The sequence below is a fragment of the Felis catus genome, chromosome B2 (assembly GCF_018350175.1).
Source record: "Felis catus isolate Fca126 chromosome B2, F.catus_Fca126_mat1.0, whole genome shotgun sequence".
In the NCBI taxonomy this organism is placed as follows: domain Eukaryota; kingdom Metazoa; phylum Chordata; class Mammalia; order Carnivora; family Felidae; genus Felis; species Felis catus.
The window spans coordinates 89,831,890-89,903,978 of NC_058372.1; the positions used below are offsets into that span (position 1 = coordinate 89,831,890).

The 72,089-nt window shown below is 38.8% G+C and overlaps 3 long non-coding RNA genes across 3 annotated transcripts; 1 reads left to right on the top strand and 2 right to left on the bottom strand.

The window, feature by feature from the left end:
• Window positions 1-11,361: 11,361 nt before the first annotated feature.
• LOC123385489 lies at window positions 11,362-32,372 on the bottom strand. Its single transcript, XR_006598111.1, has 2 exons — window positions 32,281-32,372; window positions 11,362-13,170 (listed from the first exon to the last, which is right to left on the bottom strand). It is a non-coding gene; the product is annotated as an uncharacterized LOC123385489 (long non-coding RNA).
• On the top strand, window positions 24,014-45,113 carry LOC123385488. The gene is made up of 5 exons (XR_006598109.1): window positions 24,014-25,041; window positions 28,006-28,142; window positions 30,997-31,147; window positions 38,040-38,493; window positions 44,996-45,113. It is a non-coding gene; the product is annotated as an uncharacterized LOC123385488 (long non-coding RNA).
• Window positions 45,114-45,230: 117 nt separating this feature from the next.
• On the bottom strand, window positions 45,231-49,863 carry LOC109499797. The gene is made up of 3 exons (XR_002157305.3): window positions 49,759-49,863; window positions 46,258-46,307; window positions 45,231-45,843 (listed from the first exon to the last, which is right to left on the bottom strand). It is a non-coding gene; the product is annotated as an uncharacterized LOC109499797 (long non-coding RNA).
• Window positions 49,864-72,089: the final 22,226 nt, after the last annotated feature.

Genomic DNA, 72,089 nt, shown 5'->3' on the forward strand with positions numbered 1-72,089 from the left:
AACATCCATTCTTGTTAATCTTTATATTACTGAGAACATTTAAAGTTGAAAATTCATTGCACAGGGCTGTGATTGTAAGAATCATAATATTTATTAGAATTGTAAGAATTAAATAAGAGAAAAAATGTGTGGTGGTTAAGCAAAGTGCCTTGTGTGTAGGAGGAGCTTAATTAATGATAGTGCCCTCGGCATACACACATGCACACACACATTCATTCAGCCACACATGAGTACACATACACACACATGCATACACACGTACAACACACCTACACACATATAAGATTCAGAAGCTGTTTTCTTTCAGCAAGAAAGACCTGGGCACCTACTGTGGATGGTATTTTGTTGATATATTTGGGGTATAAGCTTATTAAGTAGAAACAAGGCAAAAAAAAATGACAACTGCTTCCTGATGGTTTTATTCTTCAGCTTTCAGAGAGTGATTCCATAATTGCATCTGTCTTTTTCCTATCTTGCCACAGTGTGATTTTATGAAGTAATTATACTAGCAAAGGATGGTTTAGACCTAAGAAGTGAAATATTTCTCTTAAATACCTCTGTTTTAATTAAATGTAACCCTAGGAGAACAGTGTTTAGTTACACAAATGAAACAGGCTGAGCCTTGGGGCACTCCGAATCCAAGAGAGGAAATTGGGCAGCAGAGTCAATTGGGCACAAGGTCTGAGGAGAGTGAAACGATGTCTCAGGCAGACTGGAAGTTAATTATTTAGTCAAAATATAATATGTCACAATATGCCAAATGCATCAAGCCACGTGAGGCAAATACGTAAATGTGACGACTATTGATTACCACCAAATTAATCCCTTGGTTATTTAATCAGTTTTATATTTGTTTTAGCACTTTAAAATCAGTTAAAAGCCAGTGCAATAAAAAATGGTTGGAACTAATACAGAGACAAGAGCTATAATCAAATTTCAAAGTAAGAAATTAAATTTGGGTCATAAAGCCCCAGAAAGCATGGTTTCAGAATCCCTGTTTGGGCTAAGTTTTATGGGAGAACTTTCTCAATGGCATAAATAAGATCCACAAACAAAGTAACAAAGAGAGTAATCATCCTCTCGTTATACATCTCTTGGGCAAATCCACACACAGTCCTGGACAAAACATACTTTCACATAATTTGGGAGACTAGAGAGGTATCAGGAAATGAAAATGATGGAGATGAAAGAGCACTACATTGTCAGGAACCTGCTTTAAAATGTACCCAGGAGCTGTTTTAATTTGTTTTATGGTAAGACACATAGACATGGAAAGGACTATGGTGAAGGAAGGAATTTTTATACTCACAGGTCTTTAGAAGCAGGAGGCTAGGCATGCCACGCAGGTCCACATGGGAAGCACTGGAGTCTGTCAGTAAGTAGAGGAAAAGCAAGGGAAAGAATGGGCAAAAGCCTTTATTGTATTTTCTGTGGGAAAGAATGCACAAAGCAAGGTAAGCAGGTTTAGGATTGGCTAGTGTGAATAATTCCAGCAGGCTCGGGGGTGTATGGGTTGTTCTGAACTGTCTTTTGCCTAGTCCTGAGGTGACTGGGGGCAGTAGGGTGGGTGGTGGCTTGGTATCTGAAATTTCAGTTCAAGAGGTAATTGGGGAGTAAGGGTTCTGGATTGGTTGGTTCGCATATGAAGGGGGTTCTTACAGACAAGTGATTGCCCCCAGGGGCCATCTCCCCATGGCTGGTGAGGCTCCAGAGCATCAAAAAATGTAGAGAAAATATGGAAATGTGGACAATACAGGACCTTTCATTCTCTGTGTTCTGGGATATGAAGAGTGTAAAAGTATTGAAAACACTGGGCTGGCATCACTCAGTATATCACTCAACTGTGCTAAGGACCGTCTTTACTTTTATGCTCTCTTAACCATTCAGAGATGCTATCAGAGCTTTGCTGGTCCTGACCATGCATTCTTCTCAACTACAGATTATTTTGCAGCTCTGATGCTAATCATGTTTCCTTCAATAGCAAAAAGGCTTTAAAAGTTAAATAATGAGAAAATGACTCTTTAGACACCGGTGATTCTGCTGAAGTTCTCTTGAAAACTCTTCACTTATGGAGAAATGCCTAGGAAGGCTGTCCACTGAGGGTGTCAGTGAAGGTATTAAGAGATCAAGCATTGTTGAGGAAAGATGAACATCTCATTGTGACACAAACAGAATACATTCTAGAAATTATGGTCTTTATACTTCAAAGGACTGAAGAAGCAATATCTTTAGACTGAAAGAGGTAGGAATGTTTTTCAGATCATTGTTTTATACTTCATACACGGAATAAATTATAAGCCAAATTTTAGCTAAATTTACCATATTAGAGGTGTATTTTACTTTCATTTATGTAATGTGATCACTATAATGCCCATGGTTACATTTCTGTTAATTTTTCAGTTATTAAATTTGATTTTCAGTAGATTAAATTTAGCAGTAAAATGTTCTCTGTCCCAAAGCATAAAAGGAAAGTCCTCGGGCAATAATATTTTTTCAATCTTTGTTTTTTGAAATGCATTTGGTTGTAATAAACACAAACACACATGGCAAAATACGACAACTATTTTTTCATTGTTAGCATTTCATCTGTGAGTTTGAAATTTAGCCAACAATTGTTTTTGTCCAGAGGTCAAGAAGTGAAAACATCATAAAAATGGTTTCTCACAGAAAATAACACTGCACTGATCACATCTAAGGCTCTGGAAAAATAACAAAGAACCAGTCCTCTGTCTCCAACGGAACAAATGCTCGTGCATCTCTCCCATAGTGGCTATTCCCTATCTTACCACTATGTGGTGCTGCTTACTCTTAAATTGTGTGTGTGTGTGTGTGTGTGTGTGTGTCTTTGCTTTTTATATTTATGATGCCTGATATTAAAAGTATAGTATACATTCTGATTTGGAAATACCAGGTGCTAGGCTTCTATTTACTGAACCTGAGCTCTCTGAGTTTGGCTGTGGAGATTCAGCTTTGCCAGATGATTACTAGTTTAATCTGAAGCCTGAAATTACATGTATTTCCTGTTCAACAAATGACTTCTGTGATGGTAGCAGAATTCACACTAACCATATTGCTAATTAATCTGATTTCACACACGGACATAGATTTGGTGTAGAAACATTCTAAATAAAGACCTTTCAAATTGTGGACGCATTTAACTTTGTCTCTTTCCAATTGAGACTCCCATGTTTCACCATTATAGTGAAAGAATGATTAAACAAACAAATAAAACTTTTGAATAGGGGTGATCATGTAGACTTGCCAGTTAGAATTTGGTTAAAAAGAAACAAAACTCCACAAGCCTACTTGACTTAAGCAAAAGGGGAATAATTTAAAGACTACAGGAATAGCTTAAGGAACTCAAAGGAAGAGAATATAACTGTCAAGATGGGAGCTGGGGAACACCAGTCCTCAGGAAACAATGGAACTGCCATCTCTATACCTTGAAAGCCACATGGTCCTTTTCTGTCTCTGAACTCCAGACTGAGTAAATGCTTCTTGTCCTTCCTTTTTGTATTTAAGCACAGTAAAATCCCATGAGGTAAAAATTGGAGAGTTTCTAGAATACTTCTCTTTACATAAAGTAATGCTGTACTTTGAATAGACTATCTGGTTTTATATATATTGGGATTGATCTTATTCCAGCATAAAGGGTTGAACTGTATTATTAAGAGCATTATAATACTACTCATGTCTTTTTATTCATTTCAGTTTGATGTCTTAATACTTTTCGTTGAAATTTACTGAATTTAAAGCAGGCTTGCTGCTTTTCCTGCCACTATGGTTCTTGGACCAGAGATGGACACATCTCCATGACCTATCAATTCACTGATTGGCCAGATTCTCCCTCATGAGAAATGGGCTATGGCGACAGGTACACTACAATCATTGGGGGGCAGAGGTTGAACTGAAAGGTCAGAGAGAAGCAGAGCAGATCCAGTAACATAGCCAGTGAACATCACAGACAAGCTGCATGGGGCACCCAAGCTGAGGAAATGAGTAAATTATTAAATTTATTGAATAAATTCTTTTCCATAGACAAATAATTTGGAAAGGATTTCGTGCCTATCTTTGGGAAGAGGGCATGGAGGGAGGTCTAATAACTGACTTAGGTTATTTGCATATCTGAGACTTAGGATTTGGGGACAGAGGGAGTATATTTTTTTTACATGCCTTTTTCTCCTGATTCAACTCCAGGAAGGTTGACTGATAAAAGGCCTGGTAAGATTTAAGAGCACTTCTAAGAGAAATGCGCCATGAATATGACTGGATTAGGTGATACAACTGCCAGCTCACAGGTGGTGAATCTGGCTCTGCTTTCTTCATCATGTTCCCTTACTCTAGTATCTGCCGTAGCCTCTCTGGTCCAGAAATGAGTGTGAGGGACTGCTTTCTCAGTGTCGCGGTGACAAAAGAGGTACAGTAGCTATGGTTGCTGGTTTCCCATATTCTTTTCCCTTGGACACTGATACTAGAAAGAAAGGAAAAGATATACCATGTTATCAAAAATATAAGTCCTTTGACAGTGGCAGGGCTATGGCATTTATTGTAGCTGTTTTAGATATTTTCAGATTCTACCAGGTAAGAAGCACCATCCATTTCTAGAAAGAATTTTAAAGGAGAAAATCAGTGATTCTAATTCTATTCTTTTTCTTTAAGTTCAAAGTGTTTTATTATTTTTTTGAATATAATTAATTGTCAAATTGGCTAACACACAGCATGTAAAGTGTGCTCTTGGTTTTTGGGATAGATTCCTGTGGTTCATTGCTTACATAAAACACCCAGTGCTCATCCCAACAAGTGCCCTCCTCAGTGCCCATCACCCATTTTCCCCTCTCCCTCACCCCCCCCACCAACCCTCAGTTTGTTCTCTGTATTTAAGAGTCTCTTATGGTTTGTCTCCCTTCCTCTCTGTTTGTAACTATTTTTCCCCCTTCCCTTCCCCCCATGGTCTTCTGTTAAGTTTCTCAAGATCCACATATGAGTGAAAACGTGAAATCTGTCTTTCTCTGACTGACTTATTTCACTCAGCATAATACCCTCCAGTTCCATCCACGTTGCTGTGCAAATGGCATGATTTCATTCCTTCTCATTGCCAAGTAGTATTCCATTGTATTTATAAACCACATCTTTATCCATTCATCAGTTGATGGACATTTAGGCTCTATCACTAACAAACTTTCTGAACCCAGACAGGTCCCTCATTTTTCCTGGGCCTCAGTTTTCTGTCCTATAAGAAAAGATCAAGTCTCTTTCTATTATATTTTTGTATTTCTTGTGATTCACATGGCACCCTCTTAAAGTGCCTGTACCCATCCCAAACCAGATGAAAATCTTTGTTTCCCAACCCAAATCAGGATGGATAATTTTGGAAGAGCAGTTCTGCCAACTCTAGATTTATAGGAACCAATAAATTAAACAAATAAGATGTGCTTTTGGCAAGCAGTTGTTTTGAAAGGGGGAAGGAGAATCCAGGTAATCACTTGCTATTCGATGGAATTATACCATTTCAACCCCCCCCCCATGACATGCACACATGATTCCAACCAAATTGTTGTGCATCCAAAACTCATATGAAGAAGCAGTAGAATGCAAAGAGTTTGAGGGTGTATGTCATGGAGTCAGGTTGCCTAATTTGGAAGCCCAGCTCTGCTGTTTGCTACTATGTGACCTTGGGCAAATGACTTAACCTCTCTGACCCACATTTTTACCATCTGTGAAATGAGTATAATAATGGTACTTTCCTTAAAGGCTGGCTGTGAGGATGAATAAAGCACTCAGTATAGTGTCAGGCACATAGTAAGTGCTCAAAAAACATTGCTTATAATTATTATCTACATGAACTGGTAAGGAAGACTCTATGGACTTTCATATTGTCTGGGAATGCTTTATAATGAAGAAAAATGAATTACAGACAAACTCATTTCAGCTCCCAAGAGGCATCTTTTTTCCTATGTTGGCATGCCCCCAGAGTTTGTCCTTCCCACCAAATCATCATTTGAGTGGTAAGGAACCTCAACTCCTCAGTAAGTTCCAAGAACTTCTGAATCTGTGTGGACAACCCCAAATGGTTACCTATGTAAGTAGGCTGGTTGGGTTTTATTAATTACCTAGTTTAGCTTCTCGTTTTATAGATGATTGCCCGCCCATATTGGAGAAAAGGGCAGGAAGAGAGCTGAAGCAGCCACTGTCTGCTGCAGGGCAGGGCAGGACAGGGCAGAGTGCGGGAAAGGCTGTCTCAAAAAGCCAGAGTCCAGAGGAGGAGAGAACACAGAAGACAGCTGCATATAAACAGGGCAGACGGAAGAGGCAGAGGAACAAAGTTATAAGAATTTTCCACAAATAGCTCCAACAATAATCATGCAATTTGCAAACTGAGAAATGTCTGTGCCCTCAGCATTCATACCACCGTGGACAGACGGCGTCACCCAGCCTCCTCTACTAAAACTCATGAGAGCCTCGTGAAGAAGGCACCCAAGAAGACAGAAGAAGCGTGTTGCAATGGGTTAACTCATTAGCAGGGAAGGATATGGGGGGAGAAATTGCGGCTGGCTCACTTACGGATACTGTAATTTGTTCAGTGTTTCACTCAGTGTCTAAGAAAGCCGCTTATCATTTTGTCCATACCACTTTGGAGTTATTCAAAGACAACATCTTTTTGTTAAAAGTCCTGATATAAGCCCTCTAATTAGTTTTAGTAGAACTACCTAGATGTGGAGGGGCACTAATGATCAGCAGCTGGTTGCTCTGCTGGTGCCCAGAGAGAAAGCCGGTCCCTAATTGGATTTACCTGCATGGTTTAGTTATCAGACAAGAAGTAAAATAGAAGAGTTGTTATGGAATAAATATGTGAAATAAGGACAGGTATGTGTGCACAGGAAACAGTCAAACATCAAAGCTTGTGCCATCTGTCGTATTTATAAAGCTATTATATTTATATATAAGACTGGAGACAGTTTTAGGGATCACCTCACATAGATCCTCATTTTCTAGAGGCTCAGAGTTGTTCAGTGTTTACTCAAGGTCACCCAGTCTAGCAGGCAGCCCGTGTCCTACTCAGGAGCTCTTTCCACCTTAGGCCACTGCCTCTCCTGGATGTTACTTAACTGTGTCTTTGGCAGGGAGGGAGTTGTTTCTCTGTTTTTATTGTGTAGGCCAGGAGACTTCCTTTCAGTAAAACATAGTAGTGAAAGTTACTGTTGGCTATTTTCTAAAAAAAAAAAAAAACCAATTATTTTGGAAGAAGGATTTCAAAGATAGCTTCCAGATCGAAGAGTTCTTCATGATGATGCGTGAGACAGATCACCCCTTTGACCATCCCAGGAATCATTTCTTACGGAAGAGTCAAGCCATGGGTAAAGAAGCTGACACAAGGTGATGGTATTTTGTTAGAAAGGAAAATACATCGATGAAGGAGCCAGTGCAAACACGCAAGAAAATTCACCCTCGAAACCCTGCAAAGGGAAGGTGGGCTTGCTTGTCTAAAAATGGTTAAAGATGGCCAAGTGTACGAATAAGCCAAGTTCCTTATACTTGTCTGAGAGAAGAGGTGGCTTATCCAACTACCTTTCAGGGAAGGAGTGTCTCAGTGCTCTGTGACTCTTCAAGTTTGTTCAGGTTTCTAAAACAGGATTACCAAGGAGTCTGACAGCAATGGGAATAATGAAGTGCCCAGAATAAGCAGCAAGGTGGCTTATGTCATGTTGTATGCAGCATCATGAATAAGAGGTGATTTATCCCTTTCATCAGGCCAAGCTCTTCACAGGCAAGGCATCTTATTCAAACGATGGCCACAGCCTAGATCATAAATAAAATCCCAAGCAACAAAAGCACCCTTGGCCAAATATAATTTAAAATTAGACCGCATTCATCTAATTTTAAAGGTAGGAAAATGTTTCAGATACATTTTATACATAGTCTATAAATAATATCATGATCTTCACAAATTTGATATTTAAAATTCTAGCCGGTGAAACTGTTGTCAAACTCTCCCAGGGTTTGAGGGGAATATGAAAAGTACTGGAAGCCACTTGAAGCCAAGGAATATTGAGAAAGCAAGGAAGGGTTGATATTTCTCCAGGGTTCTGCAGGAAATATAGGAATGGAGTTAGTGTTTTGTGGAAACACACACACACACACACACACACACACACACATTTGTTTTTCTATATATGAAAAAAAAGCAATGTGGGCAATCTGCATTTAAATGTTATCTTACTTTTGGGGGTGCCTGGGTGGCTCAGTCGGCTGGGCGTCCGACTTCGGCTCAGGTCATGATCTCATGGTCCATGGGTTCGAGCCCCCACGTCGGGCTCTGTGCTGACAGCTCGGAGCCTGGAGCCTGCTTCTGATTCTGTGTCTCCCTCTCTCTCTGCCCCTCCCCCACTCAAGCTCTGTCTCTGTCTCTCTCAAAAATAAACATTAAAAAAAAATTAAATGTTACCTTACTTTTGAAGAGCATCAAGATCCTTTTTTTCCTAGTGGAAAATCTGTTTGTGTCTGAGGGCGCCCTGCAAACATTCACTTCAATACCGGGGGGAGGGGGTGAGTAAAAAGCATTAGATGGATCATTTTGAGGTGAACAAAGCCTCTTATGTTTGCTTTTATTATGCCGTCACAAAACCTCTAAGAATTTTTATTTATTTATTTTAGTTACAGAAAAACTAAAATATATTGTATACCACTACTTACCAAATAAAGCTTTTAATAAGGTCATTAAAATGACTTCCTAAGTCTGCCAGGCCTATTTTTTTTTTTTAAATAAAATAAAGGGAACGGCTCTCATGGCAACCTCTGCCCTCTGTTGTAAATTGACCTTACACATGCCTGTCCGCTATGTGAACCGTGAACAATTTTTTGGAACTCTTTCAACCCTCTTTCTTTACTTGTTGTGGTAGTTAACATCTACAACGAATGATAAATCTGTAAGAGGCACACTACAACGCTGCTCATTAATTACAACATGTGCTACAAATTCGTGGGTAGACTGAGGCTGTGATGATCCACACGAGTAAGTCGAGGACATGGGGTTTATGTAGTTCCCTTTGTTCTTCGTATGACAAAGTTGTAAGAGACATACTGCCATTACCATTATAACAATGTTCTAGGGATCTCTTCCTAACTAGCATCAGTTCTAAAGCCAGAAGGCTGTTCCCTCTTGCCAATATTATAAAACTACAACAAAGTTTACTAGTTTTACCCTTAAGCTTTTTTCCTTTTTTTGGAAGCTTAACAGAGTGCAGAATGAATGCGTTGTTCAACTGCCGGTTCTTTCACTCAGTCTTCCTCTTTTAGACCTAAAAACTATACTGCAGGGGCACCTGGGTGGCTCAGTCGGTTAAGCATCTAACTCTTGGTTTCAGCTCAGGTCATGATCTCACTGTTCCTGAGTTTGAGCCCCAGGCCGGCTCTGCGCTGACAGCTCGGAACCTGCTTGGGATTCTCTCTCTCCCTCTCTCTCTGCCCTGGCTCCCCCCCCCCCCCAAATAAATAAACACTTAAAGAAAACTATATTATGCAGACTTGGCTCATTTAAAATAAAATTCTTTTGATGTTTTATAGATTTGGTAGTTTAAATTGCTCTGTTTCTCCATTCCCAGTAACTTAGAAAAAGAAAAAAAAACGAGCAAATTCTTTTAGAACTTCCCTAAACGAAATTAGGCATGGTAGATGCCAAAAGTCACCACTCAAAGGACCCTGTGAGCTAAGGTTAATAGTCACTGTAAATAAGATTCTTGAAATGGAAATAGAGTAGGTGAGTGATTATAACTGGGTGATCTTTACTGCGCGGAGGCTCACAGGGTGGTTTCTGGTGCTGGATTCTGGCTGTCTGAATTTTGATTGGCCATTTACTATTGTATCACTCTGGAGAAGTTGTATGGTCTCGTGGAGTGTCAGAAGAAAATGAAATTGTAAGAGTGACTTCCTCAGAATGCCCGAGGACTAAATGAGGTGGTGGACCAGAAGCTTCTCACACAAGACCTGGTTCCAGTTACCATTATTATGTTATTATAATCTAAACGCAGTGACATAAATTCATAGGATTAAGTGATCGCTTATCTTGAAATTCTCATAATTCTGGCTCTCCGCATTGGTGATTACATTCTAAGTCACATTTTGTTTCTGTTTTCAGATGAAGAAAAGAGATAGAATGAATAACATGTAATTGATTTTATTACTGAGTTAAATGTTAAGATATTTTAAGAAGTGCTTCTAATAGTGGGATATGATAACAGTTTGGAATGTGAGTCACACTATCCGTGATGTAGTGTGACTTAATCTGTCAAGGAGTTCAATGATGGCGTTTTTCCCTTCTTTTATTTTTAGCTTTGCAAAACAAGTTGAACATTTTGCTTTTTAAATTTCACTTGAGTGGAAAATGTCTATAGTATACTCTTTGCAAAGATTTGCCCTCTTTCTGTTATATGATAAAATCTATTCAGTTTGGCTCAATACTCTATGGCCAAACCATTTCTCTGTCCTGGAATAAACGTTGACTCAGACACTTATTTTAATGGTAATAGCTAAGGTAAGTTGCAAATGCTAATGGTTAAGGATAGCTAAGTTACAAGAACTTGGTTCAGGAAGATGAAACCCCGCCAAAAGAGGAAGGCAGGAATGAAATGGGGGCTTATTCCAGTTGCTTGTGCATTCACTTTTACCATTACTTCTGCATTCTATACATAGAGAACTGGAAATGGTTAATTCTTGAATCTGTTGCTCTGGGCAAGGGATGAAGACAGGCATTCAGGGCCCGGCCCCCGCTCAGTGCCTGGCGCTCTCTGAGCAATGGTAATTGTGGTACCACTCAACCACTCTCCAGCAAGTAGCACTCTTTCTTTTCTCTTTTTTCTCTCTCATTCTTCTATATCCTTATTCAATAAATACATAGTCTCCAAATGCGAGAGACCAGCTCCTGTTCTCAAAAAACTTATTATTGCGTAGATGTGTCCTGCAGTGATCCCCAAGGAGCTCTGTACATGACTATCAGTGTCCCATTAAGATGATTCTGGGCCCCTCAAATTAAACTGCATTTCGGGTCTAGTAAGAACCCCCTGGGTTGCACCTTTGTTAAAAGAACATGGAGAAAGAGAAAGCTTATTTGTCCTGTGATTACATTTTCTAAGAAAAAACTTAAAATGGGCCATTTTATTTTCATATATAAAAAACAGTGTTTTCTGTGGAAGTGGATTTTCAGCCCTCCAGGAGGGCGCTTGTAGGTGCCAACAGAGTTCCAGGTTGCTTGGCAAAGTACGCAAAGACCAAAAACCACACGTGGCTGTTACTCTAGAGACGCTCAGTTGAGAGCAGCCCAGACCAAGCTTTGAATGAGGGGCGAAAAATTGTGAGGGCACCACTGTGTTTAATTAATTTATTTATTTTGCACACAAACAAAATAAACAAAGACTAAGCCGTAAATGTATTATCTCCCATCAGAAGGGGAACACCAGTAATGGGGGTGAGGTTTGCGGTGCCAAGTTCTCTCAAGTTAAAACTACGCTGATGCAAAGCAGATGAAATTTCATCTGTGGCTTGCAAATGAAAGCTTTTTAATGGGGAAATGGAACCACTTCTGCCCCATAGTTGTGCTGAAGCCTCAGGTTCAATAGAAGTTCAAGTCTTCTTTTTCTCAGCAAGCGGAAGGCAGGCATCTTGGTAAACATGTTCTGGAGAATTCATGGGGAACGTACTAAAGGTTTAATGAGTAGGGCTTCTGAAAGCCAAGAAATACAAAAAATTTCCCCCAAATTAACAGCCTCCTGTTTAGGTTGATTTTTCAAAAATACATCAGTCTAATGTACATAGAACTAAATCTCATCAAATGGGGGCTAGTTGGTAAAGAATACCTTTGATAATACACTTCATTGCCTTTTCATTTGTAGATGATAATGAATTTGGCAACCATCCTGCCCCTTATTATAAATTTAGGGAATGGGATCCCATCCATCTCTAATGCCTCTGTTTTCTGAGCAGGGCATTTTTAGGCCACTATTATTGTAGTTGAAGCACTAATGCAGAAAGAGTTGACAGCATTTAGGAGAGTTGGATCGGTGGGGGGTTTGTAGTTCTTTATCTGTGATTAAATCTGTATTTTAAATTATCTGCTCGTTTTATGTCATTTTCAGCCTCAGTGAAATAGAATCCTATCATTTTTTTTTCTCCGGCTATTTTATACTTCTCATGGGAGAAGTGGGAGGTGGAGGTGGGACAAAAAGAGGGGGTTGTATGATAAGATTTGTGTGAGTCTGAGCCGTCATCGGCAAGGAAAATCCAAAAGACTGCCTCTGACGGGTGCCTGTGGCACCTAGTGCTGAAACGTACGGCTGAAGAGTGTAGCCGGCCCTCGCGATGCTTGTCCCCAGGTTCCGCAACCTCCCCAACTGGGGAATTCCAAGTTCGTTCAATTTCTTCATAGAATAAAATGATATCACCCCGAATCTACCCTTGCTTTAAAGGTAAATCTCCAACCAGGCAGGAAGAATCCTCAAGGTGGCAGCACCTTCATACTTTTCAAATCCTCCCCTATTGAAGTTTTTAATTAGAAGATCCAGTGACCACATACAAATAGTGCATCCAGGAATAACACCTCTGTGGCACCAGCAACCTGGAGCTGTGCAAGCAGCATTCAATTATTAATGATTGATAGCCTCAGACTAAATATTGCTTGTTTTGACTTTCATACGAGAACAGTCCCCTTCAAGGAAATATTGTGAGCTTACAGGCTTGAAAATAAAACAAGAGCATCGGATTGCGAGAATGAGGCTGTGGCCTGGGTCTCCCGTTCTGACATAATACTGTGTGTCTGCCCGTTTGTCATCACAGGCCAGCATTTCCCATCCTTCACGCCAGCAGAGCTGTTCGGTTGTGATCGTCGCTCTGATTTCCATGTCCTTGTGCTTAAGGAAAAAGCTATTATGGGAGCTTTGAGCCGAGGTAATAACAGTAAAGAAATGGTTTAAAAGCAGGAGCAGGAAAAGAGAGAGAGTGACAGCTATTCAGAAGGCAAGTGAGGGGTGAGCAGAAATGCCCTGGCAGGAACGGCTTCTTGCGCTTAGGAAAAGCCACACGTTGTTCCACGAGAAGTCCTCTTTCTTATTGGCCTTTGCAAATGATCCTATGGAGAATATTTATTCATTGAAAGTATATGGTCCGCTCCATCAGCAATCTTTTCTGTAAAAGAAGAGAATGTAGGAAAGGTTAGCATATTCCACAGTCCCCGATAAGGCTTTGTCCTTCTTCATTCGTGATTCGAGTTCTCCACAATACCCCAAAACAAGGGGGTAAGAAGGCGAGTATGGGAAAGCGAGCTGTCTCTCCTATGTATCCTTAAACTAGTCAGATGGATTTTTTAAAAACCTGATTTGCTGAATTAAGTGAACTGACCTTGGGTAATCATAATTTCAATTTCGTGTGGTCTCAGCTGAGCCAACATGAGGGTGTTTGGGCCACTACTGTCTCTTATTTATTCTCTCTCAAAGTCTCAGTCGCCCCGGCTCAGAATCTGAGACTTACTTCTTAGCCACCTTTTCAAACACCTTGCATTGGAAAACCCTTGATTAACTCTGTCAGGCCCTGTCCTATGGACTGATCTTTAGCACTTGATTTTCTTTCAACCCTGTCATCCATCAGCCCTTCCCTCATATTCCCAGTTTTATTTTTTCTGTTTAGCCCCATGGACTTCACCATAACGTCTACTCACGTAATGGGTATATTACTGCAAAAACCCTGCTCTAAATGTTCATGTTTGCTCATGCTTAATCTTGGAGTCTCTTCTCTCTACACTGCCACCCACTTGCATGGTTCATTTTCACTACTCTGACTCCATTGTTTATGGGATCAACTGAAAAATCCATTTTTCTGGAATTGAAATTTTCTTATCATCTGACCCTTCCTTATGAGAATAACCTTATTTATCGAGGTTCTTCACTGTGCCCTACAACTACCATGCTCTTTTGCCCTCTGGCATTTTGCTCAGAATGGTTTCTCTACCTTCTTGCCAAACTCCTGGCCTCCCCTAACATTCCTGGTCTCCTCATTGCAATCTCTCCCATGGTATTTATTATGTCTACTCCATATTCTGCCTTGTCTTACTTTCTATTTTTTTTTAACCCTTGCTGTTTTCCCAATGAGTGTATATTCTTCGGAAAGGCATGTTCTGGATCTTTGACTCATTTTGTCTCACTCACTGTGCTCAGCACAAAGTAGGTGGTCAAGAAATGCTTATTGAAAAGTGCTTAGCCAATTGAATGGTTTTTCTATACCAGTGGTCAACCAATACATGTCCAGTATGCTCACTGGTCTCCAAAGGAGCAGCTTTAAGAAAGAGTAGGTGTCGGGGCGCCTGGGTGGCGCAGTCGGTTAAGCGTCCGACTTCAGCCAGGTCACTATCTCCCGGTCCGTGAGTTCGAGCCCTGCGTCAGGCTCTGGGCTGATGGCTCAGAGCCTGGAGCCTGTTTCCGATTCTGTGTCTCCCTCTCTCTCTGCCCCTCCCCCGTTCATGCTCTGTCTCTCTCTGTCCCCCCAAAAATAAATAAACGTTGAAAAAAAAATTAAAAAAAAAAAAGAAAGAGTAGGTGTCATTCTACTCATAAAAGAAAAGATTCAATTTAAGAATATTCCTAATATGTACTAGAAAATGTTAAATCTTTCATGGTGTGAAAGCCACCTTTAGAGGATTACATGATTGTTAATGTAACAGAAAAAGCTTATACTCAATTTTCATTTTAAACAGCAAGTTCAGGTCACTGCAATATGTGCGTTGTTATGACATGTTAACTCTGACCTCTTATTCTACCTTAAGAATTTTATTTTCTCTAATAACACAGTCTCTATAGTGGTGAATTATGATATTTGGAAGTGTTTTGATGACTGCCCTGTATAAAGTGAGTAACTCTGACCGCGGAGGATGTTTTTCTGCACTAAAGTAAAGGGTCGTAAGACAGTTGCCCTTTGCCATCATCCCAGTTGACTTTGAAGAGCATAGTGACACAGCAAACACGCTTTCCTTCATGGGACTTGTTAAATGTGTATCTTGCCCATATCCCAGTGTCTCCATTACTGGTATTGCCTCAGCCTCCTGGGACCCCAGCAGAGAGGGGAGAAAGAGGATGATGTGGCTACTATTTCCAGCCTCAGATACAGTAGTTACTTTAGGACACACTTAGGTCTCCTGAGGAAAGCATAGATAATGCAATTATATGTCTGAGAAAAAACATAGGATATTCAGGAGCTAATCTTCTAAAGAGTGTTCTGTTACTACTTGTGCTTCTTTATATATTCCATCCTTGGTGTAACTACCCTTAATTATAAGCAGCCTTCAAATTTACAAAGATGACATTCCACAGATAAGCATGTTAACATGTACCAAGCACCTGGTACTGCATAGGGATTCATAAAAATGGTCCATGGTGAAAGACAGGAAAACCTTTAGCAGAAAAGGCGAAAACCCTGGGGAAAAGGAATTGTCCAGGGGGCTTCCATCATTGGCTATTAGCACTGTCAATCACCGCCCCAAATCAGTTTTTCTGCCATTTGACTAGATGGCCTGTTTTGCTTAACTAGTGTATTCCATGTCTTTGCATGAGCAACCTGGACGAACTTTGCAACCTGCGTTTTCTAGCTTTTGTGGAAATTATTTCTTGGCTGGTGAGCTTTAGCAAAACACCTGTGCTGGATTTCAAAGGCTGCACCAGATAGGAAGGGCTTTCCTCCTCCTGAACCCTCTTCATAGCGGGGCAGGGGGAAGAGCTGGCCCATCTATCTCTCTGAGTGCTGCCCATGTCAATCTAGAGCATTAGAAGTAGATATTTGACACAGTGGAATAAAGGTACCATGTAACAATAATGCCTTAGCATTATGCTGAGAGAAGTGGTCATATTATAAGAGATAGGGGTATGTTTACCTTGTAAATGTTGCTTCGAAGTACCTGAAGAATTTAAAACCCTCCCACCTTCACTCCCTAGCTCCATGAGAATCCAGACAGTAAAACATTAGTGAAATCTAATACCTTGGGGTAGAGGTAGAGAGGTGAAAATGTAGCCTGGACTGTCTGGGAGGTGATTAAAGGAGAGGGAGACAGAAAAGGAGAAAATCCTTGACATTGAGCTATGATGGCTTTAGTATGGACTGATGGGCAATTTAAGAGGAAAAATAAAAAGTTGCTTTACTCCATCTTCTGACTTTCTGCCAACGTATTCTCCATTCCTTCCAAAAATTAGGGTATTAGAAAGATGCACAAAAAGAAACAAAATTCCTAGAGTGGCAGTTCATTAGAAGACATAATCTATGAATGAAATGCATACATTTCCACCATACACGAACCTGGGTGGGTATTTCACTCACAGTGCTACCCCCTCCTTCCTTTTCTGATGCCTTCACTCAGAACCTACTCCTCTCCAGGGCCCCTTTCAGGAACTCTGTCTTGCATATTTCCGTAATATCTGTAGATAAAGGCTGAGAGGTCTGAGGGAAGTTGTGTGGAGGAGAGTGGGGAAGAGTCTTCCCATTCTCTCCTAATTGCCTCTACCTTGCCGTCTCTCTGTATCTTCAAAGCCTACAGACTTTGAAAGTCTTTTAGGGGCAGAGAAGTCATGTATGCTTTCTTATTAAAAAGCTTAAGGAAATATATATTTAAAATGCTCTTATCTGCTTTGTGGGTTGTTTGGAGACAGGGGCAAATTAAGATGTGTGAAACATACCAGGAAAACTAACAGATGAGTGGAATGCAGACCACAGCCCTCTGCAGGAGAAGCTGCTGGTTCCGGTCTTTCCTGGCTCTCTCTGTGACTGGGGCCTGCGTTGGTTTCTGATGTCTGTCTAAATTAACCCCTTGTTATTGAAAGTCAAGACCCATTTGTATGAGTCAAGGAGGAACTTGTTCACCTGAAATCTTGGTGGTCTGCTGTTATGCAGGCACAGCCCAGAGTTTCAGGTGAGGTGAGAACATCGATTTCCCTGCTGCTTGCCTAGCTCCTCTTTATACACTTCTGAAAACCGGGCAGAAAACATGTTGGTTCTCAGGATCAAGCGACTGAATTAAGGTTGCCATGACTCCCTACCTACTCTTGATGCCATTTTCTGTTGTTCTAAGTGTAGAAAAAGCCAAGAAGAGAGGAAGTTGTGCGCCTAGGAGAGCATTCTAGCTTGACTCAAGATACATGCAGAGTTACTCAGGATTACATTCAACTCTGTTCTATAAATCCCATATTGATTTTTTAAATGCATATTTTACTCCAGTGACAGTACCTGAAGAATAAAATTTGCCCTCTAAACCATTTTTGGAAGATATTTCTTTCTGATAGTACATGTTTGAAGACAGTAGAGTAGTGGGCTGGTACCTACTTACCTCTGTGTGACTGTGTGGTTATTGCTAACTATTTAACCTCCTTATGCCTCAGTTTTATCATCCATAATATGAAAATAACAATAAGTCCTGTCCTATAAGATTGGTGTGAGGATTAAATAAATCAATCCATATAAATCCAATCAGAACGTGTGTAGGACATATAAACTCTTGGAAAATATTAATTGCCAGCAACAACGTTGCTGACATTGTTGGGTTTTATGTCATTTCCCTTATCCTAAAGATCAATAAAAATTTTATTTAAAAACTCATTTTAGGTAGTAATTTATGATTTGTGGGTTGTGAATCAACTATAAATTACTGTGGATTCATTTTATAATTTTTCCCAAGGCAATAAAGCTTCTCCTGTAATAAATGTAGATATTATAAAAATGTTTATAAGTTTCCGAGTCATGGGAACTTTATATGTAATTCGTAAGGACTTTAGAGAGAAAAACTACATTTGAACTACTAACTTATTTGGAGGAAATCTGAGATGACTGGGGCAGAGGTGGCAACATAATTTTTGGATCTTCCCAAATACCACATAAAAAGAGATAGACAACTAGACAGCAACATAAAAAAATCCACAAACAACACAAAGAGTGACCGAATATCCCTATTAACTTTAAAATACAAGAATATAGGAACAGATTACTAATAGCCACAAGACCTAGCAGCTACTAGCTTCCATGTGGGAAGAAGCATAGGGAAGTACCAAACATCTGTCAGACCTGAGGACCAGAGTGTCCCCACATAAACCACATTCATTCATATTCATGACAAGTGCAGCCAGGAGAGATTTTGCCCAATTCAACAGCAGTGCAAACAGTCTGGTGATAAGGACTGGAGGGACAGAGCAGGCCGGTCCTTGCGAACTCCTAAAATGGACTAGTCATGATTCCATTCATGACAGAACCCCACAGTGAGGAGAAAAGAATTAGATCTGAATAAAAGCTGAGGACAGAGACAATAGAGAGGAAGGAAAGAGAAGGTTCAGATTAAAATGGGGGAGGAAAACCGAGCTAGAAAACCTCAAAAAGAGCTGCCAGGTTTTGTTGTTTTTTTTTTTTTTTAACATGACACAAGAACATGAAAAGAAACTCTGAAATCCATCTTGAAGTTTGCTTCTTTATAAAAGTTCATGAATATTAAATTCACATTAAAATGAGAGACAAATCATTAAAGTTAAATATTACAAACACATTTAAAAACAGAAAAAAACTGTAATATACTATTTCAAAAAATCTTTTAAAAATTGAGAATATATTGCAAGAGCTGGAAGAACAATGTAAGTCAGAATGGAAAAAATTTAGTAATGAAGTGACAGAATTCAAGAAATAATTTGAAATAAAGGATAAGATAATTCCAAAAGCAAACACTGAACTAGAAATAGCAGCAGAGCAGTTAGCACAAAGGATGAAAGCTGAAGAGAAATAGAAAATATAAAAAGATTTTAAAAATAAGTAGGAGATAAACAGATTTTACCTCTAATACCTAAAAATCTAATGCTATAAATATACTATACCTAAACACAAAACGCATTACAATAATTACACAAAAGAAAGAAGAGAATAAACGGAGTTTTATTGCCATTTGAGAGTTGAATTTAGTAATTTTGTTGGATTCATACTATATGCATTTTTAGAGACAACAGAGAGTAGGTGATTATACTGTCTTGGTTTGTAAAATAACTTCAAGAAAAAATATAGTGATAGGCTGGGTTTTTTATAAAGCAAAACCCAACTATAAATTACTTACTTTATAAATTAATCATAAAGAAAGGTAGATTGAGAAAGTAGTATTATTAGAAATAAAGGGAGATATTTCTTAAAGGTAGATGGTCATTCATTAGGAAAATACAACGATTTTAAATTTGTAAGCATATGATAACATAAATTCAAAATGTATAAATCAAAACTTAGCACTACAAGAAGAAATAACCAAATCCACTATAATAGTGGGAGATTTTAATACATCTCTCAGTGCTGATTAAAAAAAAGCCAAAAAATTAAAATATATGATACCTTAACAGCATGATTAATAACTGCATTTAATTAACATATACAGAACACTACACAAAGCAACAAAATACTCAAAAGGAACTTGGACAAGATTTGAAGATCTGCTGGGCCATAAAGCAAGTCTTACCAAATTTCAAAGCTTTGAGTTTAGAGTAGTTTCTCTCACCACAGAATTTATTAACCAGGAATTAAACTAGGAATCAAGATAAAAAAGATGACTAGAATATTCATCAACTCTTCTAAAATTAAGCAATATGCTTCTCAAAAACAACCCATTGATCAAAGGAATCACATCAGAAGTTAGGAGTAATTTTGATCAAAATAACTAAAATATAATACACTCAAACTTGAGTAAAAGTTTGCAAAACAGTAAGAAGAAATAAATCAGGATAAGAATGAAAAGTCCTGAAATAGGAAACAGATGTATATTAATGAAAGCATAAAAGCCAAAAGTTGATGATTTGAAAAAACTAATACAATTATGTGGCATATAGTAAAACTGATCAAGACAAAAAAGACAAGCAACAATTTACCAATATCAAGAATGAGAGAGGGGACACTACAGAACCTACCGACATAAAATATGTATAGAAATATTATGAAAAATGTTATGTCAATACATTAAAGCAATTAGATGAAAAAGACAAAATCCCCCACAAAAAATTACCAATACTGACTGACACTAAAAATTAGAGAAGATGAGTATCTGTTATTAACTAAATTGGCTGTATAATTAGAAGTCTTTCCACAAAGAAATATTTAATTCCAGTAGCTTCAACAATTAATTCTTGCAGATAATTAAAGAGGAAATAATACTAATTTTATACAAAGTCATCCAGAGAAAGAATAATGGAAACACTTCCTTATCCTCGACTTGTTTATTAGGCCTGTGTAACCTTTATACTAAAATTGAATTAGTATATTAAAATAAAGAAAAATTATAGACTTCATGAGAGATTCATGAGCAATCCCAACACTATATTAGTAAATTTAATCCCTACTGGATAGAGATAATATATCAAGACTAAGTTCAGCTTATTCCTGGAATGCAAGTTTGCTTTAATATTTAAAAAATTGATCTTAATAATGCACCATACTAACAGACTAAAAGGGAAACATTATGTTATAATTTTAATGGATGCAACAAAAAGCATTTGATAAAATCCAACAACACTTACGACCAACAGACAAAACAAAACAAAACAAAAAGCAAAAATGTACCAACGTAAGAATAGTAGAGAAGCTCTTTAATTTGATAAAAGATTATCTATGATAATGTGTAGCAAACATCGTATTTAATGCTGAACTATTGAAAAATTTTCCCCTGAGGTTGGGCACAAAACGATATCAGCTATCACTACTTTAGCACTGAAATGGAGGTCCTTAGTAGTGCAATGGAGCAAGACAAAAAAAAAAAAAAAAAAAAAAAGGTATAAAGATAGTAAAAGAAGAAATGAATTATTTTCAGATAACATGCATGTATATGTAGAAAGTTCAAAATTATCTACAATTAAGTAAACAAATAGAGTACATGATTTAGCAAGGTAGTTGCATATAAACTTACACCAAAACAATTATATTCCTAAATATCAACTATGAATAATTAGAATGAACGATTAGTATAAAAACGCTAGAATAAGCGAGGCAGTGACAGCCGTGGGTTTCAGTGTGCCGTAGTATGAAGTGTGCCTTGCCACGTGCTTGCCCAGCTCCTCAGCTGTCATATTCCAGGGTCCCTATGTGTCCCTACAGAGGCATTCTCAGCCCTGTGGTGGCTGAGGCTTCGAGCTTTCATTTACTCCGTCGTACAATCACTGTCAAAACGCATCTGCCTATTCTCTAAGTCCCATACCAGAATCTCTATCTTATCTCTAATTAGTATTATTTTTTCTTCATACAGCATATGAAAACTTTCATTTTTTTTTTAATCGCATCACTCGCTACAATGTGTCGTCTTCAGTTGAAAGTAGGAAAACAGACTGATCTTGATCACTAAGGCTTCATGGGATCCCGCTGGCTCGTCAGGAATGTGGGTTGGCGCTGGGTCCTGTTTCAAAATGAGTGTGAAGCCTGAGGAGACACTGCCTTCTGAGATGTTGTCCAGTCTGGGTTAAATCTATGATATGTGTAACTTAAATGATGTATTTTCTTTGCAAGATCTCCATACCATGAAAATAATGAAAGAAGACTTTCAGGTAAAAATGGCATATAGAACTACCTTCTCGGTCTCGAAAATATTTGACTGGATTTTGGCAAAAGGGATGTCTTAAAACTGCATAAACCTGAAGCCTAAGAAAATAGAGGTGAAACAACAACAAAATCTTAGAAAATGGAAAGCAGATGGAAGACTTAGCAGAATCTTTAGAGTCAGAACCAAAACCAGGAGTAGGGAAAGCGGACGGTCCACCTGACTCACACCACAGACTCCCCGCAAAGGCTCAGGCGGGAGAGGTTTCTGTGAGCTAATAACAGAAGGCTAGTGAAGTTCAGCTGAAGAAGTATTTAGGTCCCCATATTCATCTTCCACACATAACCTGGATTTCAGCCCCTTTCCACACAAGCAAGAGATTGGAGGTTTATTCTGAAAGGAGGGTAAAGCAGAAGGTTAGGGTACCAAGCCCGTAACTGATCACTTACACCGCTAGCTTTCTTCGCACTCAGCTCGCATAGGCTCAGCCCAGCAGACGCCTTCCTGTTGGTGTTTGGAAACTCGTCCTTGGGGGACATAAGAGCCTGTCTCACTGCAGGGGGTCCACCCTTGACAAGCTCTGCCCAAGCACTATGGGCCTCCTCCTTAAATGTGAGCAAATACCCCAGATCCTCAGAACCCGTGGAAAAGCCTTCAACATAAATGATACAGAACAAAAGAAACAATCGTGAGGAAATAAAAGTTGTCCCTAAAATCTATCATTGATATCCTCAGCAAAATATGATTTATGCAATGTATGATTCCCCGAATGCCATAAAAACAACTTTCAAAAAAGAATTCTTAGAAATTAAAATTGTGATGGCAGAAATGAAAGGCTCAGAAGAAGACATAAAATATAGAGTTCAAATCTCCCCCCAGAAAGTGGAACAAAAAGCTAGTGACAGGGAATAAAATGCAGTAGAATTAGGGGACCATCGAGGAGAGCCCAAAGTCTTTAAAATGAGTTCTAGAAAGGGGCAGCAAAGGAAATGGAGAAAAGTAACTTAAAAAAATAAAATTAAATCAGAACTAAAGGTTGGGCATTCCATAAAGGAAAGGAGCCCCTGATTGCTCAGCCCCAGGGATGAAAGCAGATCTTCCCTGAAGCACTTGATGGAGAATCCACTCTAAGACGAAATGGAATATATCAGATCTAGGCGAAGAAGAGTATCTGCATTTAGCAGCACCTACCACACTGTGCATTATTCTATATGCTTCTGCGTCCTAAAATATGAAATTTAACTCTACCCTTAGAGAAGTTTTTCTGACAGAAGAGCTTCTAGCAGAGGTGCGAAAGAAACCAGGAGAGACGGGTAATAATAATCAGATAGGGAGGGGTGGCGAAAGGAGGAAGGGTTTTCATCAGGGATTTATTTTAGGTGCAACAGAACTCAAGCTCTATATACAGCAAGCAGGAAGGGAAGTTCTGGACCATGTAACTGGGAAGTCCGGGGATGGTACTACTGTGAGCACAAAATGAAGCAGGAACTCAGATGATGCCAGGATCTATCTCTCTTCCTGTATCTCAGTTTGGCCTTCTCTGTTGGTGGCTTCATTCTGAAGGCAGTCTTTTCATATGGTGGGGAAGATAGTTGAGGGCCTCTATGAGCCTATTCTTACAATGTGTGATTCCAGAAGAGATCCTCTGTGGCCGGGTGGCCTGGAGACAAGACTCAGGAAAGACTGTAATTGGCCCTGCTTCATGCTGCTAAGTTACTCTGCTGGGAGAGTGGCTAGTCTGACTGACCCTCACAGGTCAAGTGCACCTTTCAGCAATGAGGACATGTTGTTGACAGCCCCACCAGAACCACCCGGAAAGGTGAAATTAGGTTCCACAAAGAAAAGGACACTTCCGGGCAAACAAGTTATATCTACAAGGAAGAAGAGGTGAGGCTTCAGATATTACATAAGGTAAAAATGGAAGTAGTGACCATGTGAGAGAGAGGGTTGGGGTTTTGTCGTTGTTTTGTTTTGTTTTTTATTAACACTTCCCTAAGGCTTCTGCAAAGCATCTCCTACAATTTCAATGTAGCACCACAGTGGCTCTAATGTGTTCCCTCCACAGTTTTAGAAAATGCCACTCTCTTAGAGCTCTAACTGTAAGTCTTCCAACCAGCAGGGTGTGGATGAGAGCAGAAAGGATAAAGAGTTTCCATGTGGTGAGTTGATGTTGCGTAAGCGAAAATAAGTCTTTTTTAGATTATGCTCCAGAGACATTTAGTGGATTAGAAAAGTATTTATTAAGTACCCCCTCTGTGCCCAGATGGCCATAGGCACTGAAGATATGAAAGAAATAAAAGGAACAATTTCTGTCTTTGAACTGTCTTTGACTCTCTCTCTCTCTCTCTCTCTCTCTCTATATATATATATATATATATATTGTTTTGTCGCATCCTCATTCACAATATCTCCATTTTTCATTTAATAAACCTTTATTTACCATGTACCATGTTCTAAAAAAATGGGACCCTCCTATGGGACACTTTCTCTTCTGTTGTATGATCACTGCTATCAAATCTGGACTGCTATAATCAGATTAGCTTTTCTAAGATCCGTCTTTAACAAAGCCGTCCTACTCAAGCCTCTCTTCTGTTGCCTGATGGTTATTAGCTTGAGCTTGAACCCTGGACCAGCATTTCTCCGTATGGATTCTACCTCTCTTCTTTCATTCCAGTGACAATTCTCGTCCAATCCAGTCTCCTGGCCATCAATAAACATACTATAGGGTGTGTGTGTGTGTGTGTGTGTGTGCACGTGCCCACTTGCACCCTTCTCCTCAATTAGATTCTAAAATTACTTAAGAGTAGGAAATGCTATTATGGAAAGAACATGGGCTTTGCACTCAGACCTAGTGCTGAAACTATTATACAGCATGGCAGTTAGGTAACCTGTCTGACCACCAGTTACCCCAGCTGTAAAGGAGAAGTGTCTCTCACACAGTGCTGGGCATGTAATAAATGTTAGTTTCTTTTCTTCCTTTTGGGTCCTCTCCAGCACCCACTAGAATGCTGAACACAGCAGGGTCTTGGCCAAACACACAAGAAGACTGCAATCATATAATCAAAGTAATTCATTTCAAAGTTGGTTCCTTAACTACAGCTATTCTTTGAGGCCACAGGAAATGAAGAAACCTTTCCTCTTTCGTTAGAATCACAGCCTCTGGTTAACATTTTAGAGATTTCCTCTGTACTATTACCAAGGCAAGAACTAGACTCTGGATTTTTTTCAGCCATTCATCCTGTATTTTTATTTCTGGTATCTCAGACTCATCTTTCATGCAGCCAGAACCTCAACACCAGCTCCTGAGGCTTAATTTTCTTTTTGTTTTTAAATCAGAATTCCATGCTGCTGTGCAAATAGCCTGGCAGGAGAGATCTGGTGTGTGAGGGTCTGAGTCCTCCAGCTGGAGAGTGAGGAGTTGTCCAGCTTCCTCCAGGCCTGCAGAGTGGACGTCTGGGGCCAGATTGATTTGCTGCTGCAGCTCTGTGGTGAGTTGGGCAACTACTGAGTGACAGAATCAGCTTAGATTATTAATGGCCAAGTCTCAGAAGATTCAACGACTAAGTTACAATGAGCAATCCCAAAAGAGTCCAGGGAGTTTAATTCTGAGTTATAATAGTATGGAGCCTAGAAAACTTATCTAGAAAAGTTTGAGGGGTGTTTGCTACTGTTTGGGCAAGAAATGGCAACAGAAATACCTTTCTGAGATGTATTTTCATAATCTAGAAAGACTAGATATGAGGCTAACAGGAGAAATCCTTTGAATCAAATTGTTGAGCATCATATTAAAAAGATGCACAGAAAGTTTTTGTATATATTAAGGTAAAAAAAATATATATATATAATTTTTAACTTTTGTTTATTTATTTTGAAGGAGAGAGAGACACCATGAGTTGGGGAGGAGCAGAGAGGGAGAAAGAGAATCCTAAGCAGGCTCTGCACTGTGTCTCTTGCAGAGCCTGATTCAAGGCTTGAACCCATCAATGGTAAGGTCATGACCTGAGCGGAAATCAAGAGTCAGACACTTAAATGACTGAGCCACCCAAGCACCCCTAAAGTAAAATTATTTTTTGTATCTTACCTCGTGTAACAAATTGATAGAAAGTATTAGAGGAGTCCCTCGGCGGCTCAGTCGGTTAAGCGTCTGACTTCAGCTCTGGTCATGATCTTGCAGCCCGTGAGTTCAAGCCCTGTGTTGGGCTCTGTACTGACAACTCAGAGCCTGGAGCCTGCTTGGGATTCTGTGTCCCCTGCTCTCTCTGCCCCTCCCCTGCTTATGCTCTGTCTTGCTCTGTCTCTCAAAAATAAATAAATGTTTAAAAAAAGTAGTAGAAAATAGCAACAGCATGACACATAGCTGAACATTAATGGGTCAGTTATTCTTGTATTAGCCTTACTTGAAGTTACTGAGAATAAATGAGACAAAGTCTCACATTTTACTCTAGATATTATTCTATAGAAGTTGGTCTTATGCTTTAACATAACCTAAATTTCAGGGACCTACTATTTATAGCAAGAGAATATATAAGCATTTTAGGTGGTGATTTTGGGTTTTTTTTTTTTTTGCTGTTTTGTTTTTTGTGGGTTTTTGGGTTTTGCTTTTGTGGGTTTTTTTTTTTTTGCATTTAAAGATAAATCTATTTTGTTGTAAAAGGAGATTCATGGATGAATCATTGGAAGGTAGTGTTGAGTGACAAAGGCAAGTGCGAGAGTACCTCAGACAACAGGATATCCTTTCCAAAAAGTTCAAAAAGCAACTAAACTAAACAATATATCATCTAGACATATATGTGATGAAAACCACATTTGCAAAAGCCTAGGGATGATAGATAAAGACAAACTTCAGGACAGTGGCTCCTGTGCACTGGAGGCGGTAACTGGAACACACTGGCTGACCTAAGTTATTGGCAACATTCCAGGGTTTGTGTCAGGCAGTGTGTTCTTGAAGGTTCACTATGTTATCAAATAGATAAACAAAAGGTTTTAAGATGACACTATGCGTGAGCCCATAGTGACCATGTCTTGAACTAAGAATTTGGATCAATCCAATTTGGATCAATCCAATTTTCCTTTCATTTATGAAAAACTTAATTGTAATAAAATAATTCAGGAGGAAGGCACGAGCGTTATACTTTTTAGAAGCTGAAACAAATTTTCAAGGTAAGCTGTGTACATCTTTATCACTAGCTCTAGTCGTATCAATGAAGTAGGAGTTAATTCTCCCCAAATCAGTGAGACCTAAGCTATAGAAGGGGGTGAGGTTGAGGAGGACACTGGGAGGGAGGGCAGGAGGATAAATTAAGAGAGAAATGAAGCACATCTGTATCGATGGGAAAGTGTCCAGAATATAAAGGCATGAACTGAAAAATCTCTTGGCTGACAGTGGCCTCATTGGTGAAGCCGTTGCATAAGACATACATCTAACATGAATGCACAATTATCTGTTGAACACCTATTATGCTAGGAAAGAAATACAGCTACCCTCTCAGGGGGTTTACAGCCTGAGGGTAAAAGGCCTAACACATCCTCAGGTTCAAAGAGATCATTATGTCCCCCTATATGGGAAAAGAAATTAGGAAATAAATGGTGAAAAGATCAGACTCCCAGAAAGGGATACCAGTTTTGCACAAAGATACTGGAGAGAAATTTAGGAAACTTGATTCAAATTCTCACAGCAAAACAACCACCTGCCTTCCCTCCTACCCGCCCCTCCGCTGGTCCTCCTCTGTGAGTTGGAGGCAGACAATGCTGAGCAACAAGGCTGATGGAAAGCTCTTTGGAACATGTTCTCTCCTCTTCCTATCTACAAGATTCATTTAGCTCACATCACTGGGCGCCTGCTGTATGCAAGTCATATAGATGTAGATGAAGGTTTTCAAACAGGCATTGAATTGGGCCACCTGGGTGGCTCAGTCAGACTTTGGCTCAGATCATGATCTCAGGGTTTATGGGTTTGAGCCCTGTGTCAGGCTCTGTGCTGACAGCTCAGAGCCTGGAGCCTGCTTTGGATTCTGTGTCTCCCTCTCTCTCTGCCCCTCCCCTGCTCTCTCTCTCTCTCTCTCTCTCTCTCAAAACTAAATAAACATAAAACAAATTTTTAAAATAGGCATTGAATTAAAAACGGAGCTCCCCCTTTTTTTCCTGGAGAAGACTGTCACCTACAGCAGTTATAAAACCCGAGCCTGTCTGATGTTATTCCGCCTGGTCACAACATATCATTTGTGAACATTTAGATTTGATTTTGATTTGTGGTGCCTTACTAGGAGCATCTGTCCTGGCTACTGTGGGCACCCTCCCCTTTTGTTCTATAATCTATATCATTTAGGATTGGGGCTGATGGACACCTGTAACCAGCACATTTCATAGACTGGTGCTGTTCACAGACAGCACCTTTACTGGAACTGCAATCTGTTTTACGATAATACTTACTTTCTGGTATTTACTGATTTTAGCTTGAACACCTATTCCGGTAATTAAGCTGAAACCATGGCATGACTTGATTTAGAGAGATGGATGTTAGCTGCTTAGATCAGCACGTTCTAGGAACCTTCCATGAAATGATTTTCCTACAAACCGCCATCACTTTAAGGTAGGTGGAAAACATTGTCCATAGAAACTCTCTGACATACTTCCAACATTCAGTTACTCACGGTAATTAGGATCACACAGGAAGCCCTGTAATTCCCAGTGGAACATCAAGTTAAATCCTGATGGCCTAGAAATAATGGCACTTTCTGGGTCTGTGTATCCAGGGGTCAGTTAGGCATTTGTCAGTGGTACTTTTTGCATTTTCCCAGGGTAGTAGCTGAGAGCTTAGACTGGTAGTCACCGGTCAGACAACCCAACTATCCCCAGTGGCCTACAATGTCGAGATTCTAAAGGGTACTCCAAGAACTAGCTAGAGTTCCAGCATCAAGGCAACCCAGTTCATACGCTCTGCAGAGACACACTGGCGGTCCCGCACACAACCCCATGTGTGGCCTTCCTCTGTCCTCTGCTGTAGTCTTCCTCTGGGTGTAGAGCTGACCCACTGAGAATGGACGCTCTGCTGGCGTGGAGACAGCAGCTGGGAGTGTGGAGAACGGGCCATGCTGAGCTCATGGGGGCAGGAATGCCGCAGGTGAGGAAAGCACGCGGGCCACTTCCCAGGGGCCAGGCTGCTGGCTGGGTCCCCACGGGAAAGTGTGGAGAAAGTATTTTCTCTTCACTTGTTCTTGCTTCTTATTCTGTGGTATCGCAAAGCACTGTCATAGCCCAGGACACGGGGGTAGAACACTTATTTAAGGATTCCTTTTTTTGTTTCCCTTTGAAAAACTATTAAAAAGGGATTGTGTCTCAGGGTGGGTTCAATGGTGGCACAGAAGTGTGAAAAACTCTCAGTAGATTCCAGAAAGACACGGAATCTGGGAGTGAATAACATGCCAAGATATTTCAACTACGAATTGAGGAAAACACTTTTCCAAATGAAAGCTGATGGGAAGCATTGCACTAATCAGCGCAAATGAACAATGTGGTTTGGATCATTTATAATGAATTAGCGACGCTATCTAAATTTGCACAGGCATGTTTTCCATTGATTAGTTGATCCTGCGGTGGTTCTTGTCAGGTACGATTGACAAGGTAACAGAGGAGTTGTATGACTTGCCCAGGTCACACAGCTAAGGAGAGTGGTGAGGAGAGGTAGCTCCATATGACAGAAGTGTACTGGTGAAGAGTCAGAAGATCTGGATTGAATGTGTCCTGATTCAAATGAGCTAATTAATTTTGCAGCAGTAAGCAAGCAAATCACTTAACTGCTCAAGAAATCCCTCACTCATAAAATGAAATTTGCGATGATTAATTGCTCTCAATTGCTCTGCACTTTTATCTCCCCTCCCCAATGGAGATTAAAAAAAAATTAATCCCAGACTTGAGACTCCACCCAAGATCAATTAAATCTAAATCTTTCATGTGCTGGGCCCTTAAGCATTGTTTGTTTGTTTGCTGGTTTGTTTGTGTTCAAGCTGCCCAGCACTGAGAGCTCCTGAACTGAATGATTTCTGAGGTGACTTCCATCTTTTACATTCAACGTTAATCTATTCCCCAAGCCTGGATACTTTGAGGTCCATTGCATCAGCGTCCACAGTGTGAAAATTTGGCAAGAGGCTAAATGGGTTTGTTTGCAAAACTGGGACAGAAGTGCATGGATGCCAATGTCCATCCTGTGCTATGTCCTCAAACAGCTGAAAGGCTCCTGCAAATATCAGTCCCATGTAAAGTAAGAACTCATTTGTGTAAGAGGAAAACAGCAAATTTTTGTTGAAAAGTAGTATCAGTTTAAGGAAAAGTCAGAACAGAGAAGGAGACAACTGTCACTTCTTTAGTTATAAGAATTAAAATTGTGTTGGCAAGAATGACGGTCTATAACAAGAGCTAGAACTTAATGGTTCATCTCACTGAAGGAAGACATATCAATGCTAACATCCCTATGAATACTTGTTCTTTCTGCAAGAAGCTAATAGTAATTTCAAGCATGTATACATTTGATTTATGATTTATTGAAGATGCTATAAACCCAAGGAATATTTCGATTGTTGTACTTTTCCTCAGCAACCCAATTTTAACCACCTGGCATTATTTGCTAGGCATCATCTAGCCAACTTTCTTTCTTTCTTTTTCTTTTTTTTTAAATTTTTTTTTTCAACGTTTATTTATTTTTGGGACAGAGAGAGATAGAGCATGAACGGGAGAGGGGCAGAGAGAGAGGGAGACACAGAATCGGAAACAGGCTCCAGGCTCTGAGCCATCAGCCCAGAGCCCGACGCGGGGCTCGAACTCACGGACTGCGAGATCCTGACCTGGCTGAAGTCGGATGCTTAACCGACTGCGCCACCCAGGCGCCCCCCAACTTTCTGAACAGAAGGATATGCCATGTAATGGGGAATCCCCATTGTGTTTTAAAGGTAACACAAGACTTGTTGATCAGAAAGCAGTTTCTTTTTGTGCTGTGGGTTTACCATAGGGTCATGACACAGACACTAGTAAATGTGCTTTAAGCATGAAAAAAAAGCAGTGTTTTTTGGAATATTATTTCCATGGAGGAGAAAGAGATTTTCTGAATAACCGTAGGAAAGACTCGAATAAATTTACACAGGTTACTCAATCTGTAATACACTAATTGGCCTGGACCTCTCCAAAGATGAGAATGCAGCTCAACATTTTCCAGAGCCTTCTACCTCAGAGCCACTTTTTGTGGAGCATCCTGTGGGTTAGAGATGCTTACAACAACTTTGACAAATGATGGACTAGAAATAAAAAGATGGATCAGTCATAATACATTGGATTTTGCCATTACAAAGCATCTCTGTTGAATTTTTATATTAAATTTTTGCTTAAGATAACAAAGATTAGAGCAGAATAAGTATTTCTGTCTCTACTTCCAATGCATTGAATGTCTTCCACAGAAACTCTCAGAGGTGATAACCCTAAACACCTATTTAACAACCAAGTCGTCACGAAGATAGTACAAATCAAGAAGAAAAAAAAAAGAGCACAGTTTCAGAGGGAATATTGGATGCAATTAAAGTTATTGGTGATTCACTTACCATGGGGCAGGTAAGTCAGCCTCTTGTCAGTTAAAGTCAGAAATAATGTGCCATTAGAAGATTGAAGGAACCCCAAACACTTGCTTAATTTAGGTAATGATGATTATCTATTCAAAGAATGCTCTGTATTTATACTTGGCTATAAAACTGTTTTGGGTGGTGAAAAATATAATTGCAAAACTAAATCGAAACTCAATTTGACTTTTATAACATTACCAGTTTAATTAACAAATACATAAGTGATGAAATTATAGGAAGCATATTTTAAATTAAGATTGCTAACCTAAATGTTTGAGATATAAACACAATTTATGCTTGTTCAGAATTGGCAGGAAGTGTTTGGAATTGAACTGTGTTCTTGCATGAAGCTTCCTGCCTCGTGGTAAACACAGAGTTCTTTCCTGGGGTTAGGAATAACAAGAATGAGTGAAATCTTCAGATAATTCAAGAGTTTAATTTTAGTTCACAGTTCCAATTTCCTCCTCTAGTAAATCACATCACTGCTGCTAAAAGTAGGAAACACGACTAATTTTAGTTTTGTTATTTTTCCTACTCCTATTCACACATTAATAAGCAATGAAAGTGCATAAAGCAGGGCACAGGGGAGAGAGGTTTTTTTTTTTTTTAAGACAAAACAACATCGGGGGAAAATATCTACTGATTAGGCAATGGTTCCCTAAATTAATCAAGGGTGTGTCAGCAAAATTAGAAATCAAAATAATGCTGAAGACCAAATGCCCTTTTTATTTTTATATTTTTAAAAATTTTTTAATGTTTATTTTATTTTTTGAGAGAAAGAGACAGAGCATGAGTGGGGGAGGGGCAGAGAGAGAGGGAGACACAGAATCCGAAACAGGCTCCAGGCTCTGAGCTGTCAGCACAGAGCCCGACACAGGGCTCGAACTCACATACCATGAGATCATGACCTGAGCTGAAGTCGGCCGCTTCGCTGACTGAGCCTCAACAGGTGCCCCAAATGCCCTTTTTTAATGGTACTATTGAAATGTCTGCTGAAAGAGCGCCCATTTTTTATTTACAGACTAGGACTGTTTGGAAAACACACTACTTAAAGCAAGTGAATCAACTAGTTTATAGGGTGTTAGGAACAATATTCTATGGTGAGGCCGCTGGACCATTCCTTACCTTGAGTAACAAGAATCGGAGGATTCCGGGAGAGCACTCTGGGCCCAGAGTAATAATGCCAAGCACCAAGAAGGTCTGCATCGATTGTCGCTGCATAGATGAAAGGGCGACCAAATGAAAAAGTTATGGAAAGAAGGATGTCACCTTTAATGTTAGACTTGTTATTATTTTATGCCTGATTTCTTAATTTGTGAACTTCCAAAAACTTCATTCCCTCTAGAATTAGGTTTTTTCTTCCTTACCCTCTATTTTATCTTACCCCTGCTCCCTACTGATGAATTCCCCTGATCCAACTTGTTTCCCAACTACCTGGTTTCCAAGTTCTGCCCACTCTTGGATTCTCTGTTGCCTTCCTTCTTCTACCAACCTCTGTCCACCACACGGAGAGCCAATCAACTCCACAGTCACTGATTTCTTGGACACCCATCTATTATTCCATTCAATTCTTCCCTGCAGGATGTGGCCCCAGAGTCCATCTGCCCCACCACTCTGGAGTTAAGCACATGAAGGGGTCCTGTTCCCAGGTGTGACTATGACTATGAATCTGTTTAAACAAGTAGATATTTTAAAATAAATACTAACTCATTATTCCTCTCTGCCAGCCCCAATACCATCAGCAAAACAAGTTTGTGGGCATATTCATAGTCCATGAGAAAACTCTCCACATACACCCAGGCCATATGACCACTGGAGGAGTTCTATGTGTTTGCAGGTTCCCAGAGGTTCTAGCTCAGCATATCTGGTGGGAGGATACTGATGCGCAGTCAGGCTCAGGAACTCCAGGGTTCTGTGTCATATTCTTCACATGGGATTGGCTTCCGAACACCCAGCTGTGATTCATCTGACTGAAGCAGCTTGGATCGTAGAGCTGCAGTTTCTATTATCTTTTACTTCAGGTGTTCTATTACATCTTAGATTTTTGGAAGATTAAAAAAAAAAAGGAATCTCACTTTCAGATGTAAAATGGTGCAAGTGCTGTGGAAAATAGTATGGCAGTCACTCAAAAAATTAAAAATAGAATAAAAAACGGCATATGACCTAAAATTTCCACTTCCAGGTATATATTCAAAAGAATTGCAAGCAGGGTCATAAAGAGATATTTGTAAACCTATGTTCATAGCAGCACTACTCATAATGGCCCAGAGATAGAAGCAATCCAAGTGTCCATCCATGGATGGATGGATAAATAATATGTGACGTAAACCCACAATAGAATATTATTCAGCCTCGGGGACCCTGGGTGGTTCAGTTGGTTAAACGTCTGACTCTTGGTCTCAGCTCAGGTCTTGATCCTCAGGGTCATGAGTTCAATCCCTACATTGGGCTCCACACTGGGCATGGAGCCTACTTAAAAATATAAAATTAAAAAATCAATATTATTCAGCCTTAAAAAGGAAGGAATTCTGACACAAAACGTTATGCTAAGTGAAATTAGCCAATCACAAAAAGACAAATAATGTATGATTTCATTTACATGAAGTACCTAGAGTAGACAAATTCACCGAGACAGCAAGTGGGATGGTTGTTTTCAGGGCCTGAAGGAAGAGGGGACTGGAGAGTTACTGTTTAACGGGTAGAGTTTCAGTTTTGCAAAATGAAGGTTCTGGAGATTAATGGTGATGACGGTAACACAACAATACAAATGTATTTAATACTACGCTTAAAAATGGTCAAGATAGTACATTTATGTTATTTTGTTTTATTGTGTATTTTACTGCAATTAAAACATTTTTACTTATTTATTTTTTATCTTTTAATATTTATTTATTTTTGAGAGAGATAATGCAATCAGGGGAGGGGCAGAGAGAGGGGGAGACAGAAGATCCAAAGCAGGCTTTGCACTGACAGCAGCAAGCCCGACGTGGGGCCCGAACTCATGAACTGTGAGATCATGACTTGAGGTGGAGTCGGACACTCAACCGAGTGAGCCAGCCAATCACCCCAATGAAACATTTTTTAAAAAGATACTGCTTGCTGAAAGTTTTTTAAAATAAGACACAAAGGAAAAAAAAATCCCTCTTTCTTAAGCTTTGGTTCCTAATTCCAAGATACAGTGCAGCTATGAATGCAGATTACAAAGTCAAAATGAACTTTCTAAGCTAAGAAACTATATTGTTGTCAGATTTTGCTCAAATAGTATGACATTCAACTGAGCATCCACCATATTTAAGTGTATTAAATTCTGTTGGGGGTCGGGGGAGGCAAGTATATAACTGTATAGGAGAGAATCTCAGGCATGGAAACATCTGAAGTCTACCTGAAGGGATAAAATACATACACCAGTAACTACACTGTGGAATTGGATGCCATGTGAGAGAGAAAATTAAGTGTCATGGGAAAGCACAGTCAATGTGAGGAATAATAGATGGAGTTGGTGACAGTTGATTTGAGTTTTGAAGGCTGGGGAGATACTGACAGGCAGAGATGTGGGGTGGTCTTTCCAACTAGAAGGAGCAGTAAATAGAAAAGCATGAGCATCATTGCAAGAACAGGGAACTGGAGGTAGGCAGATACAGTGGGTTGAATCCACTTTAGACCTAATTTGAGGCAATAAGAAACCATTAAAGGTTTTTGAGTTAGAATAATCACAAAAAAACCCAGCTCTTTTAAAGATTCTAAAGATGTAATCTGCACTGTTTATCTTAGAACGGATTTGAGAATGCAGGTAGGATATCAGCCAGAAAACTATTACAGAGGCATGTAAAAATTAATGACCACTTGGAACACAGAAGTGGCAACAGAAATCAAAATAAGGGGAGGGGGTGAGTTGTGAGAGACACCACAGACAACAGGGTAGGATGGAGAGAGCACTAAATTGGGAGTCAGGGGTCCAGGAGGTAATCTTGTTTTTACTAGCCCCTTCTTTGTGTAAGCTTGGAAGGTCACTTAACATGTCAGAGCTTCAGTTTTCTCATGTTTAAAAATTTTTTAAGTGTTTATTTATTTATTTTTGTGAGAAAAAGAGCATGCAAGCATGAGCAGGGGAGGGACAGAGAGAGAGAGAGAGAGAGAGAGAGAGAGAGAGAGAATCTTAAGCAGGCTCCACGCCCAGCACAGAGCCCCTGACACGGGGCTCAGTCTCAGGACTGTGAGATCATGACCTGAGCCGATATCAAAAGTCAGCTGCTTCACTGACTGAGCCCCCCAAGTGCCCCCCAGTTTTCTCATCTATAAAATTTGGGAGTTAGGATAATTTCAATGGTTGCTTCCAGCACCAAATGTCCAGGATCTAAACTGAAGTTATAGTTTGGTGGAGTCATCACAGGAGGAGTGGTGATTGCAGCCTGGATGTCAAGAAAATCACCAGGGAAGAGAGAGTCAAGGAGGAGATAGCAATCGTGAAAGCCCTATCTCCCTTCCCTGGGTCCAGTAAATAAGACTATATCTCAGCCCAATCCTGCTGACAACGGGAAACGACAGATGAAAGTATAAGAAGAAAACAAAGAGAACCGGCATTTGGAATAGGGAGTCTCACATGTGACCCTAACACTCAAGTTACATTTTTTCTCCCATGGGAAGTTAATGAAGCTAAATTGGACTTGACCAGATTTATTTTTTGTCTCTCCAGAAGGTCTGCTTCCCGTGATGCCTCTGTGTCCATGCCACAGTTGTGAGGCAAACTGGACCTGTTGTTGGTCTGGCAGGAGAGAGCACCAGGGAGGAGAACAGCTGAGCTAGCAAGGGCGCGTGTCTGTGTTTTATGGTCATGTTCCTCCTGGCTTGAACGATGGCACCACCGTCATTCTGGCAGGCCTGGCAGCAGGTGCAGGACCATTGTTTGTGTTGCCCAGATCTACAAGGGTACAAGCTAGGCCAGGGAAATGGCAGCTGTTCAGTTGAGCAGGGCGATGGTAAGGGATTGTTTCTAGATGGCTTCGCAGCTGACATCAGGCACAAATCATTATTGTTTATGAAGAGGCTTTCTCCTGTCATTGAGCATTCCACTGTTGGACAAAAAGATTCAATGAAGGACCAAACGAGCACAGCATTTGGGTTGGTGCTGTTCTTACCCATAACCTAGAATTCCAAAAATGTGTAACCCCAACCAGCTAATTTGTGTCTTGCATTGCTGCTTGGAACCTCCCCCGCCCCATTAATGAACATACGCCTCCAATGACTATAGAGGGGGCCCAACTGGCCAACACCCTTCTTTGACCCAACATATATTCTATACAGCCATTTCAGCCCGATGACAGTAACACCTGACCTCATATAGTTTTTTCCACTGTTATTAAAATACTGATATGGGCCCTCTTCCTTCTCACAACTCATACCTACACGATTAAGATCTTCTATCTATTCTTGTATCAAAAAATGTTATTCTTATCAGATCTCAATAAAAAGTCTGTTTATTTCTGGTGTTCCAACATCCTTTTTGGAACATTTGTCTTAAGAGATTATGGAACTTGCAGTTTTGGTTAAAGAGGATCTACCATATAGTACATTCTATAGGAGCTGGGAATTATTTTCTGTTTAGTGCATTAATACTTGGAACAGGGCCTGGCACATTGTAGACATTAAATAATTATTTGTTGGATAAATAGAATGGATGGGTCATAATGATAACCAGGCCTTCACAGCAATCTGGTTACAGAACAAAACCTTTAGAAATTTGTTAAAATCTCTAGACGAAATATTCTATTTAGGATAGATTGTCTCTCCCAGAACCAAAGTCCTCTGTCAGCATCCATAACTGTGGTAGAGTAAAAGCTTGTTTCCAAGGAAAGCACCTAGTTGATCTCCAATGACTGGGTATTGATGATGACAATGATGTAGAGAACCCAGGGGAGCCCAGAGAGCTTATGGTAATATCTATATGTAGAAACAATTTTGCTGGTGGTCTTGCAGAAGCAGTTGAGAATGGGGCCTGGCATACATCTGCAAATTTTGTGTCTAACTATAACAATGTTTAGATATATTCACATATGAAATAATGAACACCCAAAGAGTTCTAATGTCCATGTGTCCTAATAGTACTTAGCCATTTACTTTCTAAACTAAGCTTTATAAGATAAAAGTTATTGATAAGGTGATTCATTCTGCCAAAAATGGTTTTTATTGTATTGTTTTAATATTTATGTAACTTAATATTAGCCTATTGATTTAGCTTCTATTTCTTCCTAGAACCCAGAAGTCTAGATCCAAAAGGAGTATTTTCACTAGGGTGTATTTAGTAACTGACTGAAAAATAATTTCTTCCAATTTTGCTGTTAGGTAGATTAATATTCAATGTATGCATCAATTTGAAGAACAGCTTAAATCTTATGTTAATTGGAAGCTATACAACCCAGAAATTACTGCAGTGGACGCAATTTCTTCAATACAATCTCTTTTTTTTTAAATGTTTATGTATTTTTTGAGAGAGAGAGAGAGAGAGACAAAGTGTGATCAGGGGAGGGGCAGAGAGAGAGGGAGACACAGAATCCAAAGCAGGTTCCAGTGTCTGAACTGTCATCACAGAGCCTGATGGGGGGCTCCAACCCATGATCATGACCTGAGCCTAGGTCGGACGGTTAACCGACTGAGCCACCCAGGCACCCCTTGAATACAATCTTTTTAATAGGATATACAACCACCTAAAATCTTCAGAAGTATACAGTTTTCCAGAAAAAAATAACCGGTGTGTGATAAATTAGCATACCAGTGTACTCACAGACATTTCAGGCAGGATAGAGAGGATTTTAGTTCACAGACATTTCAGGCAGGATAGAGAGGATTTTAGTCTCAGAGACTAAAATATATATATTCTTGATTGTTAGGGAGAACCCAAGCACAAGGCATTGCAAAGTGTAACATAACACAGACAGCAAGACAATCCAAGGAGGATCCCATTAAACGCTGGTATAATTGAAGATCACTGAAGAATCCAATGTGACTTACAGGAAAGTATATGGGGAACAAGCAGAGTTCCGCCAGGACATCCGCTCCAGGATGAGGAGGGACAACATGGAAATGAATGAAGCCAGTGCACTAGGTGGAGCATTCATGCATCTGAAAGCCAGATCTGAGGGAAAGTGTGACATGAAAGCAAACATGTGATGTCATAGAAGACAAAAAATACTGAAGGGCATCTTGTACTACAAATGTCTTCTGTTCAGCTGAGCACCCCCTGATAAATCATGGTGTGAGTTCATCCTCATAAAACTATGTAAATCTAAGATTTAGGATGAATACTAAGATTTCCAAGAGTGATCAACATTTATTTTGCAATGGGTAAGCCTGGTATTTCTTTGGCTTGTTCTGGGTCATCAAATTGTCCTCTTAATTTTTTCTTATTTCTCTGTCTCTGTCTCTGTCTCTGTCTCTCTCACTGTGTGTGTGTGGGGGGGGGGTGTGAAACTTCTAAGTTTTTATTTAAATGGTACATTTGGTACTTTACCTTTCCATTACCACTTGAAAAAAGTTTCAAGATAATGTACCCAGCCTAAATGATTAACATTAGTTACATCAGAAAACAATGGAAATTCAGATAGATTAAAGAATAATGTAAAAATACATACATACATACAAAATATAGGTGAATATTTTTGTGATCTTGGGCTACAAAATTACTTCATGTAATGGGTTGAATACTGTTCTGCCAAAATTCATGTTGACAGAAACCTGTGAATGTGACTGTATTTGGAAATAAAGTCTTGGCAGATACAGTCAAATTAAGATGAGGTCATCTTAATGATTAAGATTAAGATTTTAAGATTAAGATTACTGGATTAAGATAGGTCCTAAATTCTATATAAAAAGAGGAAAATTTGTAAAGAACATATTTGTAAAGAAACATAAAACTAAAGGTAAAAAACCAGGAACTGAGAGAAATATTTGAAACATTTATGTCAGGTACACAATTAATATCCTCAATATACAAAGAAAGCATAAAATAATCAAGCAACCATTAGAAAGTGGTGCTAAAGATCTGAATAGACAATTAATGAAAGAAAAAATATCCAATAAATATATGAAAATGTATTCCATATATCCCTAATAACTATGAAAAAAATGAGAAACCAACTTTACCTATGAAATTTGTGAATAATGGAAAAAATGTGCATAATATTGTTCTAAGTATTTTATGTATTGCTAACTCATTTATTATTTACAGTAACCCTATGAGCTAATAGGGTTATTGTTAGATAATATTATCTTCATGTTATAAAGGAAACACTTGAACCACAAATTTAGCAAGGATATACTGAAATGACCATCCTCATATACTACAGATTGAGGGCTAATTTGACAAATTTTGTTTTAAAAACAAGCACATCTTTTTTAAAAATGTTTATTTATTTATTTTGAGAGAGAGAGAGAGACAGAGAAGGAGAGAGAAAACACGCATGATCAGGGGAGCAGGGAAGGGGCAGAGAGAGAGTGAGAGGGAGAGAAGCCCAAGCAGGCTCCACACTCAGCACAGAGCCTGACGTGGGGCTGGGTCTTACCATCATGTGATCATGACCTGAGCCAAAATCAAGAGTCAGATGCTTAACTGACTGAGCTACCCAGGTGCCCCATAAACAAGTGTATCTTTTGATGCAAGAATTCCCCTTGTAGGAAGCTGTCCTTAAAAAAATAAAAGATGAACAAAGTGTTAACAGATATTGTCTGTGTAATTAAGATGCATCTTATACTCTTTTGTATATTCTTTATATTTTTGTTTTCTAATTTCTAACATATAGCCTGTGAAGAGCATCCCTTAGTTTGGCAGTGCACAGCTTGACAGCCCTGATGATTTTTAAAAAGCAGATGAGAATTTCTGGCTGTAGATAATTGACAATTTTCCTTGTGTTACTGAGAAATCAGAAGTGGCAGATGGGAAGCTTAAGGGGGATGGAACAGAGGTAAACTTTATGATATAACATTTTGTCTTCCCTTTAAAGGATTCATAGCCATGTGATCAAATAAAAATTATTTGATACTATTTTTATTCATCCCAAGTAAGTATCTAGTAAATATTTTTTATCAGTTTTTGGGTGGAAGAAATGAGGCATACATTGTTTGCCTTACCCTAGCATTCAAGAGCTGTGCTTCAAGTCAAATCTGTGGCCAGTTTCCAGCAAGAGTGTGTGCACTCAAAGCATATATTATCATACACTTCTGACTTATTTCCTTTTCTATTTTCCTTATTTCTTTTTCTAACATATTTCCTTACTTTTATTTTCTTTGATTGTTTCTTAATTTATTTCAAATTTATTTTGTGATACCATATTGCAAGCATCTTTATAGACCTTAACTCTTTTCTTAGAATACAGCACAGTATAATTAAAAATGAATTGTGTTAATTCAATACTCATTAGTAAAACTGCAAGGAAAACAGAGAAACCATTTTTTTAAGCATCTAGAATTTTGAAACCAGAAATAAAATAAAAAATTAAACTACTTAAGTTAATGTAAAGCAAAAACTAGTATAAATGACTTTTAGATAAGTGTAAAGTGAATGTTTTAAGTGATCACCATGTAGCAAAGAAAGGTGAATTGTGTCATATTTCATGTGCCATTCTGTTGTAAACACTCTTAAAATCTGGATCGCTGGGGTTGCCCCTTTCTTTTAATGGCTACACTTTGGAGACAGGTGATGGTATGCCGAATCTCCATGGCTAAGTGTTTGATTTATTATTAGTTTTGATTTGAGAATATTCTGTGTATGAAGTATAAAAAGGAACAAATGAAACAATGACATTTGGGAAGCAGTAAAATCTGAGGGTAAGAGTTCAGAAGAAATTAAATATGCCTTGACAGCTACTAAAAACAAATAAAAATTAAAAAGCCCAAATGCACTTAGAAAAGTTCAAAAAGTAGAGTTTCACATGTCTGAAGAGGAAATAAATCATTTTGTTCAATATGGCCTACATCAGGTGGCATAGGATATCATATACAGTTTTACACTTAACCAAAGAGAAACATCAATACCTTGGCTAGAATTCAAAGGCACCCAAGGAAATCAACCAGATGATAAAAGGATAAGAGGCTTGAGTCTATGAAGAGAGATTAGAGAAAATTACTGTGTACAACAAAGAGTAAGAGAAGAGAGGGGATTGAGACTTTTCCTTAAAAACTTGAGAAAAAGTACCACAAATGAAAAGTTGGAGCCTCCAAGAGGAGCAAGAAGCTAACTGGGGCTGACTTATCCAGTAGGCTCAGTAGGTAGAGTGCCCAGGGCCCAAGATACTTTTAGAGGCCCACAAAAATGTTTTCACTCCTTTAAAAAAATCAGAAGAAAAATGAGTATTATAATAATAAGTATATAAAAATAGATGAAGCCCAGGTTGTGTTCCTCTTTATGCTAACACATTCAGAGAACATAATTTTGAATATGCTTTTATGGAGGAAGGAGCCCACAAGGGCAAAAGTGCCTGGGCCCGTGAAAGTCAGAATGTGGCCCCAGAGCTAACCTAGCAAATTTTAGACATAATATTGGATCAAAACAATCTCCTTGGAAGCTTGTTGAGTGTTAAGCACAGATGATCTGGGGGGCTCACAAAGAGGCACCCCGAGTTGAGCATAGGAAGAAGAGGCTCATTTTCTGCATCTATGAAATTCCAATTGCATTGCCTTAATGTCTTCCCATGTGTAAAATACTCATATAATTAATGTTCACAATAATGCTATGAGGTAGGATTTGTTAGCCCTCTTTGACAGATGAGAAAATTGGAACTCAAAAGATGACATAATTCACTAATGTTATAGAGGGAGCCAGAGTCAGACCTGAAGCTCTGACACTAAGTTCACATGGTGTCACAGCACACAAGTGGAAAATCAAACAGGTGTAATTTCCACCCACTCCATGCTACCCTCACCCCCACTCCTCATCACTCCACCAAGGCCCATCTTAGATTCATATTCTAATGCTTATTTCATTTTGTTAATTATATCTTAGTTATGCCATAACACACACATTTGCAAGTCCAAATTCTCTTTGCTATGGTTTATTACAAGAAAAGAAGATCTTTGAGTAAGTTATTTTACTAGATGAATCTGCTTCTTTAAAAATTTTGGATCCTATTGATATGAACTTATGAGATATGCAATTTTCTGAGGCTTTTCTTCTAAAAAATATATGTAATTTTGGGGAGTACAATGGGGAAATAATGTTGGGTGATCAAAGGTCATTTTCAAAACAAGGATATCTGTTTAACACCAGATCTTCTAGATAGACCAAAACATATGTGGAAATTTATACTTTGAAATTAGAATTTTTTAGAATTTATTCTAGGAGACAGATCTATAGGGAGTTGATAGATATGTTTGTGGATTGTCACATTCCTTGTTATTTCTTACGGTGTAGTTATAGGCTATTGGAATTTCTGAATCAGGGAAAGTGACTTTTATTAAGAAAAATGGAGAAATTTTTATTCTACAGAATTTTTCTTAGGGAGAACATTTTATATTTATAGGGGGAAAAAACCACTTGGATGAACTTCTTAGTATGAAAGATGAGATCCTAATGGGTCAATAAATTGCCTTATAAAGCAAGTGTGTCTTGTTACCTGGAGGGCCCTTTGCCTAAATGCCATGCTGCGTTTAAGTGTACCATGTTTGGCATGGAAGATGTGGGGAGAGTTGAATGGCACTGCACAGGAGATGGGGGAGTAATCTGAAATTGTCAGAGTTTCCAGAAGGAGGGCAGAAAATTCAGCCAGGATGGGTAGAAGCGGGGGAGGGTGTCTAAGAGCTTAGAAGAAGATTTTGTATTAATTTTTAAGTTGCTTGTTACGGAGTTTGAAAAGCAAACCATTCCCTCAGAGGTTTCAATAAAGTCTATATATCTCAATAATACTTTTGAGTGGGTAGATTCTTTTCCAGGAATTCCAAAAGGTGCTGAGTTATGAATCAGGGTTGGCCTAAGGAAACCCGGAGACCGCAGGCCTGGAGGCAAGAGTTGGGGCTAAGGGCAGAAACATCTGGGTTCCATTTAAGTTTTGCTCCAAAGTCAATACCACATGCTGGGAAAAGCAAAAGCATCTATATCCCTGCCCAGCACTGAATATAGAAAGAAATTAGTGTTTCTGACAGGAAAATTGCTTAAAAGGTCAGGATACCTCTTACTGTAACGATCTAGGAACAAAAAACCAAAATATACTATAGATATTTATTTTCCATTAGTGTTTTTATTTTTAATCATTAACGTTACAATCATAGAAATCCTGTTGCTATCACTTCCCTTTTTTTCTACTGCCAAGATTTTTGCTGCAAGAAGTTTAATTGAAATCAATGTTGTTGATCAATACTGATTTTCACCAGTGACCCTTATTGCCATAATAATAATAATAAAGATGAGAAGTATCATTTTGATATTAATCTTTTGGGGGAATAACTACTTTGAAATACCAATGAAATACCAATGAAATACCAATATGACTGGGACAGACGATATAATAATTTTCCTCTAAGTGACTAAGTTACATTCCTTGTTGTGGTGCACACATGTTTTCCACACTCACTTCCATTACTTAGCAGTGAACTTAAAAAAAATATTAAATTGCTGTTGGTTGAGCAACCCAATCTGTGGTGCTTTGTTATGACAGCCTAGAAAACTAATACTGTTTCATATTTAGAACACTTAGATATGCCCAGATAAATGGTTGGATTTTCTAAAATTGAAATATCATTAACATACAACATCATATTAATTTCAGGTGTATAACATGTTGATTTGACAATTTTATACATTACTCAATGACCACCACAGTAAGTGTTCTTTCTATACCAACTGTTTTGCAGAATCAAAGTGGTTTGTTTCGTCCTCTATGTTTTCCTTAGAAACTCAGCAGATTGTGTGGGGAGTGTGTGGAGACCACTCTGAATAGGTTTATGCAGGCAACGTAAACAATTCATAGAGACATATAATCGTAGTAATCCATGCGTCCCTGGTCTCTTCTTTGTCCTCATGTTGCTGGTCTTTATGAGAATTACTTTAGATTTTCACTCCCTTCATTTCACAAAGCAGCCAAGAAGATGGTTGGGTTTTAGCATGTAATCTCTGAAGCTTTGTTTGCTTTCCTGCAATGACCTGGAACCATTGGGTCACATCTAATTAATATGCTGTTGGCAGAACACGCTAAACAGAAGTTGTCAAAACTAAATGATTAGAGGTTTAGATTCAGGGTTGAATTACATGTGTTACTTCCAAGAATTACTGCAAGTAATATGTGACTACTTCAAGCTTACAAGGTCTAAGGCTGTTAAACACCCCCTAACCAACACACACACCTCATTAATGGATTTTTTTAAACAATCATAGAATATATTGCCAGCAAGTATTTTTAAGTGGAATTTCTTTTAATCTTTTCAAGTAACAAATATTTGATATTTCATAAACTTAACACCCCTTCCCTTAAAACCCAAGAGAGGTGTGAGTTGAAATATTTTTTCCTAATAATTTTGACCCAAAAGTTTTGATAAGCAGAGTGAACTTTGGGGCCTATATTTTTCAAATTGACTGTCGACATTAATGAAGCTCACTGCATTAGCTGGGCTTTTTCACTTATCCAATGTAAACATACTCCTAGCCCAGTATCTTTGCAAATTTTACACTATATTTGCCAACCCTAAAATCTCTGCAAACATTGGACAGGATCACCTCTTGCTACCTGGTAACAATGTTTATAAATGTATTTATTCTGATAAGATGGCCAAGTACATTTTAAAAATATTTCTTAAAAGGGATTTCAGAATTTTTTTTTTTTTTGCAACCTTAAATCTTCATTCCTTGTTCTTCATTCCATAGATGCTGCCAATGGCCAGATTTGTGCAAGAATGATGAAGAGACGATCTGAGTCTGTTAGCCATACAATTTTTTATTGTCAAGGTTCATTTCTTTAGAATACTTTCATAAGATACATGAATGTAACTGACACAAAAGTGTTTTTTTTTAAATCATTAACTTTCTGATTCACATATGACTTTCATAGCTCAATGCGATCATTTTATTTTCACATTCTTCTCTGCCCACTACCTGGGGAGATTCTAAATTCCTTCCATTTACTTAAGGCTTATTTGAAGCAATTTTGCTCTTGACTCTATGGTGCTGGCTCCTTCTGACTCTGATCCATTCAGGAGTGCAGCTGATCTGGACTCTGTTCTAAAACAATCCCATAAGATTTTGCCAGTGGCTGAAATCCAGTTCTTCCACTTGCCTTATCCTTGACCTTTACCTATTTGGAGATCTGAAGCTGGAGGCCAGTCCCATGTGATTTCTGAGTTGTTCCTCAACCATGTTCTTGTGAGCAATGCTTGAATCCAGACCTCTTCCCCACATACGGTGGGTGCCCCGCTCTCCTGCCAATGTGATTGGCCATGTGGAACGCAGTCTTGTTCCTGCTCCCTTAACATAGTCACTGATAAAGCCCTTGGTGACTGAGGTGATCCAGCTTGATATTCTGCTGTGAGCTAAGTGCTGCAGAGTATATATCCTTCCTTTGATTCAGATAAGATCCTTCCTTAATCCAGAATCAAGTCATTTGATTCTTCCTCTATTTTTACTGGTGGTGAAACAAACAAATAAAAAAAGGTCCTCTGGTACGCAGTTCAAAGGCTTTGAAGTGGTGAAAAGGATATATTCGGCGTTGTGAAATTCTGAATTATAAAAAAAGAAATACAAGTGAAAAAACTGCAAAATATGTTTTGCATATAATATATTTTGTGGTAAATATCAACAACTTTTAGGAACTTGGAAATTCCCAATAAATGACCATCGCAGATGGTTCTATAATTTGGTTGGTCACATTTATCAGTGTCCAAGTTGGTAGCTAACCTGGTTATTAATTTTAACTGTTACCGTGTGCATGTGTATTTATATATTTTTTAAAAAAAATTCAGGACTACATGACTATAACTTTCATATTAATATGCAATATTATTAAAAGCCAAAAAATCAAACTCAGAAGCAATCAGGCAGTAATTCTACTTAACATAAAACAATGGTTTTGATAATTATTATAAACTATCCCTCCTGAATTAAACTGTAGATGTTCACAGGAGACTACTCACGAGATTTATTGAAGCAGATAATTCCATTATATTAGTATAGAAATAGGAAGCTGGAAAAGGGGACAAAAGTGTCAATCAATATGTGTGCATGGAGACATTGCAGAATTTTTGCATGTATTTTTGCCCAGTAATAGATTTTGAAGATTATTTATAAACCTGAAGGTGTTTTTCTTTTAAATTCCTTTATTTGCAAAAGAGAAATGATGTAAATTGTTTCACATCATAAAATAGTACATCGTATTTTTCTTTAAAATAGAATCCCTTGATTATAAGAAATTGTAAAAAAACCCAAACACCTCCAATTACCTATCTGGTGCTGATTCCCAACTTGGCCTTCCCTTACTTTTTTGGTTTCTCTCTTCTGAATATATTCTAGTTTGTTTTTGTCTCAAACTATGGTACTCACAACCTAACCCAATTCTCCAGGTGCAAATTGGCAACTACAGAGAAGAAAGCAACTGTCTTCTTTCTTTTTTCTTTCATTTATTCTTTTTTTTTGCATCTTTCCTTTCTACCTTCTTTCCTTGCATTCTTCCTTTGGCAAATACTGAGAGTATAATCTATATCTGGCACCGTATTAGGTGCTGGAGATAAAAATGAGCAAAAACAACCATGGCCACTACTTTCATAGAGCTTATAATCTAGTGAAGGATACAGAGAAGAACAAATGATCTGACAAATAAATGTAGTATTGCATCTGTAATAAGTCCTAAGAAAAGGTATACAGTCTTATGAAAACCTGTAATTGGAGTCTTTGAGCTAATCAGGGAGCTCAAAGAGACTTCTCTTGAGCAGGATGCTGAAAGAAGGGTAGAGCTAATAGGGTGATGAGAAGACAGAAAATTGTCTCGGAGACAAGCATATGCAGTGGGAATGGGTAGGAAAAACCCTTGTGAAGGTATGAGGTATGGAAAGAAGTCCAACACAAATGGAGCAAAGAAAGAGGAAGGCTGTAGGAAGTGAGGTCAGCCAGAAAGTAGGAGGTGCCAGGTCACTCAGGATCTTCAAGGCCCTGTTCTGCCTTCAGCCTAATACAACAAATGGGAAACCGTGAGGAGTTTTAAACAGGAGGGAGATGAAATTTTAATTTTTAAAAGATTACCATCAAGAGTGGTTTGAGAAGATACCAGAGTATATGCACGTGGGTCAGTGAAAAGTCTATTGCAGGAACTTGGGTAACAGATAGTGGCAAGGTGGCTTGGTGTAGCTAGCAAGAGGATAATGGAATTGAGAAGTATTTAGAAGGAAAATTGGTAGAACTTGATAATGGATCGTATAAAATGGGGAAGGGAAGGTTTAGATAAAGGTGAGGGATTCATGGATGTACAGCTTTTGTCTGGTGTGACTGGAGAAGTGGTGTGCTATTCACTGAGGTAGGAAACACTGGAAGAGGACCAGATTTGGGAGGAAAGATTATGAGTACAGTTTTGTAAGAAGAGTCATTGAACAGTCCATGAAGAAATATCAAGTAGAAAGTTTGATTATGTGTGTCTGGAGCTCAGAAGAGTGTCCTCAGATGGTGAAATAAATTTGTGAGTCTTCTGCATATAGATAGTAATTGAATCCATATGGAAGAACATCAAATAAAAAGAGGGAAGGACAGAACACTGAACCTAGAGAAACTCACCATAATTAATAGCCTTTGAGAAGAAAAGGCAAAGAAAGAAAAAGGAGCAGCTAGCAAGGTAGGAATAAAACCTAGAAAGTGCTGAAATTTCCAGAGGAAATCAGTATCTCCATTAAGAGGGAGGGGCTGGTGGTCAAGTGCTACTGAGAAGTTAAGAATAGGAAGCATCCTTCTAGTTGATTCATATAAAGTTACTGCCAACTAAAATCCTTAACTGTGTTTCACGTGTAAACCACCCCAAGATCTCAATAGCTTAACAGAATCAAGGTATATTCTTCCTCACATCCTATTCCAGGGAGACTTGAGCTGTTCACTGCAAAGAGGTGACTAAGGAAATATGCTGCTTTCATCTAGTGGCTCCTCCAACTTGTCATTTCTTTTTTTTTTTTAATTGATTTGTTTTATTTTTATTTATTCATTTTTTTAACGTTTACTTATTTTTTTAATATGAAATTTATTGACAAATTGGTTTCCATACAACACCCAGTGCTCATCCCAAAAGGTGCCCTCCTCAATACCCATCACCCACCCTCTCCTCCCTCCCACCCCCCATCAACCCTCTGTTTGTTCTCCGTTTTTAACAGTCTCTTATGCTTTGGCTCTCTCCCACTCTAACCTGTTTTTTTTCTTTCCTTCCCCTCCCCCATGGGTTCCTGTTAAGTTTCTCAGGGTCCACATAAGAGTGAAACCATATGATATCTGTCTTTCTCTGTATGGCTTATTTCACTTAGCATCACACTCTCCAGTTCCATCCACGTTGCTACAAAAGGCCATATTTCATTTTTTTCTCATTGCCACGTAATATTCCATTGTGTATATAAACCACAATTTCTTTATCCATTCATGATGGACATTTAGGCTCTTTCCATAATTTGGCTATTGTTGAGAGTGCTGCTATGAACATTGGGGTACAAGTGGCCCTATGCATCAGTACTCCTGTATCCCTTGGATAAATTCCTAGCAGTGCTATTGCTGGGTCATAGGGTAGGTCTATTTTTAATTTTCTGAGGAACCTCCACACTGCTTTCCAGAGCGGCTGCACCAATTTGCATTCCCACCAACAGTGCAAGAGGGTTCCCGTTTCTCCACATCCTCTCCAGCATCTAGAGTCTCCTGATTTGTTCATTTTGGCCACTCTGACTGGCGTGAGGTGATACCTGAGTGTGGTTTTGATTTGTATTTCCCTGATAAGGAGCGACGCTGAACATCTTTTCATGTGCCTGTTGGCCATCCGGATGTCTTCTTTAGAGAAGTGTCTATTCATGTTTTCTGCCCATTTCTTCACTGGGTTATTTGTTTTTCGGGTGTGGAGTTTGGTGAGCTCTTTATAGATTTTGGATACTAGCCCTTTGTCCGATATGTCATTTGCAAATATCTTTTCCCATTCCGATAGACTCCAACTTGTCATTTCTTGGTCTCCTGGCATCATCCTGCTGTAGAATGGAGGAAGGAAATGTGGGGAAAGGCACACCTGATCTTTAGCTTCTTTATTTTAGAAGTGACATATGTCACTTCCACTCACATTCCACTGTCAGAATCAGTCACTAGCAAACCTAAGTACCAGGAAGCCGGGGAAGTATAAAAGAGCAAAGTCAGATGAGTGAGCATTTACAAACCCCATGACCCCTGCCCTGCCCTTGAGTAGATGAAGCTTGGGATCCAGGTTCAGAGCCTTGAATTTACCACCACCATCCAGTCTCAGTGTTAGAGGTCATCATTTCATCTCACTAGCCCTTTTTAGATTCTGATTCTGAAATCTTACATTTCTTTCCTTGCTTGAAGTTATTCAACAATTTGATCCATATTGATCATATAGTTTTATCCAGTTAAGGGATAAACTTCTTAGTTGAACAGGGCCAAGAACTGAGTCTTACCTAAAACATGCCTCCAGAGGGTGTAGTCCAGGCTGGTTTCCCCCTCTCCATCAGCATCTGTCGTGCTGTTTGACCAGATCTGGATTGTCTAATTGACCTAGGATCTGTAGATAATAAATGGAAGGAGGAACAGAGTATTTTCCTATCATCCAGTTAAGATATTTTTCAAAATTAAATTAGAAAACAAATACATATAAGAATAAGATTGTTCTTCTGTAGTAGTAATCTATGAATAAATACCTGAGATAGCTTGAGAAACCCTTATTGTGATAAATAAGGCATACGCCTCTATGAAGAACGTGCTATAGTTTAAATGTTTGTATTCCTCCCTGGCTAAATTCATATGTTGAAAACTAATACCTCATGTGATGTGGTCTTAGGAACTTAGGCCCCTTGGGCAGTGATTAGGTCATAAGGACAGAGCCCTTATGAAGAGATTAGTGACCATAGGAAAGAGGCCCAAGAAGGCTTCCTTGCCCCCCTTTCCACCCTGTGAGGACACAGCAATAGGTGCTGTTTATAAGCCAGAAAACAGGCCCTTGCAAGTCACCAAATCTGCTGATATCTTGACCTTGGACCTGCCAACCTCTCGAAAAGTGAAAAACAGATTTCTGTTGTTTATAAGCTACCAAGTCTCTGGTATTTTGTTATAGCAGAAATGGACTAAAAATGAATGTATTTACTGTCCAAATTTGTTATAAATAAATACTAACTTGGAAGAAAGAATGTGGTCACGCAGGGAGCAGATGTTCATGTTCTGGGGAACAGAGTCAGGGAGCAGAGAAATTTGTTCTGTGTGCCTACAACCCTAACCAGGAGACGAGTGTTCAGTCCTCCAGGTAGGTATAGCCACGTGTAAATGAGTACAGCCTTGTGGCAGACGACAGACAGACAAGAAATAAAACACAGGGGTACCTAGGTTTTTGTAACTTTGGTGAAAATAAGTCACGGGAATATAAAGTAGAGCATAGGGAATACAGTCAATAATACTGTAATAACTTTGCATAGTGACAGATGGTAACTAGACTTCTCATGGGGATCATTTTGTAATGTATAAAAATAGTAAATTGCTATGATGTACATCTGAAATGAATAGGGTATTGCATGTCAATTATACTTTCATAAAAATAAATTAAGAAATTATGGTTTCATGGGTGCGGAGTTCCAGTTTGGGATGATGAAAAAGTCCTGGAGATGGATAGTGGTGATGGTTGCTTAATAATGTGAATGTACTTAATGTCACCAAACTGCACACTTAAAAGTGATTAAGGTGATAGGCTTTCTGTTAGTATATTTTACCAAAATTAAAAAGAAAAGAAACGATGAGTCTGGAATTCAGATGTGAAGTCCTCGTGGCACGGCTATGTCCCCGCCGCTACTCCCTTTCCTGAGCCCTGGACTGCATGAAGGCAGTGAACTTCAAGTTCTGGGATCCTCCAAGCTGGCAGAATCCACACTTACTTCTCATAATCTGCTCAGACAGCAGGGTGTGTCTCTGAGAGGACCAGAGAAGGACCGGGAGCCACATCCTCTTGTTCCTTCATGAATCCCTGATCTGGTGTGCCCTTCCCTCCACTTGACAGCCGAAGCAATGGCAGACTGACCCAAAGTAGGCTTGGCTGTATCCAAGATGCCATTCTCACCAGTTCTTATATGTGGACCTGCCTTGGTAGTCGGCCATAGCTCAGGGCTCTCCTAGTTTTAAGCCAATGGTAACGAAAAGAATCTATTCTCTCTACTTGCTCTTTTCATATATTCTCTGATTTTATACGATGCATATACAGAATTTATATATCATTCAGAATTTACAAATCAGCCAGAATACCAAATGTATCTGCCAAAATAAGAAGATTTCTCCACCTTTACTGTTATTAGAAATCAATTAATTTAGCAATCTGATTTAAATATCACTGTTGTCAGAGAGACACCTGAAGATTCAGGTGTTCCAGCCATCTGTTGCTTCTGGACTTAGAACCAGTGATCAGGCTGAGGCCTCTGCAAGGGGCTGCCCTGTGTCTTGTGTCCTTAGGGGCCATCCTTGTTCTTTAACCACAAGACCTTCCAGTCATCATTTCTTTGTCTTGTCCTCTTGACACTATTGTCAAATGCTTTGTGGAAATATGGCCATACCGTGTCTCCTAAATTTCTGTAACATTTACAGTAGCTAAACAGTCAAGAGTAGCTAAATGCTTCTTACAATCTTCTTATTCTTCTTTGGTCAGTGGCTGTTTTCTAATATTTTTCTGCTGGTTAATTACATTTCCCAACAGCTTTGCAGGTAGGTGCAGCCAAGCGACTAGTTTCATCCAATGAAATGTAAGTGAAAGTGAAATGTGAGACGACTTCTTCTTCTCCTTCTCCTCCTCTTCCTCCTCCTTCTCCTCCTCCTCCTTCTACTTCTGAAATATGAGACTTCTGAGCGGAGACATTTAGGAACTGTGGTGCCACTGCCATGTCCTGTCTTCCCCTGCCAGAGAAAACTGAGGTCTAGGTCCCTAGGTAACTGGGGAAGCAGGGCTTCTTGCTGACCGACCTTGGGCATGTCATGTTATTGTGTCACTTTTGTTTCCGCATCTTAGCCAAGCCTATTCTGACTGATAATCCTCTTGGTCAGAAAGTTTCTCTTTTAAGGTGATGACTGTCACACACTACATAGCATACATGCCTGAAATAGTCTATATTTTGTTTTATGAATAGCAATATATAATGTGATGGTTGAGCCAAGTATAGATTCTGGAATCAGAGTGCTAGTGTTTGAACCCAGGCAGCAAACACCATTTACTAGCTATGTGAGCTTAGGCAAGTTAATAACCTCTCTGAGCTTTGTAAAATGAAGATGAGAATAGTACCTGCCTCTGAAGGTAGTTGTGAGGATCAAATGAGTTGAATTACTTAGAGTGGTGCCTGGCACATAGTAAGCATTTGATAGGTGTTTACTATAATTACTAGATGTAACAGGACCCTCATGAATATTGCTATAATTAAAGTGTGAAGCATTTTGATTATGTGATATATGTGAGTGTTGTTGTTGCAAATCAACATATACTTTAAAATTCTGATCATGAATGCTTAATTCTATTTACCCCAAAGAAAAAAATATTAGACCTGAACATGAAGCAGCTTATAAATAATTTCAAAGAAGACAGACTCCCCCTTCCTTATGGGTAATGGGCAGCTGTTCCACATCTGTCGCCCTGTTTTGAAGTATATATGTATTTAGCAACTCCACACAATAAACAGTTTTCTCTCCGACTCTTATTTTTGCTAGATAATGTTATGGGCAGTCTATTGAGCCTGCGCATGGACATTTCAAGTAAGCATGATTCCATTACAACTTTAAAAGCTGCTTTGAGTTGTAATTTCATTTCTCTTATATTTTCAAAATATACAAAGCCAATATCCAGAATCCTATTAGTAACAGTTTAATTTTCAATTCTCTATTTCCCTTATGAAAGGACAGATATGAAAATGTGTAGTCTCATTATATTCTAACCTTTGGATACTATATTCTACTTAACTCAAAGGATGGTCCTAATTTTAGGCCTCTTGAGTTGTCTTTGTAGAAGTTATTTCCTATTCATAATGTGTTTGTTAGAACCACAAACTAAAAGAAAATTTCTATTTCTACAGTGCTTATAGAGTGATACATTTCTCTCTCCCAGAATATTTTCTTGTTCACTAAATTATAGTTGGAACATAATCATCATGAGTATGAATGTTTTTACTTCTGTGGGTAAAGCAGGGTGGCCATGACTGGGTATGAAGACTTAGATTTTAAGAAGTAAAATAAATTGGGAATATTATTTTAAAAATAAAAATGCTACTTTCCCATGCAAAAAGGCTACAAATTCATGTAATGTAGCTCTACTAGAAGCCCCAAAAGAGTCTTCTTACCATCAAACAATAAAATATTATTTTTCATATAGTAAATATTCAGCAAAAGTATTTCCCCACGTAGGATCTGCAGAGTGATTACTCTTTCTCTGCACACATGGCCAGGCCTGTGGAGAGCAGAGAGCTCCGTGAGGAATTGACCTTCACATTTGATGGGGTAAGCCAGTGGAGCATCAATGTGAAAAACCTTTCTCATAGGCCTGGTGACCAGTATAGTATGTTCTACGAGTGGACAGGGGTGGCAGGAGAGGGAAAAGGGCAACTCACATGCCAGTGGGTAGCAGCAGAATTTCTGATTGGTTTTCTCTCAAGGTTAGATTCATAAACTAGTTTGTTTCTATATGTCTATTGTGCTTGGAAATATGAGGATAATACTAGCCAGCTGCTGTCTATAAATCTTGGCACTTGGATTTCAAAAAACTCTCCAACTTTGCTTTTGCAAACTCACCAAAAGTAATTTTACCATATAAATAACTTTTGCCCTCATTGTGTCTTCCATGCTCAAAATGTCTCCAAAATAAATCTCCAAAATTATATATATTCTAAAATTCCATTCTTTTTTTCTTTTCCTTTTTTTAAAGTTTCAAAGCTGTCTTTAACAAGTATTCTGTGAAATATTTTTTCTTCCTTGTTCCAAGATCTAAATATTGAAAAACAGTGACTCAGCCATAGGTTATACTCAACAAATTTTCTAGAAATTCAGGTGTGTCATTGGATCAAAGCATTTGGCAAAACTAAGTAAAAGATATGAAACTATGACAGAGGTGTATTATTTCCCTGACACTTTCATTTTATATATCTTTGATAGGACTCAAGGGGATATGTTGACAGAGGTTGGTTTTTCTAGATAGGTCTGTAAACCAGAATCACCCATATCCTTGACTGTGTGTGTTTGGGAGTTGGGGAAGACAAAATACATTCACTGAATGCCTACATGTACAGTTGCTGTGGTTTATCCATGCAATCTTATTAATCCCCAATATTAATTACTGAGATAGTTATTTAATATTCATCTTTTGCAGATGAGAAAAATGACTCTTGGAAAGTCAAAGTAATTTTCTGGAATTGGGATTCACTTTGGTGTGAATCAAAAGCCCAAGAATTTTCACCGCATCACATTCTGAGCCTTTTACCTTTTCATTTTAAATCTATTTTATTCGCTCTTTCAGAGATTTCAGATAAATGGAGCTATCATTTTAAAGTATTATACTTTATTATAATGACTTTAATTGGAGTGGAGAATATAAAAATGTGCAATGGATTCTTCTGGGGGAAAATATGTGTAAACCCTGCATCTATGTTTTTTGATCTTATGGGTGGTAGAGTGTAGCCTGGAAACCAAGTTCTAGAGTCAGACAGCTCTAGGCTAACATCCCTGTTCTGCCATTAACTTCTTAGCTTGAGAATTTAAGCAAAATATTTCTTCCATTTGTCCTTCAGTTATGTTAGTGCAATAAGAACAATAAAACAAAGTTACATGAAGTAACAAGGATTGATGTTCAGAATATATACTGATTGGTGGCACAGGGCACTCAACGATCAGAACCAGCAGAAATCACCAGTCGAGCTTATAGGTATGTATAGAGACCATTTTTCTCACTTTGCCCGTAGATTTCTTGCCTTATCTTCTCCATTGGTGGCAGCATGGAAAGGCAGAGGTGCAGTCAAGGTTGAGAGACATAACAATTTAGGAGTGCAATGATTACAGTCTAAAAGAATTCAAGAGGAAACATGGTTGGAAGATGTATCATTCTACTTTTACACTATGAAGTTTAAAATAGCCATATTTTAAGTTTGAAATAGCCATAGTAAGTTTAAAATAGCCATAAAATGAACTATCATTTACATTTCCTCATATACTTGGTAAGAGTTGGATTTGAAGTACTGGTTTGGGGTAACTGTTACACAGTTGGACACAGGATGAAGAATCTTTACAGGCTCATGTGAGGTATTGTGATGTATCAATGAAGATTTAATAATGGTAAAGAAAAGGAGCATGCATTATTTGTTTACTGCATAAGCAGTGCACATCCAGATTCTTTATTCTGTGTCTGTGAGAATTCCCACAGATTAGCATGTCAGCCACATTCTCCTGATCTAATCTTACATGAGTCTGTGAAAGAATGCTGCTCCAGTCAGCTGGATCAGCTCACCAGGGAAGCCTACTGGAACCAGGCTGGCCACCAGGCCCTGGGATGATTCTACGGGTGTGAGTTATAGAGTACCTTAGGGCATCTGGTCAACCTAACACAAGGGATAGAGGGCCAGAGAATGCCTTAAATGGGAGAAACTGGAGCCAGAACTCACATGGGTCTTAAGTAGAGTTTGCTATACCTTGCTTGGGTGGCAGTGCCAGCCCTGGTTCGTCCTAAGGCCCAGATAAAGTCTTAAAAATTGTCAAAGAAGTCACTCCCAAAGCACAGAACCCCTTGATCTTGGGGTCTGGTGCAGGAGCCTGCATGCCTAGGTCTAAGGGTAGTACTACCTGTATAATTGCTTTTCATGTCAGTCCTGGAAATAAAAGTTGAAGTACTTAGTACATTACTTATATACCAGTAAGAACTCAGTATGTGTTGGCTATAATCATCATCATCACCATCATCATCACACCAAATTGTACCTTCCTTAGGAAATGTTAATAGATGCTCCAAGAATAAAAGAAGTGAGGTTTCAAAATGAGCGGTTTTCAAGAACAATTCAGGTTTTAGGTTAATGATAATGGGTTGAATCTCAGAAGTTAAGAGATTGTTTTAAATATAAGGGATTTTTTTTAAACATAAACCTCTAAGATAAAGAGAATGGGTGAGAAATCAACAAAAAACAAAATTTTGAAGCTATAAAGCAGATGAGTGAGTGGTTAATGACCTGGGAGACTTGAGAAAACTGAATTCTAAGTCAAGAGTGAGGAAAGCTGAGAAGCAACCTAATTTCTCCTGTACTCAGCAGTTGGAGGCAACACTTAAACTAGAAGTGAAGATGGGACTGAAAACCAAGATTTGTTGAAAATTAGATTCTCAGACCTCCTTACCACTCCATGCAGAAAAGTGGCTGACTGTTCAACAACCCAACCAACCCACCCCCACCCCCAACCAAAAGCTAGATTATTTCTGGAGCACTGGTCTTTGGACTAGAAAACCAGAATTATCTATGTTAAATACAAGTTTACACACTAAATAATGAGACCCAGACCCCATTACTATCACTATTGCTACTTCTATGTTTTTTGTTTTGTTTGTGTGTTTGCTTGTTTTTGTCTCATTCAATTCCTAGAACTCTGACAGCCAGAGTTATAGCAATCTAGTCAGGATTCTGGAAGAATCTTTCCTGGGAGATTTGACCTGCCCAAGAGAAATGCCTTAAATATACTGACTATGCCATCATCTTCTAGTTGTATCCTAATATCCATTATTCTCTTCTTCTATAGTAGTAGAATTTTTAATTGGTCATATGGCTATGTGTATATCATAAAAGGCCAACCTACTTTGCCATGAGATGTGGGCCAATATTTCTGGCCAATTGAGATATAAGCAGATGTTATATGTATAACTTACAGGAATAGGATATATATACTTTCTTCCCTTTTTCCGTTTTCTTATTGATTAGAATGTAGACATGGTACTGAGCCTTCTTGTATCAATCAGTGTAACATCCACAAAATAGTATATCAACAAGGTAGAGGATGTCTGGGTCCGGGACACTCTGGAGTGCTATGCTAATCCCAAACCTGTATTAGATATAAATAAGCTTTTTCCTTGTTTACGCTCCTCTTTTTAAAAATTTTATGTTACATGTAGCTGAACATATATATTAAGCAATATAATAATGTAAGATGTTTCTCCAATGAAATGGCACAGCCCAGTAACCCTACAGGGAAGCACGCAGTTGAAGAGCCCTGCCCAAGCACATGGAGGTACCAAACAGCTTTACATCCAAAGTTAAGAGGTCAGCCAACACCACAGAAATTTGAGAGATCTTTGAGCTATCATAAAATACAGAGGCAACAACTACAATAATAATGATAGTAAGAAAGAAATTTGGAGAAAAAAGAAACTATGCAGAAAAAAAATCCAAAACTTATCATGTACTCCAGATAGATAAGATAAATATCTTGAGTTCAAAAGCCAGAAAAGTATGTTTTAAAAATGAAACAGAGACCATTATGGCTTTTGAGATTAAAAAATATGATTACAGAAATAAAAAGTCAATGTGAGCTGGAGGATAAAATTGAAAAAAAAAATTCCCAGAAAACAGAGCAAAGGGCAAAGAGATGATAAATAAGATAAAAAGATTTTTTTAAAAAAGAATCAGTTCATGAATTCCAACATGTAAATAATAGAAATTGCAAACATAAAAAGAAAAGAGAAAAAACTTAAGTGTGAAACCTTCTAAGAAATAATTCAAGAAAATTTCCCCAAACCAAAGCACATGAGTTGCCAGACTGAAAGATTTCATTGCACTCTCAGAGTAATGAACAAAGAATAGATCTTCATCAACTCATATCACTGAGAAAACTGCAGAACACTAGGGAAAAGAACAGATCTTTAGAGAATCCAGTGAGGGGGAAAAAAAGGTAACAGAAAGAAGGTTCAGGAATCAAAAAGTCACCAGACTTAACAACACTGGAAACTAGAAGGGATGGAACCCTGCCTCTAAAATTCTGCCAGAAAATGATTTCCAATATAAAATTCTATACCAAGCTAAACTATTGATCATGTGTAAGAGTAGCCTACAATATTTTAAGTCATTCAAGAGCTAAAACTTAACTCCCATGCAACCTTTCTCAGAAAATTACAAAAGGATGCCTTAAGCCAAGGAAATAAACTAAGAGGGAGGAAGACACAATTTCAGAAGATAAGGGAGAACTGTGAGAAATTCAAGTCAAGAGAAATGTGAAAGGGCTCCTCAGGATGATAGTTGTCTTAGGTCAGGTTTCCTAGGGTGGAGCCTGAAACAGGAATCCATGTTCTTTATTGAGGGAGATCTATTGAGAAAGAGCTCTCAGGATAAAGAAAGAGGGAAGCAGGATAGGGCAGGGGAAGGAGGCAAACAAGGATGTGGACTCAGCTGAAGTACAGCTCAGCCCAATCCCATGGGGAGCTCAGCTGCATAAATTGCACCTAAAGGCAAGGAGGCCAGACATCTGTACTCCTGCGTCAATCCAGCATTGACTATGGGAAAGGTGTAACCTATCGATTGAAGTGGCTCCTATTTGACTTCGGGTAATTTGCTGGAGAAAAGTCATCTGTGAAGCATTAGCATACACAGCAACTGCAGGGTGGGCACCCCAGCCCTTTAAGGGGATCTGAGCAAGGACACCAACAGTGACCACTATGAGGGTGAGGAACTAAGCGAGCCACAAGTGTGAGACAGGCACTGAGGGCAAGCCATCCAGACTAGAGAAGATCTGAAGGCTCTGGGAGAGATGTCTTCAAGAAGACAAACCCAAGGGAATGTTGATTGTGTTTGAACATATTGAGAGGAAGGTTATACAACTTAGGGAGAGTTTGGGGGTAAATTAGTCATAGGTACATAGAAAACTTTGCAACATAAAACAGTAAAATAACTCCAGAGAAAACTAGAAGTTGTACAGGAGGAGAAATTTATCAAAGGGGACTATATAGCTCAACCATGAATAGCATTTCAAATGGCCATAATAATGAACACACCAAATACTGATCTAACCGAAGTGTGAAATAACTACCAGGAGGGTGAAGTAAAAGACAATACTGGATTGTCTGCTGTTGAACCCAGAAGTTTTCTCTGGTTACCTGGCAGTGGGTCAACTGGGGCCAATGTGACTGCCATAGGCAACGGGCATAAAGCTGCAAGGTATTGATATCTACTGGCAACACCACCCTCATCTGTATAAAATGTCACTGTCACACTCCCTCACCCAAACCCCCCATACAAAGAAAGCAACCGGAGCAATAGAAGTGTCCCTCTCTAGAGCACATCCTTTTGTCAGGCCATGCTTGCCCAAGCACCTCTCTCCACATGATGCCAAGAGACTGGGGTGGGTATGTATCCTGTTAGTCCTTCCACCCTTGAATTTCAGCCTGCTGTTCGATGCTATAGCATTGCCTGAGCCCTTTTCTTAACATTTTCATTGTCACAGTCAATAGATAATACCTAAAAACAATATATCAAAAAATAGAGGAGTATAAATAGTTGTTTAGGGCTATTTAGAGATACTGAAAGTAATATCAACAGAATCAAAAGTGCCTCTGGAAAGTGGGAAATGTAAAGCTGGGACGAGAGGTTTCTATTTTCTATAACAAACACTGTGGAACTATATGCATATATAACTCATAAAGATAAAAGTATTTTTTAAAATTGTTAAACAAGTTGCTTAACTGATGTACTTTTCTAAGGGCAAAATAAGGTAAGCAGCATTTTCCAAACTTATTTGGCCCCAGAGCTTTTGTATTTATTTCTTTAACCACTTGTTAACATCTTCAAAGTCACAATGTTGCCATTTGGTAACTACTATCTTGCAGAAAGAGCACAAATTTGTAGACAGCAGAAAAACCTGCTAGAGGGAGGACATTTAGCTAGCACTTACTGAGTGCCTACACTTGTTCTGGATTTGTGCTAGATGTCTTAACCTGTGCTTGTTCCTAATTGGATTCTGATCAGATCTGACGATGTAATTTTGATTCAGTTTTGATTCACAGTTCATTCATTCAAGAGAAGTTCACTGAATGTCTACTATGTGCCAGGCACTTCTGGGGGAAAATAGTCATGATACATAGAGTCCCTGACTTCAATACAGAGATTCTGCAACACTCAAGAAGGAAAGGAGAATGGAGTGTATTTGGACAACACATTACTACCCTTAATTTTGCATTTCATTTAAGGGATCCATCTCTGTATGTTCAAAAGCGACTTCCACATTGGTTCTCCAGCTGCCACATGATTTGCTACAAAGCTAGCTCAGTCCAGATGGTTTAGAGCTAAAAACTACTCTCTTAATTCAAGAGGCACATCCATTACATTCTGTATCTAGGGCTGTAGGGGTACAAGAGGTCTCTGTAATATTCTCCTGCTTTAGGTCTTTGAAGTATAGAAACTGCTCCTGCATGGTTGATACACTGAGTTGATTCTACCATGAAAGCTCACAAAGGTATCAGGCTTATATAGAACTCCTGAAACCTAATGAAAGACAAACTTGAATACACAACCCCCAATTACTCTCGTTTTAAGTTTACTCTATTTTTTTAACCTATAAAGTTATAAGTGTTCATTTTAGAATACTTTTAAATTATAGCAAATACCAGTCCAAAAAACCAACTGTAGTCTCTCAGCCAAAAACATCCATCTTGGTCTATTTTCTTGCAAGATTTTTTAAAAAAGCTTTTCCCATAGACACGCTTGTCTTAATTTCTAACAAATTAATAGCAGCCACTGATATAGAAACCTGCAGGTACACACTGGGCTGCTTTTGGAAGCCCTGACTCACAATGCACTTGATTTCCAGGGGGCAATGCATGCTCCTCATACCTCATTACTGCAACATTAGAGGCTCTGGACCACTTTAACACTCTGAGCATGTTCTTTTTGGATTAAGTGTTGGAGAGAAACAAATCATTAAAAAAGAGAGAGACAAGATGTTAGTTTTGCTTGCTACAACTTATAAAAGACAAGGCAGAGAGAGCCTACATCAGCTCTGTGCTTTCCTGCAGGGAGAGCCGCTCTCTTCCAAGGGCTAAAGGAGTGCAGGGGCAGAGGCACCCAGAATGTCAGCTGTCCCTTAAGTGGGGGAAGGGCGGGGAACTACATAGATTCTTCAGCTAGGGGGCACTAGGCGTCCTTCATATGCTGCAGGAAAAGAACATTGAGCAATTGAAACAGCTATGCTGGAAAACATGCCTTTCCGTAGAGTTTTTTGGCTTGTCTCTTTTGTTTAATGCTCCTGGAATGCCTTTTATTGTATTGATTTGTCAAAATGTTATCATTCTTATTGTTCAAACCACTGGTCAATTTGTGTTAATTTACTGTCCTTGGCTAAAATAACTCATCAGATTTTTTTTTTAATAGGATGATGGTTTGAGGGTTTTTTTTTTTTTTTTTACACTACACGTTTAAATTCCTTATAAATGTTTTGCATCTTCTAATTTACTTTTTAAAAAAAAATCATAAATAGCCAGTGGTGGGAATAAAATCACTGCTGGGACAACGGCTTTACCTCTTTTAAAAAATCCGCACCGATTTTCATTTGAGTACTTGCTGGATAAGTCATCACTTCTCAGCTCTGGTTATAATATTCAGCTAAGTTTTATATCTCAAACCACTTCACTTCCTATACTGCATATAAGTGCGGTAAGAAAGCCAAGACTGAGAAGGACAAATGATTTTGGCTTGGTTACCGTAGAGTTGGGAAGGGTACCTGGAAAAATCCCCTTTGGAAGACTGTGCAGGAGGCCCACAACAAATACTTCTTTGTCATAAAATTTATTTCTTTGGTCAGCAGATTATGCCCTAAATTAGATGAAGTCTGTAGACCTTGAATATAATCCAACGAATGCAACCAGATTACCATGCAGCCGTTTGAATATAGACATCAATGCCGTGCTTAAAATGGCCTCCATCAGAATAGTGTAAAAGAATTGAAGGATTAATTTTGCCTCGTGGCCCAGTTCCTGCATGCTTGGCCACTTCCCCCACATGAATTTGTCTCAATACATGGAGACGATAAAATGACCATCTCTCCAGGTGCAGCCTAAGATAACAGGACAAACACTGGGACAGTGCCTCTGCAGTTGCAGGGACCAAGATCTGTTGACCAAAGTGCTTTTCTTCCATAGCCCCGATGAGGCAACCATTTCCACAGGGACCCACAGGCTGCTGGTCAATGTCCACACCCATGTTCAACCAGGAGTGGGCTGAGAGTTCCTCCTTAGAGCTGCTGGATAAAATACTGTACATCCAAATACTTCAATGGGATGCACTCACACTAAAATAAATAAATAAATAAATAAATAAATAAATAAATAAATAAATTCTAAAAAATTATACATTCTTTATCTTAAACTCAAATATAACTGAGTGTCCTGTACTTTTCTTTACTAAATCTGACAACTTTATGTCTGTAGTAAGGAGAAAATGCTTCCTTCTTAGGGTTTTTCTTCTTCACTGGGTTAGGGAAGAAAGGAAGTCATATAAGATTTTTGCTTGTGAGTCTGTATTCTCCGTGTGAATGTTCACTCATTTACAGGAAAAAGAACCTAGAAAATTAGTGTTTAGTCAGAGCAGTCCAGAAATCTAAGAACTCAAAGTAATTATTTTAGTTTGAAGTCCAAGAGTATGTATCCCCAGTGCCTATTCCCATCCATGCAACTAGAACTAAAGAAATCGGCATAAAGGTTCATGCAAATGAGAATCAGGAAATTTCCACCTTTACCTTGGTTTTTTTCTATGGACAACAACTTCCCCATACTTCTATTTTATCTTCAGGGATTTTAATGCTACCATATTGGATAATAATCTAAGGGGTGATTTTATTTTTAAAATCTGACCATGATTGAGCATCTCAAAGATAGATAGTCTTAAAGTAAATACATATTACAGTATACATATTGTAAATGTTCCCCCCCTAATTTTCATTACTATTTTAGGGTCAGACATATTCACAAATGGAAAAGTTCATTGTTTATATTATCTGAACTTAAGAATACTTGGAAAAAAACTCTTTTCTGTTAAATTAGTTTGTCTCTAGATGCTAAAATACTTAAAAGATCCACATGCAGTGATCTTTTTAGCTGGTCTCTTAAATTCCCCAGAAAGGGATTATTAAAGCACTAAGACTTTAGAGTAGATATTCTTATGTTGAGACTGGATTTCAGTCAGCATAAGCATTATGAATCTGAATTCAAGTCACTGGATAGTGCAAAACAAAATGGGGATATAGTTAGTTGTAGGAAGTTAGGATCATATCCAAGAAAAATATCATTTGCCCATAAATGAACCTTGGATCCATCCTGACTTATGCTCTACTCTACTCCCAAGGTGTCTTGTTTTTCATTGAAGAGGGGGTTGATATTATTTAACCAAATACCCTTCCTCCCTTATCTTGGAGAGTGGGATCCATTCACCACTGGTACATTTTGGTCTTAGTGCAGGCTGCCAAACAAACCCTATTCAGATAGTGTGGTAGGGTGCTGAAGAGCTTTCCCTGTTTACCACGAATTTGCTGTGTGACCTTAGGCAAATCACTTAACTTCTCTGGACCTCAGTTTTATCAATGTAAGATGCCAAAATGGTACTGGATAGATTGTCAGTCTTACCAAGAAAAGAAAAAGAAAACCTTACATCATCAAGGCCTTATATCGTGTTCAGAAGAGAACATATATTTTCTCATCTATCATTGCCCTACTCTTTAAGAGTCATATGTTTTTAAGACATTTATTTCATCTCTCTTTGCTTCGTAAACAGGGAAAAACAATAATTACTAGATTATGATGTCATGATAATAAAATGATGTAGCAAATGTGAAGCACTTAGAACAGTCTTGACACATAGATATTTGATAAATTTTAGCTATTATCATAGTTAATAATAGCCATTAGTCCCTTCAAAAGCATTTTTATTTTAAAGAAAACATTAAACTATATCAATATCCCTAGTAAGTTCTTGTTGTAATCAACATCTTTATGAAGATCTGGTTATTATTGCTTCCTATTAATCATGTTCTACATAAACTTTTAAAAAGTAAAAATGCAGGGGCGCCTGGGTGGCGCAGTCGGTTAAGCGTCCGACTTCAGCCAGGTCACGATCTCGTGGGCCGGGAGTTCGAGCCCCGCGTCAGGCTCTGGGCTGATGGCTCAGAGCCTGGAGCCTGTTTCCGATTCTGTGTCTCCCTCTCTCTCTCTCTGCCCCTCCCCCGTTCATGCTCTGTCTCTCTCTGTCCCCCCCAAAAAATAAATAAACATTGAAAAAAAAATTAAAAAAAAAAGTAAAAATGCATATCATTATCAATTTCCCAGAATTCAGAGGAAATAAAGATACCCTTTTCACATATATTGTATTTAACAGATCAGAAAAAGAATTTTAGTTCCCCCTCCCAAGTAATCCCCATCTTTTGATACGTAACCATAAAGCAGTCCTTACTGAAGGTATTGAAAAAAATACAAAAGGAGATCACCCATCTCCAAAGAAGAGATTTTTGAAGGAATTTTTGAAATGCCAAATTAAAATTTTTACGTCTCTAAACTGAGGTAATAAAAATACCTTTTTAAGTTATTTAAACTGAGGCAATAAAAATACTTTGTAAATAAAAAGCATGCGTTATTTAATGGAGTAGATTGTAGCAACCTGTGGTGTGAACAAGAATTTCAACAAAACTTCCTGCCTTAAGCTTTACAAAACCTACTGCCTACAGAAGGACACCTTTTCCTCTCCTGTTACCACTCATCTCCGTCACCACATTCCTGGTGCTGTTCCTGAATTTATCACTCAAACAATTTCTATTAACATGAGCTTCCCCAGAAGCATATTAAATCATTTAAAAATGATTTAATCATTAAGTCATATATATATATATATATATATATATATACCTTGATTATTGCATTTGTATTATTTCATATTATCATTTTTTTTTCTTTTTTGGAATGTAGAAAATGCTAGCTCTGGAAGTGGTTAATGTGACAAAAAACACATTATATTAAAAAAATCCACGTCAATCCAAAGTGATGGCATTAAGTGGAATCCAGTGTATCACGGAATACCTAATGCGCACAAGATGTGGAGCATGTCCCTTGGTCAGAACTTTTAAATACTAAGTAGCAGTGAGTGGGAGAAATAAATCAAATGGGAGGGTGGCTGGAATAATAAACAGGGGAGAGGCTTCATACTAACATCCCAGAAAAGCAATATGAAAAAGTGATCCTGGCTGTCATGAGCTATTACTGAGTGAAAAACTTCTTTTTAGCCCTTCTAACTTAAAAGGGGGGGGGGGGGGACAAAAAAAAAGCGCTGGAGGAAAATAGCCTTCTTTCTTTGAGTCGCTCAGAAAAGTTGTCAGTAAAACCAACTGCCATGTATCATCTGTTTAGTGACAGAAAAAATATATATTGAGATCAAAGATAATCAAGGTACACCTGGTTATTATTTGTAAAGACTTAACAGTAAGTTTTTAATGATTAATTTATCTGCCACATAACGCCTTAATAGATCATGTGGAACATCAAGGGAGGAATGTGAAACTGCATTTCTAAAGCCTCTTTCTATGTCTCTGAATGATAATAGGCATGGAAGCCATCATTAGTCTTGTTAGACGATGGTTCCTTCAGGAATCTCCTATGTGTTACCTTTTAGAGGGGAGGTCAGGGAAACCACCCCCTGGGACTCCCCTGCAGGATACAACTAACACAAGCATAAACTGTATGGAAATGGCTAAATTATCTTCACTGAGACCTTGGCCTTTCACATCAATCAAGTCCTTCTGAACTAGTAAAACAGATAAGCACCCTGCTGGCAAAAGTGTTACTATCCTTATGCTTGTCATGACTGGCACTACAAATTTAACAATAAACGGGCAGTTATTTGTCTTACTTCTTTAAAAATCAAAATAAGCGTGCCATGTTGCTATTTCTCTCCGTCCCTCCTGTAAAGACCCTTTATCCGGGAATCCGATCGTAGCTGCTATCAGAGCACATGGAGAAGGTAATACGCCTCCGACAAGCCACAACAAAGCAAACCAGGACCCCATGGCTGCCGTGTGGGAGGGGGCCAGCAGATTTATCCACCCTCACGTCTCAGCTTCCTGAGAGTGGAGCCTGTGTCAATGCCTCATCCTGACACCTAACTCATGGGGGAATTATAAGTCATCAATACCAATGACTGTAAAACACTTTGTAAATAAAAACGGCTTAGAAGTTCCAATTAACAACAGAAAGTAACCCTCTGGGATGTACCAGAGAGAAATAACTACAGCCATAAATAAGCAATGATGGGTTTAGGCTCACCTCTTATTTCAATGCCATTAAAAATGGGCCTCCTTCGCATCTCCCGTCTGAAGACCCCACTGTAATTTCTTGTCTTACCTACGTTACAGAGTGTCACGGCTTATGAGAGAAAGGGTTCAGGGAAGACACGGTTGAGCATTTCCTACTCTTTTAACATGAGTACTCCCACCCAACACACATACATTTTCTGATCTCTCCTTTCACGAGAAACGACCACAACAACCTGGTGGTTTAACTTAACTGACGTAGCCAACTGCATGACCAACTACAGATGTGCAGCAAAGAGGGCTGGGAAGCAAGAGGCCCAAGAAGTTGCTGAAGGGCACATCTTTAGTGTAGGTACTGTCATTCTTGCCCCATCTGAAACTTTCATGAGCAGACACAATGGTTGTAAGTGGGGCCCGGAAAGTATCCACCGAGCTTACAGCATGTTTCAGGTTCTGTGCTGGTCACTTCCAATATATCTCACTTGTACCTGTAAAGAACCAGAGGCTTCAGTAGCAATTTGGTATGACTACAATTAAATTGATAGCCATACGACATTATTTGCAGTGCCTTATAAATACAAACTCATTATTACTCAGAATAACCATTATTACTCGGAATAGTACTCAGAATAGCAGGTACTATCATCATCTACATTTTTAAGATGGGGAAACCCGAGCAGAGAGAGATTGAGACCTGAACTCTAGGGTCTGTGCTTTTAACCTCTTCGCTAAGCTGGAATAAGAGCCCAAGCTCCCTACTCCACAACTAGCATCTAGGGTCTCCGCTGGATTATAAAAATTTAAAAATAAGCAAATAAGACAGGGTGGTATCTTCTTCAGTTGTTCGCATGCCTGGACAATGACGGATAGGCAAACACTATAAGGTGGCAGGAATCATAGGAATGTGCAAAATAGTTGGGAAATGTAAATAAGGGAGCATTTAATTCAGACTGGAGTCTTTAGAGAAATCTTTTTCAAAAAGATAATGAGTTTTGGTTTCCATTTCCTCTGAAAATCTCGTTATATGTCCCCCCGTTTAACTGTTATATATCCCCCTGTCTTACTGCAAGCGTTCTTGTAACCTTGGGCATAAGTGTGCACGGCGTGTCCACAAGGAGTAATTTTAAATATCAAATCAAATCAAATTAGTACCACCCTTAGCTCCTGCCAAGGCCATTGCAAGATCAGAGCCCACAGCAACAGGACACAGGTTTCCAGAGCTTGACCAGAAACCAAGGTCCAATCCTGGGGAATTCATGGGGGCTTCTGGTATAGAGTAGCCACCAGGCATCTCCAGAGCAGCTTTAGCTGGCCGGTGGGTTTGGCTGGTGCTCTGATCATCCCAGACGTCATAATAGGCAGAGACACTGACTATCCCGCACTGAAGGACTGTGAGGGGAGGGCAGTGCTTGCTCTGCACTGCAGAGACCATCTCTAAGGTGAATGTCACCTCCAATCTGTGAGGAAGATGCACTTACAAGGAGAGCCATGCCAGGGTAGGTGTTTGGGAAGATGAGCTAGGGAGAAGGGGACGGGGGGCGGGGGGGGGGGGGGCGACTCCGACAGTGTGCTCAGCTTCTGCTTGGTCTTTGATCTCCCTCTACCGAGGGAGGGATTCGCCCCCAGGAGGAACAGACCTCCTTGCATCCCTCAGCCGCTGCAGCAACGCAGTGATGCCTGTACAGGACCTGCCCTGCTTGATACCTAATAAGAGCACACAGGAGCGCTTCAACACATGGCTCTTTACTCACTGTATGTTTTGTACCTTCTAAAACATATGGTATGGGGCTCTTGGGTGGCTCAGTTGGTTAAGCATCCAACGCTTCATTTGGGTTCAGGTCATAATCTTACGGTTTGTGGGATCGAGCCCCATGTTAGGTTCCATGCTGACAGCACAGAGCCTGCTTGGGATTCTCTCTCTGATTCTCCCCTGCTCTCCCTGTCTCTCAAAATAAATAAACATTTAAAAGGTATAGCACATGAGCACAATAAAAAAACGATGACGCTATAGATGAATGACATGGAAACGTATACACTGTGTATTGCTCAGTGAAACAAAATAGGTTATGAAATAGTATGTACCAAATGCAATTGAATACATAGTTCTATTCAAATAAAAATACAGGAGAAATATACATTAATACATTTGTAGGGATCATGGGGAATTTTTTTCTCCCACTTACTTGTCTGTATTCTCTATAATGAATATGTATTACTTAATTTCTTTTAAGAGCTATTTTATATTTTCCTCAGAAAATGGGAGATTAGAGAATAGGTGGTACAGGTAAAGATTATTGTCAGTCTTAGTGGATTTTTTTACATTTTTTTTTAACGTTTATTTATTTTTGAGACAGAGAGAGACAGAGCATGAACGGGGGAGGGGCAGAGAGAGAGGGAGACACAGAATCAGAAGCAGGCTCCAGGCTCCAAGCCATCAGCCCAGAGCCCGACGCGGGGCTCGAACTCACGGACCGCGAGATCATGACCTGAGTTGAAGTTGGATGCTTAACCGACTGAGCCACCCAGGCGCCCCAGTCTTAGTGGATTTTTAAAGTGCTGATTTGATTCAACTATCTCGGGTTGAGGAACAAGACATTAATATTGGGGAGAGAAGTATTTTCATGAACTGGATTTGCCAGCTGTCTCCTGATGGCCAAAATCAAATGTGAAGTGGCTATTGTCATTCAGCATATTCCCAGAATTCAGATTTTATAACTTCCCTGCCACTTACCAAATGTAAATCAAAGTATCCCAAAGTAGATCCAAAGGGACATTGGTAGATTTTAGAAGAAGAAATACTAAAAACCTGAGTGCCAAGTTAATTTGGAAAGGCTGAGCTAAATAAACATTAAATAGGTTTCTTTACTGCAGGGCTTCTCAGAGCTTTTGTTATGCTAATGTGCACTGTAAATTCCTGAAAACTGTTGAAGTCATGAAGCATTTCCAGATTTCATATTTATCCATAGAATCATTTTTTTTTTTCACCAAAGCATCACACAGGGCTAGCGACCATAGAACGCATTTAGGGAAATATTGTTCTAAAATACTATTCTAGAAACACTATAAACATATATACTGTTTCCCTCAGGATAATTAAAAAATGATTTGGCAAATACAAATCCGTTATTTTCACCAAAACACTCTCTAATTTCAAGAACTGTGACATTGGTGAGGATATTAAATCAATTCTGCCAGGTTGCTTCATCAGAAGCACCAGAGTTTCATGCCAGTGAAAATGTGTCTGAACTTTACCCAAAATCTGTGAAATCACTTTCAAGTAAATGGGACTAGTCTGCAAACAAAATAAAATGTACACCTGTCACTGCCATTCATTTCCATAATCACAGTTTATAAATTTACATGCCATGAAAAGCTTTATTCATGTTCATATGGTGTAAAAATTGCAGGAGAAACTTCAAATTAATTACCTTTCTTAAAACAAAGCCATTTAATTTTATCACAGACAAAAAAAGGGAATTTATTCACAAGTCACAAAACTTCTCGAAATACAGTCATGAAATAAGACCTAGGAAAAGTGGCTTGTGGCCATGGCTATTGTCCATAGTCTTACGGCCTTAGATCAGGTCTCTCCAGCTTAGCCTTTGGAAAATCTCAAATGTAGACGTGACCCAACACTATGATCCCTTTCTCTGAGTTTACTCAGAAATTTCCTCCACAATCTACACAGTCTGGTGACTTTTAGAACCAGAAGTTGAACAGCTGAGATAGTCCACCCCTAATTTGCCCTCACAACCTCCGTAGACACCAGTTGAACTCATCTCAGAATCCATTTGGGTGGGCATGGAAGGGACTCCAGGGACTGAGGTTTTTTTTTTTTTTTTTTTTTTCTTTTCTTGGAAGTATTTTATTTCACACTGAAATAAGCTGATTAGTATGTAGAAAAGCAACAGTCTCTTGATTTCCACAAATGTGTTTTGATTTTTTATTCTGGGCCTCAAGTTCCTTCCTGCATACATTTAACTGCAGCCCACTCCAACACTGGTACATTTACTGGGTCGAGGGGTTGTGGGGGGTGTACTTCTCCTTGGAATCTTGCTTAAATTTGCATGTGAAAAGAAAGAAATGCTTTTGAGTAATTAGTCATCTGAAATTCTGCACCATGAGGAAAAAATTTGCTTTTGGATATTTATGGGGAGAAAAATCCATATGGACAATGAATACAGTATTGATGTGTTGGGGGGAAGGGTTGGGGGCATAGCACATTATGTTGAATTTCACCCAAACAATGGTAAAAGTAATATTGCTACTTTCTCATAAACAATAGCTACTGTGGAAAATAGCACAAAGCTGGGTTTTTTTTTTTCATAAGTTAAATTTCTTATATTAATTCCATGATTTAAAAAAGCTCTTTATTTTTGACCTGATATTTTCATGCCATATTGAAGAAACTCATGATCAATATGTATTGATTTGATCACTAATTGCATTAATTTTGCTTTAGAAATTAGAAAGGCTCTAATGAGAATGTGAAGTCACTTCAAGATAGTGCATTATGGGCAGACTAATTTAGCTGGACTCTGTGCATCAGATTATTTCATTATGAACCATCAATTACCATACAAACGGATGAGATAAATAGCTTTTTTCTGAGAAGATTTACATTTTTGAATTCATCTATAAATTTCAAGAGCTTAAGTTAATTTACATCCCATGACCATATTTAATATACAAATAGTTCAGTCATGAATGCATTATCTGCATAAACCCTTACTCTAGCCTTTCATAGTATGCTTTGAACAACAGTGGAAACACTTTTTAAAAAATATTTGCCCCTGCTGCATTTAATCTCTTAAAGAAAAATGTGAAATGAATATTTCTATTAAAATTCTCCATATCGTCACTTAGCAATTGGTACAATAAAACCAAGAGAGCAAGACGGATAAATGTTGTTCAAGGTTTATAAAATTGTTAAGAATATGAAATAGGCAAGCTGATTTTGAAATTGAGTGCAGATGCTAAAATAGCATCCCAAGAAACAAGAAGTATAGAGGCTTTTAAATTTTGTGAGTGTATTTCTGCTCTTCTTAGAAACCTACCTGTTCAATTGAATCCAATAAAAAGACTCCAGAAGGAGAGTTCTCTTCAATAAAATTCCACCTAATTTGATTTTGGGGAGCTTGAGTGGAGTGGTATTGTGGTATATGGGAGAAATGTGGCCAGAGGCAAAACTGCAGAAACATTTAAGATGTCCAGAGTTCTGGGTATCTTGAAGAAAATCAATGCATCAAAATGAAATCCATGAAACATTTCAGAAATAAATATTCAAAAGCTCATTCTATTCTCAAAATGCGTTTGTATCGACAATGAAGGAAGTGAAATAGCTAACACTGATAGGTACCTCATACAGCCCTGGGAAGTTCTGAAATGGTAATGATAATGAAGATGCTGTCTACTTTTCTGCCATTTAGTATTTAGTGATACAATCATGAGCACACAGTTTTGGTATTCCATTTCTACAGTTACA